Source organism: Orbicella faveolata, unplaced genomic scaffold (assembly GCF_042242905.1).
Source record: "Orbicella faveolata isolate gen_17 unplaced genomic scaffold, um_ofav_v1 contig_4, whole genome shotgun sequence".
Lineage (NCBI taxonomy): Eukaryota > Metazoa > Cnidaria > Anthozoa > Scleractinia > Merulinidae > Orbicella > Orbicella faveolata.
The window spans coordinates 2,992,413-3,064,501 of record NW_028301569.1 but is presented as its reverse complement, the minus strand read 5'-3'; the positions used below and the strand labels follow the sequence as shown (position 1 = coordinate 3,064,501).

The window sequence follows — 72,089 nt, the reverse complement described above, 5'->3', positions numbered from 1 at the left end:
ATTTTTGCAAGGTCTAGTTTACTTTGGCTGCACGTTTTCGGGATGGAAAAATTATTTGTAATAGATGGTTTTTCGACTGCGTGTTGTCCTTTCATGTGCTTTCCAATCGAAGATCTTGAGCTGGCAAGTTTGTTAACAAGTTGGTAAAGGTGTTGATTGTAAAATCAATATTAGATCATCCATTTCACAAAGACCACATTTAACATCATAAACAACGCTTTGTTTGTTAATGACCTTCGATTTTGGTTCACTGGTTTTGGTGATGTTGCCGACTTTCTTGCTCGTGAAAACAGGTTGCAAAGAAATGCAAAAGAATATAACACAGGCGCTGCCATCTTGAATTTGAACACTTTAATACCCTAGAAATGAGTTGAAATTACCCATGATGCAATGCTCTGAGAAACATGCAGTTGATTTCAACGGTCAATCAATTACAAGTGTGAAGATATTCTGACTGTTTAAAGGCAACTAAATCTGGATCTTTTGGCTCTAGGAACAATTCTATGTATCAAGAATCACAAGCCTTCCGGAATAAGACTATATAGTTTTTTGATCATCACTATTGTAATGATATATACTAGAACTTGGGAAATACAGTGAAATGTACTAGTATGCTGCAACCAATTTTCAATCTTTGTCTTTCTTCTAGTCCATTTCAGTTCTTATAGCAAGCCTTATTACAATCATAACTTAAACCAAAAAGAATTTCAAACTTGTCATAGAACTTAATCTGAAATCATGTTTCTGTTGTGAGCAGTTGCTTTTAATTTACAAGTGGCCTTCTGTGGTAAAACTGAACAAAACGTAAACTTATCTGTTGATTTTAGTCACATGTTGCCGTGTATTTTCGTTCTAGTTATTGAAGCAGAAAAGCTTAAAGTATCCATTCACAAACCGAACTACATCATGTACCTGGTTGAAAAACAAAGTGAAAATCATATGAAGACATGATTGACCATCGCAGTTATAAACACAACTTAAGCAGTTGTGAAATTAAAGCCTGAGAAAAATTCAGGCCTGAACAGGATTTGAACCCATGACCTCTGCGATACCGGTGCAGTGCTCTACCAGCTGAGCTATCAAGCCACTGGGAGCTGGTCATGTTGTGAGTTTGTAATATACCCGTAGATGATGACGAATGCAAGTGACTATATGAAAGATCATATATTTGAACTGCAGAGAAAGATTCAGGCCTGAATTTTTTTCAGGCTTTAATTTTACAACTGCTTATTGTAAGTTGTGTTTATTACTGCGATGATCAATCACGTCTTCATATCTTTCTCCACCACTTACATGTAGCAACTGGAAATTAAGAGGCAAATAAAAAGATACTTACTGCCAGTTATTGTGGCAGAAAGGTCCCCCCCCCCCCCCCCCTCCTGATAGCTTTGTCACCAAGGCACCAAATCTCTGTTGTTTGTTGCCTGGGAATTATGACCCCAGTGAGAGGATAAGGACCTCTCAGTAGCCTGGGGACTACAGGGACTCCTGGAAAGTAGAGAGCGGATTATGGTCTCTCAAGACCTGGGGATTAGGACCCCAAAAAGAGGATTAGGACCTCTCTACAGTGCAGTTGCTGTTGCTTAATAATATTCTTACTATCTACATGTAGATCCTCTCGTTGCCAACCACCTGACCCGTGTCATCCCATAAGATTCCTATTGCCAACTTGAGTACTTCATCCCATGCCCCTTTTCTGCCATCAAAAGCTGTTATTGTCTTGTTTGATTTCATGGGCTGGGAACATTAATGGGTCATTACAACCGCTCTTTATGTGTTGATGCAAAAATCATGGTGTAAAAAAACTGCTCAATCATTGGTGAACATGTTGCTGTCAATTTTGTGGGACATAGCAACAATATGACCTGCCAAAAACAACCTTAATTTTAGCTTTTTATTTTAGACTGAGTTTAGAGCAACCTTAAATTTAAGGTGGCTCTGAACCCATACTACAGAATTTTTTTAAACTTTGCAAAAAGTTGCATCTTACCATGCTTATCATATTTCGATAATAAAAAATGGGGGTCAACAAGATTGTTTTTGAGTTACAAGCAGTTAAAGCTAAAATTAGGGGTGTTTTTAGCAGGTCATATTGTTGCTATGGTAACCTCTTATATATAAAGATGCCCAAGGTGAGGTTGTTTTCTGGCAGAAGAAGTTTCATAATACAGGCTATCCGATTTGATCTCCCAGTCATAAACCTGATATTTTGATTTACTCAGATGCTAGTGATTCTGGTTAGGGTGGATTTGCTGTTCAGTTTGGGGGACAAGAAGCAGTAGGAAGTTGGTGAGTTGATGAGAGTAACAAGAGTTTCACCTTTGAATTTTATTGCTGACCAGCTGTTGCGGATCGAAGATTTGAATGACTATATACTCGATCCTTCCAGTTTTGCTTACTTGGACAGGTGTTTGGGTCCTCACACAGTCGACCGGTTTGCGAGTGTAAAGACTAGACAATTGGACAGGTTTTGTGGCAGATTTCTCAACCCTGGTTGAGAAGCTGTTGATGCCTTCACTGTCTCATGGACAGGGGAGTGCAACTGAGTGTTTCCTCCAACATACCTGGTTCCTGGTGTTTTGCTCCACACGTTTTTGCGTGAAAGGTCGCATATTCTGCGCTCTTTGTGTTGTACATTTGCGTACTTCATGTGTGAGAAGTGTGGTTTTCCACCGGCAGACGAACGAAACAAGCGTAAAACATCCACACACACCTGGGAGTCTGAGTACAATTGTGCGGGGGGGGGGGGGGGTTCGGGTCTCCTGGCTTGTGCACGTTTCAGTTTTTGTTTTGCCATCTGCCATTGCCTGACATGCCCCACCCACCCACCTGTGAAGTATTTTTAGAATGTATAAGTTGAAGTGAAATTATTTTCTAGCCACTTTTGTGTCATTGTAAGACAGCTATGTTGTTATGTTAATAAAGGTTGGGCTGCATGGTATGGCTTGGCATGGCTCCCAGCAGTGTGTGAGAACTTTACAAGTACTTTGAAAAATTAAATCCAACCTCTTGTTCACTTCCATTACCACTGTCCCCTATCCTCACATAAACTATCAAGCCCAGATGTTTACAGGAGTCGACTGACCAATTGAGAGATCGAGGGATGGAGTGACCGAGTGATCCCCACCATCCACTGTAACTTGTATTCATGAGTTAAAAGAGAGATCTGGAGGAGTCTTAAATAAGCAGGGCTGACACTACTACCTGTAGAAAGCAAAGTAATGGGGAGAGTCACCATTCAGAGGAATTAAAATGGAATAGACATTTCCCTTAGAGGGGAACAAGCTAGTTTTCAAAAGAACAGGTGCACAGTGCAAAAAATATCCCTCCTCTTCAACATCATGGAACAGGTCAATGAGTGGCAGGCGACATTAAACACACATTTCATTGACTTCAAATGGCCTTCGACTCAATATACCATGAAAAACTGTGGAGAATCATGAAGGCCTATAGCATCCCTGGCAAGCTCATAAGAATGACGAAGATCATGTACAACAACTTGGAGTGTTCAGTAGTACTGTAGATGAGGGAGATCAGAGAAGATGGTTCAAGATCACCACTGGCTTTAAACAAGCTTGTTCCTGTTCTTGCTCATTCTTGACTGGATGATGTAAGGAAAAACAGACGGGCAGAGAAATAGCATCAGATGGACCTTCACAGCTACTGCGTGCATGCCCTCTTGCCATGGTATCGCCAGTGACCCATAAGAAAAAAAATTGTAAAAAAACTGCATTACATTTGATTTGCTCCATATTTGGAGTCCAGAAAGTTAATAAACTTTCTTGTTTACTGATCAATTCTGGGTAGGACACTTGAATTTGGCCTACATAAGGAATTTTGCGACATCAAGTAATTTCACTTTGAAATGGTGGAGCTAAAATCATTTCAAAGGTCCTTACGATGGTTTTTAGGGAAGGAAAGCGATTCAAAAGTTATTTTAAGTAGATATGTGAGAGTAATTTCCTAAATTATATCAAAATGCAAGAATTTTAGGTAAAAAAATGTTGGTGTCTCTTTCCACAAGTTTGCGATACCAAGACATGTTGTTCAAATGCCAGTTTACGCTTAGAATCTCACCTTTTCTATTGCATTAGGTGTATTAGTCAGTTAACGAAGAGTTCAGCCCAATAACTTTGGATAAAAGCTCTGTTTTGTTGCATTTTGTTGCAGACTTGAATTTGCATATGTGGCAGTTGCCACGGTGACTAAAACACACACTTTCTGTTTATGTCTCGCAAAAAAACGTAGTTAATTCTAGATTTCCTTGATTTCTATGCAGTTTTCGGGATGCATTTGCTTATACAGCTGTACGTGTGTATATATAATTATCGGAAAAAAGTCTCATTCTGACCATGATCATGAAATTATAACAGCAGAGTAATTTTACAACGTTTTGAGTTAATCTCAATTTTTTTACCTTTTTGCTAAGTTCTTCTTATTAAATTTTTTGTAAAAGTTCTATTACTTTCCATGAAGTCAGCCTATTTTTTCTCTGGAAAGTACTTCTTGTGCTCTTTCAAATGAGATATAGTAAACTGCTTTGCTGTAAATACTTAGCAAGATATTGAATAAAGAATACAATGTGTTATAGTGCGTTTATTGAAACCGGGGCCACCCAGACAATGAACACCAATCAGAAGGCAGAACTGAAACAATAGATTCCAACATTTTCAAATCCAGCCAATCAAACGTCTGGTACAAAACAATGAAATCTCAACTTGTTCATTGACAGGTGATGTTTATGCAACTACGGTGTCGGTTAAATTTCAAGCTCAAACCAGTAGTAATTTCATGCGCTTGCAGCTTTAGGAAGAATTATATGTTGCAATCAGTTTATTTTAGGCCATTGGTTGATTTACTGAGAAAACAAGACTTGTGTAAGGGTACGGTGCCACTCGTAATTATATTGCCAGAGTGCAGAGTTGAATCAGTTGTTGCGAGGGTCTAAAAAGCCCTTAATTCAAATGGTTTGTGAGAAGTTTCAGTATTTAAATAAAGTCTACGAGTCCTCACCTTCTACATTCACTATGAATGATCAACTGAAAGGTTTGAAGTGTAAATGGAGGAGTGCTTAGCTAATGATCAAGGGCTAGGTTTATTGGCTCAGTTGAGCTGTGGACAAAAATGTGTGAATGCAGGCTGAGCGTGTTGCTAGCAGAAAAAGATCATATGTAAATTTCCTTCTGCTTTGAAAACAAACCTTTTGAAAGTGCTTCTTTGTTCACAATTTTTTATGATTGCGGCATGATTGAAGGAAGTTTTGCGCGGACTAAAATGTCCTTGTCATGAGTGATTTTTCCTTCTTGGAAGATACAATCGGTGGCTGGTTAAAGATATGTGCAAGTCTAGGCTGCCGTTGAATGATATGCCATTGTTTCATGGGAATCTTTTTAAGATTCAGTATTGCCGCATTATAAGTGATAACAAACGGTAAAATTTCTTTCGCCTTCTTTGTTTTGTTACGAAGAGCTTCTGCTCTGTCTGAGAACTGCACTTCAGTCAAGATTTTATGAACGAGTGTCATGGGATAGCCTCTGTTACAGAGTCTTTGCTCAAAATCTCGTTTGCATTTATTAAAATTCTCTTTGACTGAGTTGGTTCTTAAAAGACAATGTTTCTCCTTTGATAAAACCCTTTTTAGTATTGAACAGGTGGCAGGATGAGAAGTGTGTATACTGAAAAGTTTCAGTGGGCTTGAAGTGGGTTTGTGAATCGAGAATTTTGAGAGTTGAAAGGCGAGGTCCTTTGAATACCTCTGTGTCGAGAAAAACAGCGCATTCAGATGACAAATGTAATAGTTTTTCCGAGAACTGTGTGGCGGATTCACAGTCACAGCTGCAATAAATGACACCACAAAGTTGTGTATAAATTAAAGAAACATGTACAAAGAACAGGAGTAGAATTTATTTTCACGTGATACACTACTGTACAATTTTTAAACCACAACGGAACGATGATATTTTATGTGGCTGTTTCAGTTTCAGTTTCAGTTTCTGTGCCATACGTGAATGGAAAACAGTTTTTGTAAGTTTATCACAGTCCAAAGTTAGTAACAAAATATCTTGCGGGCCGGCTACCTAGAAATTCAAAAGTTAGATTTACATGTAACGATAAATATTTTGCATGTCAGCCTGTTTTTACAATTTGACCGGTCCGCTTGTCAAAAACCTCTTGCAGCGATGATACCATGCTGTTCTTGTAACCTTCGATGATCATTGGTAATTTCCAGTCTTCATTTTCATTAACTGGGATCTTGTTTCACAGTGCCTTCCTCAAGGTTAACAGATCACGATCCAGAACAATTCGATCAGTACCAGTATATTTCATAGCATTCTGTTTTTTAAGCCTGGCTCTCATGACCACAAAGAAGCTATTGGCTGCCTTTTCACGAGCTGTTTTGAAGCTTAGGACGTCATTCTTTGACTTCTGTTGCCGTTTCTCCAGATCTCTTACAAGACCTTGTAGTTCTGCCCTCTCACTTTTAAATTCCGGGTGTTTGCTATGAAGGCTACAGCTACTAATTCCTGTGCAGGGTGGGTTTCTGCAGTTTCCTTTTGTGTGCCCTGGGAGATGGCAATTGGAACACGATTTTCCTCATTTGGGTGCCTTTTCCTCATATTCAATTCCTTTATGCTTCAACTTTGTAAGCTCATTCTTGGCACTTATGATTCTTATTTGGAGGAACTCCATGTCTCCAGTGAGGTCTTCTTTTCTGTTTAAGAAGCCGGTCAGCAGAGTGGCTTGCACTAAATATTCCACTGCTGGTTTGTTGGTGGTATGGTTCGCAACAGGTGTGTCAACTGAAATTGTTGAAGAATTCTCTGCCTGCATTGTCGTGTTCTTTGGTAGTCATTCTATCTCTTTCAAGAGTGTTTTCTTCTGTGCGTATGAAATTTTACAAGGAAAGGAGAAAAACACATCCAAATCAGAAACTTCGACATACTTCGTTGAATCAATTGTTGTAAAACCTCAGGCTTCGAAATCGTCAGCAAACTGCTGGAGGTTTAGCCCACTAGAAATAGAGCCAAGCCAGCGAGAAACTTCGTTTTCTTCCATACTGTGCTCGAAGGACAGAAAACTCTCTGTGAACGTTTCTGAGAGCGGGGAAATAACTTGTACAAATAGTACAAATGGCGGGAAAACTGACCAGCGAAACCTCAACTGTCAAACTTGTAACCAATCAAAGAATACTGAGCATTCTGACTGCGAGGGATTTGTTTAGCAATGCAAGAAGATTTTAGACATCAGGATAGCGAAGACCGTCCATATGGCTAAGATCTTAGTGGAAAACGCAGAGGTAAAAGGTCACCATGTTTATTGGTCAGAAGTAAACGTTGGAGACATTTACGATTGTTTTCCAGAGGCTAGCAATGCACATGATCCTCATGCAGTATCAGTGATTACTATGCAGTCTCGAAGCATAGTCGGACATCTCCTTGCTGGATTTGCTGATTACATTTACAGCCTTTTCGAGGATTTGAAAGAAAACTTTACTGTTCTTTGGTATGTTTATAATGCAACAATGCTATTCACTCTTCATGTTGAAGTTACCGCTTCATGCATTCTTGAAACATCAAACGTCACAAAATATGTAAATTGATATCGGTATAACTAGTGTAAAGTTCGTCGTGGAACTGACACGACTGATTCACGTTTAATTTTTTTCGTTTTTTAATAAAGCATTGAAAAAAAACAGATTTTAGAAAATATCATTACACAGAAGTATTCAGTTCTTGTGTTGTTTATTCTATAGCAAGATTACGTGGATTCCTGAGCCAAGGTGAGCACCATGGCCGTTTATGTAGCATAGAGGTGGAGGAATTATCATGCCATGCCGATATATTAATTGTTTTCTTTGAAAAGCAACATATTCCAGGCGAACGCTTTTGGCTACGGCAATCTATAGAATTTATCCCGCGAGGTTCCATTTATCAAGATTATGCAGATGATTGCCGATAAATTTTTCTACAGTATGAGAGCTGGCCAGTTAAACGCTGTAAAGGACAGTATCAACATAGAAAACAAACACTGTCATTTGTTCAAATATGTTGCTTTTAATTAATATTCATTACAGCACTTCGGGTTCTTCATTATGATATAACTTATCGCTACACCGTACAATCAAGATTTTCTCATTTTAGAAAACTAGCCAAGTCTGTCAAAGCTTTAAGTCGTAGAGAATACTCGCAATTACTTTGCAACCGACTCAAAGAAATAAAAAAAAACCTTGATCACAGGTATAGTATGTGACTAGTACATGAAATGAGAGAAAGCCAAAACTATTTGCCAGTTCTTGGTTAAATTAAAGTCAGAACATGAGGTTTTCATAATTACAAATAACCACAGTGTCGAAAGTAAGCTGCAGAGGTTTCATCAGAAATTTCAGAGCAGGCATCGAAAATAGCAATTTCAGTCTCATGTTGAGCCAGACGCTGATTGCGCCACAAGAAACATTTGACTTGATGGAAACAAAGTTCGCATGTATTTAGGTGTGGAGAATACGGGGGTTGAAAAAGGAGATGAATTCCATACTTGTTTAGCATGGTGGTTAACAAGGACTCAACAAAGTGTCTGTGATGAAATCTGCAGTTGTCCATCACCACTGTATCTCCTCTTTCCAGAACTTTGTGTTCCATCTCTTCTTACCAGCTCAACGGCCTCATCAAAAGCAGAAGTAATCCATTACCATTTGAGGGACCTTCCAGGATATTCACATGATCCAAACCTCTCATAGAATGTAGTAAGTTCACTGTAAAATTTGCATTGGATGCATATTTCTGACATTCAAACGCTGGTGTTCCTATGTAGCTGTTTTCAAACATATGATTGCTGGTCATTTTTCTAACAATGCACTCATCAAAAAAGTGAAGCGTTGCCAGATTAAGGTCACTTACTTGTTCAAGGTAAGCATCAACTAGAGCGATATTTCCTGCTGTAGTTGATTCCAGCAGGATTACTTGGACCTTCTTATATGACATACAGAGATCGTTTTTGATGCATTTGGAGATTGCCGCTTTACTTGGAACATCCCCTGGCATAACCACTCTATCTAGAATCATTTGTTCTTGAAGTTCCGACAAATTTACACTAGGTTTTAGCAATTATTCCATCTCAATGAATTCGATAACATCGGGAGTTACCTTTATCCATGGATGGACTGCTCTGGGTGTATGAATCGAAGAGTTTGTGTGGTCATTATCACAAAGAACATTAGAAAGGCGACTGGTTCTCGTCCGTTCTGAAATTTGTCGTTGCGATAAATTGACGTGGTTCAAGTCAAGGACTCTTTCCCGGAACAACGATGGCAACCTTCTGCCGTTAACGTACAATCTACCACATCTGTTAACCGCAAGGTTAATAACTGGCAGCATAACAAGTTCTCTATCTTACACTCAACCAATTTCATACAAGCACTTCTCAAATGCAAAGGTTCTGCTGCAGGCTATTCAAATTCACCGCTTTTTAACGAACCACTTTCAAAAGACATTTGTTCAAGGGTTTTTTTTTTAAGACACGAAAATTTTCAAACCCTGCACCAGGCACTCTGACGATATATATTTACGAGTGGCACTCTTACACAGCTTTTGTTTTCTAAATCAACCAACAAACTAAAACAAACTGACTGCAGCATATAATTCTTCCTAAAGCCGCAAGCACATGGAAGTACTACCGGTTTGAGCTTGACATTGAACCGACACCGTAGTCGCGTAACCATCACCGGTCAACGGACAAGTTGAGATTTCATTGTTTTGTACTGGACATCTAATTGGCTGGATTTGAAAATGTTGGAATCTGTTGTTTCAGTTCTGCCCTCTGATTGGTTTTCATTGTCTGATTGGCCCCAGTTTCAGTAAACACACTGTAAATTTGACATTTTTGGGTCAGTGCAGAGAGGAATTGAAGATCTGATTTTGCTGATGATAGAGTCCTTGTTTCATAAAACTATGAACAGATACAGAACTAGATGAACCAACTAGTGGATAAAGCAGGAAGAGTGGGACAGAATCTGAATGCAGTAAGTGATATGAGAATGAATGCACGAAGAGAGGAAAAAGTGAAGATTGGAAATAAGGAAGGAATAAAGTAGAAGAGATTGTCTATCATATCTATGGATAAGGATGGTGCAGTCACAGAAGGCATAAATAAATTTTTAAACAAAGCAATTTTTCGAGCCTTCAATTGTATTAAATCAGTGCAGCTGTGTTAAATTATTTCAACTTTTCCTGACTTTTCTTATTTTTTCCAGACTCAAAATAAAATTTCCTGACTTTTCCCTGAACTTGAAGAAGTTTTTTCCCGACTATTTCCTAACCTGTCACAACCCTGAAGATTATAGAACAACAACGTTTACCAAAACATTACAGAATGGCTAGTCCTGGTAAAATGTAAATGTTATCTACCGTGGTCATGCACTTAGCTACATGTATACAAGCGCTAAGCTTAGTTTACAGGCATGCCACTGAAACAAAAGAAACAAATATTTTAAATGAACGTAACATGCTTAATCAATCCCAACTGGCAGGAGGCAGACCAGTTGGCTGTTTACAAGGATTACATGGATTACAATTACGATTTCAACTTGGGACTACCGAGAAACAAATCCTGCTAGTAGCAGGCTGGAGGCCTTGAGCCCGGGACCTCCAGATTACAACACCCACTATGAAACCAAAACCCATTAACATCTTGTGAACATTTTAATGTGAAAATCACAAGATTTTCATGCTGTTTTAATAGGTTTTTCATGGTTTAAACCATGGGGTTTCCATGGGAAAAATCCTGTGAAAAAAGCATGAAAAAAGCATTAAAAATCCAATGAAAATCCCCTTTAAAATTCCCAATTAATGGCCCATGAAATGGCCATCCCGAAATTAAATACATTTAAAATCCATGAAAATGCCATTAAATTTTATGGGGTCATGAAATGTAATTTAATGGGATTTTCATGTTTTTGGAAAACACACCATGAAAATTACCACTAGATTTTCATGGTGTCAGTTTCATGGATCTTTAATGGAATGTAAAATTCATGGCCCATGCAAACCCCCCCTAACAGGGAATTTTTGATGGCCCGTGTAAAATTTCTCACTACTTCAATTACCTTTTCATGGTATTTTTATGCTCCATAAAATTTGACTCCCTGTTAATTTCATGGGATAAATAATTACTGCTGCAACCCATGAAAATCCCATAAATAGTCCATTTACCCAAATCAACTAAACAACCTTTGTTCCAGCCATTTTGATACCTTTACAATGCCAGTGATCTCAGATTACTGATTTCAGATTACCGATACTGATCTAGATCACCCTAAATTAAAGATAATAATAAAAAGCATTAAAATAGAGCACATGAGAGCTACATAATTAGCCACTGAACAGTGAGTTTTACAAAATTGCAAATGTGGCACGTACAATCAAGTAGCAATATTACCTGTAATACATAAAAAAGCTGGCCCAAAAGCCCAGAATAAAAAAAAAAAGTATGAAATAAAGAGACTGCACCACAGTACAACCACTTGCCGACATTAACCCTCTATTACGCTTATAAAAATATATATTATATGATTTTTGTCCAGTATTCAGATAAAAAGCCCACGCCAGCCAGATTAAAGACCAGCTGGAACATCTTGTTTTTGTTCAAAATTTTCTTTATAATGCTAAATTTGAAGGTTTCTCTAATCTTATGGCATACATATGTAAGCTTACTGACATTTTTTGAAGATCAAGCTTCAAATTCAAAGTTGGAATTTTTGCCCTGAAGGCTGTGCATTTGTTGTCAGTTCTCATAGATTATGATAGAAATGGTGACAGTATCATCACTCATGTTTGTGAACTGATTTTCACTTGGCTTTTCAACCATGTAGTTTTGTTTGGGAATGCACACTTCCTGGCATATTCAATTGAACCTAATCATACTGTATTTCAATCAAACTCAATCAAACTCAATGCATGGATTTGATTTGGGAAATAATCAACCTTTACAGTGTGCAGTAGTCAAGATGAAGACACAAACCTCAAGTCTGGGAATAAAACTTGTGGCCTTATCATGTCCACAATGCTGGTATTTTTAATTGTACAATCAGGTTTTTAATAGGAATCAGTAATTAGACAATATTTAATGACATCAGCTCTCAATAAGTGATAGTACGGGTTGAACCTACTATTGCAGGTGAATTCACTGCCTCGCAAAAAAAAAATGCTGGGGTGAAAGCAGCCCACAACTTGGAAGAGTTGACTACCAGGGAGTGAAATGGTTTTAACTTCGTCAAAATACTGTGGAGAACTGAAATGGTGATGGGGTAAGGAACCTGTTTTGGGGCAGTGTGTAAGCATTTTTTACCTCATAGTGTTTTATAAAGGAGGGGCATGGAGGTGCAACCCAGCAAACAGCCAAACTTGGTATGTAAGTTTTTCACGGCTGCCAGATATACCTTAACAGTGCCATAAGAAACTGCATTGGAAAGGTGGGCAAGAAAGTGTATTAGAATAGCCTCACTGGCAGGAACAAGGGAGTATTGGGAGAAACTAGCTTAAGATGCAAGCAGAAACGACTACATTGGTGTTTGCCTGATGAATGTGTCCAACGAATGGTGGCTGCAACAGTGGTAGCAGTGCTTTCTGTAAGATTTGAAGTAGTTGTCTCCCTTTTGTTAGCACCCACCGGAGCTGATAGAAGGGGCCAAAGGCCCATTGTCCTCTAGGGAGGTATGGGGGCATACCCCCTCCCCCCCCCCAAGAAAATGTTTGAAATTGGAAAGCTCGGAAAGACGATTTCCAGTGATTTGAGGCAAAATATTAACACCCAAGCATTCATTATTTTTATCAGAAAACAGTATTCTTTTTTGCATAGTTCAAGGCAGTCTCACGTATATTATACACTATTTTCAGTTGTGTATATACTACTGAGATTTAGGTATGCCTTACTAAAAGCTAATAGAATGTTACATGTCACACTGTCTGTTAGAGGACTCAAGAAATACTACATTTAAACCTTATGTGGTTGCCTTCATGTTCATGCAAAAGAACTACGTGTCTTCACCTTTTTCAATATATACTTAGCAGACAGACACGACAGCATGGACTGCTGCCACTTCATCGGGGAACTGACAAGGCTTCTTAAAACACAAGGTACATCATGTAATGTGCGCTGGAGTGTGACCTTTAGTGACGATGTTTACAACAACGTTACATTTAATACGCAAATGAAAAACGACTACATGTGCCTTTTAAAGCGGTAAAGTCACAGGGTAGTGTATTAATTAACCATTTGGTTGGTTTTTTTAACGTTTTTATTAGCTTTCCAATAATAACTAACCATTTAATAGGCTGAGTTGCTAGTTCCTTTTTATTTGACCCCATTACCACATTAATGCAGGAATACAGCAGGCGATTCGTAAGAGAGTACCCGCAGCAGCTCCGGTGGGAGCCAGGTCTTGCTGAAAGCACTGCCTGGTAGATGAAATTGGCCACCTGTAGGGTTGAACGTTGGTTGGGAAAGGAGGGATCACAGAGGGAACAGGTGATGCATCGGGTGCAAGAAGGCAGAAATGGGGCATCTGGAAGCGAGAAAGACTATCAGCGATGCTATTGTCAACCTCGGGTACATGTTTTGCAGTAAAAGTAAAATTAAACTTTAAGGTTTGGAAGGTGATTAAAAGAATGTTATTCATAATCCAGGGAATTTTTGAGCTCTTGGCAGACAGAATAGCAACCTTTCCTTGATTACCAGAGTGAAAGCAAATTCTCCTGTTGGCCCATAGGGGAGCCCAGGCAAATAGGGTAAAGCTCCTGCCAATTGGATGCTTATGCCAGTGGAAGGGTTCAGCTGATCATGATGAGAAGGGGGCCATCTACCCTGGAAGCATAGGTTTTGAAGAAACCCCATGTACCAGGGATCCATATTCACAGTCGTCCCATTGTCCGTGACAACTAAAACATCGTAGGGATGACCAAAACAATGCGGAAACACCTCCTCTGGACGACTTAAGTTTGACTCTACCAGAAAAAAGACATTTCTTATTTTCTTATGAGGTCCTGCATTCTGACCACTTGTTATCCATTTGAAACTTGTAGAAAACAGAGAAAGACTTGCAGCTTTCTTTCGTGATAAAATCATCCTTTTGGTCTGCTATCTTGAATGACGTGATCAATGAAATCATTGCAGGCTCAATTTTCATTTTGTCAACCGCTGAGCAATGCTCTGTGCTGCATCTGCATCCACGAAAACACGTTTCCACACATCAGCATCACCTGTTTTGGTCATTTAGATCAGGATATGGCGTTTAGTAATGTTAACACTTCGGAAAAACAAGCTAAATACGAGAAGGGCAAAAGCATTCCTTTCAGCCTTTGTGGCAATCGGAGAGGTCTTGGCTGTCTTTTGTATCTGGTTTTTCTGTCTGCTGATAGTTCCAACTACGGACATGATGTACTGAGAGACTGGTAAGGTGGAAATAATAAAAAAGTAAACTTTTCATTTACATGCTGTTCTGTTGCAACCCCTATGATTTCACGGTAACCATCATTGTTTCCGGTATGGTGTTGTTACTGTGATTCAGAAATAACGAACAGAAAAACGGTTTGCCATGGACAGCTTTAGCCTTGCTGATCAAAAATTAATCTTTTGACTTTTTTCCTTTTCTAATTCTCAACAAGAAAAGTAATTCCTTTGATTAGCATTGCGATTATATCTGAGACTAAAATGTTGTTCCGCATATTGTATCCATCCCAAAGTGCATCACATAGTATTTGAATGGGCAACTAAAATTTTGCCAGGGCAAGTATGTCATCTGGAATACTTGCCTGGCTGACGACTGGGAGAAAATACCAATATGGATCCCTGCTGTAGCCAGCACTGTCTGCAAAAAAGGTGAGTTTGAGGGGAAGGCTCAGTGAAAGAGGGAAGAAAAAGAAAAAGGCTGACCCCATTCCCATGTTTGAGGAAGGGTTGCCACATACGGATGTCCAACTCTTAGTTGAGGGAAATAAAGTGCGCTAGGTTGCGGACCCCTTGAGTGAGATTGTTGATCCATTGCATGAAGGGGTGACCAGGAGAGATAATTCGACAGGCAAACTGTAGATTTTCAATGAGGGACTGAAGGTCACGCAGACAACAGGTTCTTTTAGAGGACCAGGAAACGAGCATAAGGCAGGCACTGTGAAATTTATCTTCTGGAAGCCTCTCCATATGGACAGAGTCTAGTGTTATACCCATAAAATCGAGGACCTGGGTGGGACGGAAGGTCTTCTTTGGAGCAAGGAGAATGTTTAACTCCTCGAACAGGGTAAGGACCTGGCAAAGGGCTGTGGCACAACGAGAGAGTGGATGGGGCTGGGTAATGAAGAAATCGTCCATTATATGGATGATGGAGGAGATCTTAAGGTGATTTTTTGACTAGCCATTCACGGGCATAAGAAAGTTGGTTAAAGAGGTAGGGGGCACTTCTCAACTCAAAGGGGAAGGCCTTGTCAAAAAAAACTGACCCTTCAAGACCATGCCTAGTAATTCCCAGTCATGAGGGTGGACAGGAATAATGCAGAAACCAGATTGAATATGTTTTTTTTTTTTTTTTTTTTTCTCATGAAACAGCCTGGACCATGTTCTAGGACCAAGGAAATGGCAACATCAACATCAATGCATATATACTGGAGGGTAAAAGCTTCAGTGGGGATGTGTGCATTCAGGCTGTCTGGGGACCCTTTGGGGTAAGAGAGGTGGAAGATAGTAACTATGCCACTTTCGGCTGTTCTTTTTGGAGACAAGCCCAAGGGGATCGATTTGAAAATTGTGAAAAGGGAGGGATTCAAAGGGGCCTGCTAGGCGGCCAAGTTCAACTTCCTCCAGGAGGTTTTCCTCCATAAGTAAGGGTTGTCGATGAGCTGAGGGAAGGATTTTGGCTGTTCTGGAGAATTGGTTGCCCTGGAAACCCACCCAAAAACCCTAGCTTATCCCAACAGAAAGTTTAGTAACAAAATCCTAGATGTACTGGGTCCTGAGTAGCTCAGTTAAAAGGGAAATATTCACTGGTGTTTGGGGCTTCATAGAGAGCAAGACTTTAGCAGTTTGATGACTTTTACTCAACCTGGCCTCTACTTTTTGGAGAGGGGTCATCATGGCAGCAGGCAGGGTGGTCTCCATTGCAGGTTTTGTAGCGGTGTCTCTAAGGGCAGGGGTCTTGGCTGCATTTGGTCCCGGGGTTGCTATTATTGTGCAGTCCACACTGTGTGTTGTTGGGTCATGTAAGATGGCTTGCAATGCGAAAACTAGAACAATTCTTACACGTCTCCATCACTCAAACCTGAATGTTTTTCAAACTTTAAGACCAAGGTAGTATTTCCTTCATTTGGTAGACTTTAATTTCCTTGATTTCTACTTAACTGTAATTTTCGTTCAGCTTTCAAAATTTTCATTCAACTAAGTTTACAAATGACACGCATTTCATGTGATTTCCCACCTTTTGCTGTTTTCATCACATCAACTTCCAGTCATTTTGTAAAATCAAACCAGAATCCAATATAATTAAATTTTCAAGTATATATACAAATAAAATTTAATAATTAAAAACAATTTTTCCATTCATGCTTGCTGAATAATCACATTGGTCATAGACAACTCATATCCAACATACGCACATGGAATAATTGTTAAGTATACATATGGACCTTAAACTTGTTCAGTAAGAGAAACTATGCCTTTAGTCAATGTCTTAAAAATAATGTACATGTAAGGACTTACCTGCTGATGGAACAGAATATGAGACAACCATTAGGAAAGCCAAAAGACAGTAGTTGATGCACCTCAACATTTCCTATCATACAGAACAAATGTCAAACCAGCAATACAACAAAACATCAATACAGCAGAACCAACCAAAATGGCAATTAATGCTCGTAAAAGTGCATGTTGCAATTCTTGTTGTAAGGTTGTATTTAATAAATACCAGGCGTAGTCAGTCGATAAAAGTCGTTATCACAAATCAATCAATTTAATCGATATCAATCACCGACTGCTATCAGCAATCGATAACAATCGCATTCACAGAAAAAAAATTCTTTAACTATCAATTGCCATTGATTGGCAAAAATCGATAACAATCAATAATACTTTTCTTTAGGAAAATCGATCGTTATCAATTAAAAACAAATTGACAATAACCATCCAGACTATTCAAAAATGGCTTTGCTATTGCATGTAAGATAATACCTGGAACAACACGAGACGTTCATCTTCAGTATTCTACTGGATTACATTTTCCTTTTGGCCTACCCTGAGATCTAGTCTTAAGTTTGTTTCCTAATGCAAATAATTGAAATCACTAGAACACTCACTCTGTAGTTTATTTTGCCCTCTCTTAATACCAACGCGACAATGAGACTGGAGGGTTGTACACTGCTACTCTGGGTTGAGCTTCTTCCGGCACCGTAAACTAGCAAAGAAAGATGTAAAGCCCAAAATGTTTCTGGCAGTTTTTTTCCATTCTTGTTATTAATTTTTGTCAATGATCGTAAAAGATATGCTGGCTATGATAAATTGACTGAGTCAATAAAAGCACTATAGACAAATTTTGTCAAACATTTTATCACTGTAACTTGCAAAAGGACAAAAATAATTTCCGAAAGCAATTGACAACAATACTGATACCAAGCGATGAATCAATCATTGATAACTCACAACTTTTTTTCTTCATCTATTTTCGATCAATTATCAGTTTATTGATAGATTACGCCTAGATAAATAGTATTGCAATCTTCTTGTAGTTTCTACTCCTAAATTTGTTACATTAATTGTTATCTATGTACGAATGTACAAATGTACAATTGATGCAGTTCAGACTCAAGTCTAAAAGTAACTATAAAAGTATTCCCGTGAGTAACCAGAAACTAACAATCTTCTCCTTAATTTATAACGTTGTTATTTATGTACGAATGTACAAATGTACAAATCACGCAGTTCAGACTCAAGTATCAAAGTATCTACAATTGTATGCACATGAGTAACCACGAGTGAAAATACACCAGATTATGTTGCTGGCATCAGAATGACATTATTACTGCCTTTTAAACAGTTTTTACAATTAGTTTAACAAATTAAGGTACACTCTTTTGATATCAAAATTAAATTAAACCCTTTGCTTTAGAACTCTTTGCTTCAGAGGCTTCCTAAGGGAAAAGGCAGTGGGTGAGGGATGACAGGGACAGTAAGAACACTGGGAACGTATTGGTCTTTCTGTCAGCCTTTGTCACTATACCCCGTAGTAGAATGTAGTGTTACGGATGCAACACTCGATCAAGATGCAGCAAGAAATTCAGAACAAGGTTGAAGATTCTGCCCTTAAGACATACCAAGCAAGACAGGAGGCTAATAAGAAAAGAGAACGACCATTACACAGACCCAGCAAGTGGAGAAAGAAAGAGCAAGAGAAGAAAAAACAGCAAAGAAAAACAACTGGTGCAAAAGAGCTGGAGACGAGACAGTCATCTTTGTACTGGCCACACCAGGATCTCATCTACAAAGGAAGTACCAACAAGAGGTTAAACAGCAAGGTTTCAAGATTAAAGTTGTCAAGAAAGTTGCTGTCCATTCAAACCCTGCCAGTGTGAAAGGGAGAACTGTCTGGTTTGTAAGGCGGATAGGGGAGGACCGTGTGATAGACATGGTGCGACGTACAAAATTAAATCCACCGTGGCAAGTTCCTATACCAGAGGAACAGAACACCTGTAGTCACTTGAAAATAAGGAAGAGCAATCGGCCCTATGGAAACATTGCAGGGAAAAGCGCGAATAAAAAATTCAGAAATTCAAGATGAACGTAACCGATGTTCTTTTCAAATGGCACCGTGATTAGCCAGATCATTGAATTCCAAAAGCAAATGGAACTTTTTCTGCATTCCTCATGCAGTGGTCTCACATGACAAAACATGAAGGATATTCTGTGACTGTGTATCTACAGCAATTATTTTTCATGGCAGCTTTTTACGGAATCTAATATGGCGTACAACTGATGAGGCTAGTTTTGGCAAAATATATTTTTAGTGCCAATTGACAGGTTTTCTAAACAGCCTAGAGAGTTTTTTACGGTGTGTCAAAAAAAATATCTAGGACGAGATGTCTTTTAATTCATACAATACGTTTTTTATGCACGTGTTACATGTAGATGTAACTGATCTCCTGCCTGGATAAAATTTGCGTATATCAGTAAGGATGCCCAATTCTTCCAAGATGACAATGACAAGCAATAATTTACATACCTTTTTGAGAGAAGAAATTTCAATTTGTCTGATATGTGCTACTACCCATTGAAAAAAGAATAAACAAGCATTGAGATGGGTAGCAGCTTCAGAGAAGGTTGGGTGCATTTGTCATTCTGTAGAGTGATCTCAGAGCACACTATCCAAGGTTCTGCAGGAGAGGGTTTGAGGAGGTCTTCGGAGAGTGGTAGTGTGGAGTGAGTACATCTGCCCATTCACCATTGTGCTGGTGAAAAGGAGTGGCCAAAAGTGGTAGTGTTTCATATATTGAGGAGGACCAAATAGATGTCATCTGACCTTTTAAGAGTGGATTTGGCATCACTGACCACTGCCTCAGCTTTGCCATAGCTGCAAGACCAGTAGATAGTGAGATGAGGTAATGTGTTCAAAGCCATAGGTTTGGGCAAATTCATTTTATTTGTTCAAGATGAACTGAAGGCCATTATCTGTGAGACAATACAGTGGTATGCAATGGCGGGCAAAGTGGGCTTTGGTAAACATGATAATGGGAGTGGATTGAGTGTTTATCAGTGGGTCCACTTTATCAGTGTCTTTAGACATGTTTGGCCAGAAAATGGCATCTTGAGTGAACTGAATGCAGTATTCGCCTCCACTATGGAAGTGATAAATTTTGTTTAGCATGTTTTGTCTCAGTGAGACCAAATATGCGAAAGGGACAATAGCACAAGTAGACTTGAGAAGGATACCATCTGCAACAGCAAGTTCTTCACAAAATGCCACAATGCTTGAAGCTGAAGGGGTAGATGTTCTTGTGAGGGTGACCAACCATGAAGGTAGTGATGCTCTAGAAGTTTCATGTCTGGGCAAGATGCTGTGGCCTTGCATAGTAGCTTGCATGTAGTGTCAATAAGGATCCTTTTGGACAGTGAGGTGGGGTCCATGTGACCAACATGTAGATGGAAAACACAGAAGGTTTTTGATAGAGAGGGGTTGGTGGCCTCGTCTTGATATGGGGCTCTAGACAGGGTGTCTGCTAAGTGAGGAACCCTTTCTGTAAACCACCACAAAGTTGTAATGCTGTAGGGAAAGTGTCATCTTCTGCAAGCGTTTAGGCTTAGAAGTTGGTGATTGGTGTGGACTGTGATGTTCGATTTCCCCAGAAGCCATTGGTCAAATCAGTTGAAGGTTTCAATCATGGCAAGGCACTCTTTTTTGATTTGCGCATACTGCTGCTTGGTTGGGGTAAGGCTTTTGGAGCTATATGGGAAGGGTTGTAAGGAAGATTCATCAGGAGTGCTGTTACTGTGTTGCTTGCTTGGTTGAAACAGAGCTGCTCTTAGACTGTAGTCAGAGTTGTCCACTTGAAGGACCACCAGTGCTTTCACGTAGTGGTATGCCAGGCACGGAGCAGAGGTGATAGGCCTTTTGCTTCATTAAATGCTTGTTGGTGTTGTATTGACCACAAGAATGGTATGTTCTCTTTGGTTAGGTTCTGTAGAGGTTGGGTGATGCTGCTAAGCTGTGGACAGAATTTGCTGAGGTAGTTGATTGCCCCTAGGAACCTGCAAACTGATTGTTTGTCACTTGGGGTGGGCATGCTAACTATGGCTTGGACAGTGACAGAGTTGGGTTGTAGACCTCTGTAGCGATAATGTGACCCTTGAAGGTTGCCTTTGGAACCAGGAATTTCAATTTGTTAGCATTCCGCTTTACATGATGCGGCTCAAATCTCTCAAGCACAGCAACAAGGTTGCAGTCATGGTCAATTCTGGCTTCCGAGTCAATAGTACCACAGCTCGGTATTAAAATGTTATCGGTGAAACTGATGACTTGGATATCTTCAAGTACCATTTGGATTCAGTGCTGCCATTCTTCTGATGCAGAGGATAAGCCAGATAGCAGCCTAGTCTGTCTGTAGCGACCCCATGGTGTAAACATGGTGGTCATCAAGGATGATTGTAATGTCAGGGGGATGCTTTGGAAGGCTTCTTTGACATCTACAACTGACATATTTCATTCCATGCAGCTTATGGAGGTTCTCGTCCAAGCTTGGGATGAGATAATTTGGATGTTGCGTGGTCTTATTAAGGGTCTGAGGGGGTCTGAACAGATCCTTATCTTTCCCTGTTTGGTGGGGGTAGGCCCCCTCCCCCCATACAACCATGTTTGACATCCATCACCTTGGTTGAGGTACTCTAATCAGCTGTTTCCAATTTTGAGATGGGTCACCGGTGAATGAGGGCATGGATAGGTTTGACATTAGGATCCAGGTCAAAATCTACTGGCGGGTAGAGGAAGCCATGCACCTTAAAGAGAGAGGTGCAGTTCTTTGAAATGAATTCCAGAGTTAAAGATCCTGGTTTGGGCCAGACTCGCTCTGAAGTATCTGGAGGTGTTGGAGGTGGCCCTGCTGCTGACTCTTGATTATTAGGGCCAGTTGTCAGGGGCGGGGGATGGTGGCTGGCGAAACACCACTGCTTCAAATGATATGGCTTGGCCCACTACAAAAGCCAAGGTAAATGGTGGGTCTTCAGGTTTCCTTTGACCATCTATGTAAAATATATCTTCTCAAAAACAGCTGAAGGACTCATTGAGATCGAAGAGAAATTTCTCTTTCATGAACTCATCGGCCAAAAGAACAGCATCTGGTGGCAATGCGTACTGTGGTTTCGCATGTTGAAATTGAGGTTTTGTCTGTTTGTCTTGCCTTAAAGTGCTGGCAGCAATGTTGTGCTCTTTGATTTTTTGAAGCCAAATTCAGGGCTTTCCAGTTTCATCCGCCAGTATTTTGGATGCAGTTACATCTGCTCCATTCAGCAGTGGGCATAACACTACAAAGGACCACTAGTTCGAAGGGTCGTTTTGCGGAGATGTAGTGGTCTGCAGTTTTGGTGAATCTGTCCTTAACAGAGTATCTGTAACCTTCAAGTAAACAGTAGTCATGGAACTGGGTTTCCCAGAGACGATAGTGGCTCGTACATCAAGGATGGGTTTGTCGTGCTTTGAAATGGCACAGAGTGTCAGACGGCATAGTGGCACTGAATTGTTGCTGAAGTAGCTGTGTCAAAGCTTGAATGATTACGAGTAGCCGTGTTGAAGCTTGAATGATTGTGAGTAGCTGGGTTATGTTGATGTGACAAAAAGTGGAGACTGGATTTCAGACCGGTTGTGACACCATGTTTAAAAACAAAGTTAAAAAACAGTGGTGCTAACAGTGGTGGTAGTAAAAAGAGCAATTCTAACTTCTCAGTGGAGCTGAGAAGTTAGAATTGGGCACAAGGAAGAAAATTCCACCCAGATAAAGGTAGACAGTACGAACTACAAAGGCTACGAGATCGTAGAAATTTTGCTCTTCACCACATGACTCGGCAGATAAACGAAATGCAGCCTTTTCTCACTGATCTTAACAAATTTGACTTGGTGTCATTTGAAACGGAAGGTCTAAACAATTTACTTGTGAAGCTACAAGTTGCTTAGGATAATATCCTCAAAGTTTTAGAGAGTGAATCGGATATTGCCAGTGCTAATTCTTGGTATGAAGTTCACAATGGAGATGTATTTAACTTTAAGCAGTCTGTCTATGAATATTTGTCTAAGGCAAAAGAACTTCAGTCTGCAGAATTAAATTCTGCTGCTTCCAACCAGTCTCATCCCTGAGGAAAGTCTAGTCACTCTGGATGATCAAATTTGCCATCAATTTCATCTAAATCAAAATTGGTAAAAGCCAAGACTAGGTTTGCAGCCTTAGAAGTTGAAGCAGCTTTTCTGAAGGGAAAGCAGGCGTTGAAAATGGCAGAGGAACAATTGGAGCTCAAGACAAGTCTAGCTAAGGCAAAGGAAGAAGAAAGGAATTATGAACAATGAACAATGAAGAGTTGTTATACACACCTACTTGTTTACAGACACAAAAGCTTCCTATGTTTCCAGTGTCCAGTCTACTCCCAGCTAACATTATGAAGGATGCAAACATTACCTCCCTGTCAACACCAGGGTCGGTTGTACCCATGACAGCAGCAGCAATGGTGACCAGTTCACGCTCATCAAATGCCATTTAAGTTTTGGACCCTGCTTCAAAGTCTCTCCCAGTAATTTCTTTCCGCAATTATGTTTCAGGGCACGAAAAACCCTCTCAAGCAAATCCTCTTAGTGGAATTATACTGTGGGGCAAACAGCCCCTATTTACACAAGCCCAATGACAGCATGCAGATCAGAAATTGCAGCATTTGACTTTGAGAAACATGTAGACATTGTGACTCCTGGATGTGAAGCAAACCCCACTGGAAACACCAAAGTGCACATACCTCACTGACTCGATCCCACTTTGTAGATGGGCCTGCAGCTGTGTATTCTATCAGAGATCAATTTAACGGGGAACCCACAGACACTGCAACATGCCTAATAGCCCTCCAGGTTGCTCAACAAGTTTGTCTGTTAGCTGGTGGGAGTCCAGGACAATACCGTTCAAGATATTGTGGACATTCAAAGAAAGCAGATGGAATTGTCTCAAATTATGATTTTCCAGCAAGCAAGGAGCCTTCTGCCATCAAGCCTCCAATGTTTTAAATTGATGCTATGGAATTTCATGCATTTACGACTGCCTTTGAGTCTTTGATTGAATTTAAGGTTCAAGACCTCTGTGAAAGGCTGTATTTTCTTGGTCAGTACACTTCAGGTAAACCTAAAAAAGTTGTTAATGGAATCAGAAGGATCCTACAAAGAAGCCAAGGGACTGCTAAAGAGACAGTTTGGAGAACCATTCAAGATTGCAAATGCCCACATCACCAAATTGTCTTCATGGCAACCAATCAGAGCAAACGATGGCTCAGCTCTCCAAAATTTCTCTATTGCTCTGGATCAAGCAAAATCTGGTATGAAAGGCATGACTCACATGGACGATTTAAACACAGCTTATGTACTGCGACAGCTTGGAAAAAGTTACCCAGGCATCTACGAAGCAAATGGACTGAAAGGAAACTAAAGTCCAAGAGTGGAAAGGAACAAGCCTTGCCACGGGATTAGAGCAGGAAGGTAGAAGCAAGCAGTCTGTGTCATGTTCTTCATGCAAAAGGCCTCACAACCTAAACAATTGGGAACATTTTTAAAAGAAAACTCTAACTCAGTGACAAGAGTTTGTAGTGGAGAAGAAACTGTGCTTTGGTTGCTTTAGTGATCAGCACATTGCCAAAAACTGTAAGGAGCGGGAGACATAAAACTTACAAGGAACAACACCCCACATCACTAAATGACAATGATTGGGCGAAGAAGACCAGCAACGTCAGTGATAATCAATCTTGAGCTGAACCTCGTGTTAGCAGCAACCACACTGCCATCTGTAACATTACAGAAGCTGGAGATGTACCTATCAACATGAGTATATTACCAGTTTATTTGTTTCACAAGAGTGATCCAGCAAAGAAGATAAAGGTTTATGCACTGCTTGACAACACCAGTGGTGGGACATTTGTGGGTGAGAAGTCGATGAAGGCGCTTGGCATTGAGGGAAGTGACACTGACCTAATCCTTACTACGATTCATGGACTGTGCAGTGTTACCACAAAGGCCATTGAAGGATTGGTGGTGGCCAACATTAAAGAAGAGGATGTGATGTTGTCCACACTTACCTAGAACATTTATGCAACAAGTCATTCCAGCAGACCATAATGAAAGACCTTGACCTGACATAATTTGCAAGATGTCTCATTTGAAGAAAATCAGTCTGGAGATACAATCCTATATGGCAGACATCGAAGTGGCTCTGCTTATTGGATTGAATTGCCCAAGTGCCCTACATCTCAGAGAAATTGTTTACAGTAAAGAGTCAGACCCGTACGCAGTTCGCTCACCCCTCGAATTGTACGTCAATGGTCCCTCTAAACTTCACAGCGGAGTGTTAGGATTACATACAACAGAATTCATGTTTGTGGAGAGGACACTCTAACGACCTCTCAAGGATTTGTAGTCTGGCAGAGAATGGTGAATTAGACAGATGTTCGAGTTAGACTTCTCTGAACAAGAAAAGGCAACAGCATTGTCACATGAAGACATCAAGTTCTGAGAAAGGAGAGTGATATCTTTAATCTTAAAGACCTGCATTATGAAATGCCCCTCCCGTTTAAGCCTCAAAACATTCAGCTCCCTAACAACTATGCACAAGCAGAGAATTGTCTGACTGGCCTAAAAAAATGTTTGAAGGCCAATCAAAGATATTTTTCGGATTACTGCAGTTTCATGTCTGACATCCTCTCCAAAGGACATGCTCACAAGGTGGATGGTGAGTTCAAAGATGAAGTTGGAAGAACCTGGTACCCTCCCTATCATGGGATCTATCACCCGCAAAAGTCAAAAGTGTGAGTGGTGTTCGATTGTTCGGCCACATTTGAATGACACTCCTTGAATGACAAACTTCTTCAAGGACCATATCTTACTAGTAACCTGCTTGGCATCCTTACCAGATTTCTGCAGGAGAAGTATGCCTTTATGATGAACATTGAGAAGATGTTTGTAGCAACTAGAATTTTCTTTGACTATTTTAAATTCCACGTTTTTGTGTGCCATCTACCTATGGGAATTACGTATCCAGCACACTAACACTTAACCGATTATTATGCATAGTTTGGTGTCCTTTTGCCAGTGCTTGTTTGCGGCTGGCCGTTAGTTTTTTCCCGGTTTCTACCCCGTTTCAGGCTAGAATTCCACTGTTGTGAAGTTCTGAATTATTGTTGTCAAGAGATTTATCCTGCTGGACTCGTCACGGTGTGTAAGTTTATTTTTCTCCGCTTTTAGTTTGCATTTATATCTTTGTACTTTGGTATTTTGCCTTGTTTATTTTTCAATTGAATCACATCACATCACATCACATCAGATCACGTTACATCACACTCACCCATAATTACTCTTATTTACTCTCGTGCTTATCCGAACCATGATCAAAAACTGTGCATTCAAACTGTGGCATCAATTTCTGTAGCGTCTATACCTACAATGTTCTTTCAAGTGAGAGTTAGAAGAGAAGATAAAAGTTACCTCAGATTTCTATAGTGGCCAAATGGAGACTTGGAACAGAAAGCCAAAGACCATCCACCTGTTTGGTGGAGTATCATCCCCTTCATGTGCCAACTACGCACCTCAGTGTACAGAAGACAACAATGAAGACAACTATGGAACCACAGAAGCCTTCCCTTAGAAGGAACTTTTATGTGGATGATGTTTTAAAATCTGCAACCACTGAAAACGAAACTATTGATCTAGCGAAGGATGTCAAGGCAGTGTGCGGAAATGGAGGATTTTACTTGACTAAGTTTGTGAGCAACACAGAACACATCATTAACTCAATTCCTGATGAACACAGAGCAGAAAATGTGAGGAACCTCGCAATTGGCCAAGGTAAGTTATCCATTGAGAGAGCACTGGGAGTCATTTGGTGCATCAAATCAGATACGTTCAACTTCACGATTGAACTTGAGGATAGCCTTGCACACATAGAGGCATCCTTCTGACGATTACTTCTATTTACAACCTCTCAGGTTTCATTACTCCGGTAGTACTTGTTGGACAGAAGATGTTACAAGTCACCTGCCATTCTAACAGCTGAGATGAGCCAGTTGACGATGCAACCAGAAGGAGATGCAAAAAATGGTGAAATGAACTTTGCATCCTTACCAGATTCTGGCAGGAGAAGTACGCCTTTATGGTGTTTGTTGAGAAGATGTTTTTTCAAGTGAGAGTTAAAAGAGAGGATCAAAGTTTCCTCAGATTTCTGTGGTGGCCAAATGGAGACTTAGAGCAGAAAGCCAAAGAGTATTGTATGACCGTGCACCTGTTCAGTGCAGAATCATCCCCTGCATGTGCATGTGCAAGTTTAAAAGTGCCAAGAAGTTTCAAAGCCCGCGGAATTTGGAAAGGTTGTGTCGGTGCAACTCCACTGTACATCTGCTCCTTCAATGTGTGGGCATGGATAGTGCTCATATTTGATGAAATATGCTCATATTCGAGGAAAATGAACATTGTGTCATTTGTTATGGGAAAGGCCCACGTAACACCGAGGAAGACAGTATCCCAAGGTTGAAACTGGCTACTGCCACGATTTCTGTCAATATTGGTGACAAGTTGAAGAAGGAATTGGAGTATGAGGACATTAAGGGCCTCTATTGGACGGACAGTAAAGTTGTCTTAGGCTTTAAAAGTAATGAATCTTGTCATTTTCATACCTATGTAGCCAACAGGGTTCAGCTTATCCACGAGCACACCACACCTTCACAATGGCACTATGTGGAAACTGCATTGAATATTGCTGATGAAGGGTCAAGAGGTATGTCCCCAGAGGACTTTATGAAGAAATCAGAATTGATCAAGGGTCCTGACTTCCAAAAAGAACCTTAGAGAGCTGGCTGAAGGAAGAAACATATGAAGAACACATGGATGCAGATTCTCCGGAAGTCAAAAAGGTCAAGGTTAACACTAGCATGGTGAGAGAGAACAGTGATATTCTCAAGAGACTTCAGCAATTCTCCAGTTGGTTTAAAGCGAAGATAGCTGTAGTGCTTTGCCTGAAATACAACAGAAGTCTCGGAGATAGAGTTCTGGCCAAGAGGAAAGTGTCCAGTGATGTGACACCTGAGGAAGGACCTGCTGGACCCAATGTGCTAGTACACAAGTCAATGTAACTGACTTAGAAGAAGCAGAAATGGGGATCATAAAGCAAGTACAAAGAAATGAGTTCCCATCTGAACTTAAAAGTCTCCAAGACATCAAAGAGAAAGTCATCTATAGTAGTCGTAAGTCAGACAAAGAAAAGAAACCCTATTTAAGAAAGCAAGTTCTCTCTGCATGTTGGATCTACAATCACGGACAAAAGCAGTTGAGACACTCCCCCCCCAAAAAGCTTGTTTCGTTGACTGCGTGATTTTTTCAATCTCCAATTTTCACATTCGACCCCCTCTCCCCTTTTCAATGTTGTAACCACGTGACAGTGTCCACAGAGCGTATTTCAACATTGAAAAGGGGGAAAAGGGCAATTTTTTTCGCAAACCAAGTGTTGAATTTCACTCTCCACAGGACAAGCAACAACAGTGACAAAATGAATAAACAAGACTGGAATTGGAATAATTGTTGCATTGCTTTCAATCATGTGCCAATTTTTATTTTGGATTTTCATCTTGAAATAACTTGTTTACGTGGCATTTTGAGACCCAATTAGCTCTTGTCTTCTTCAAGCTTCACGAAAACTTCTTGATCAATGCTTGGATACCTCAAATGTGAAGGGCTTGTTTTGTTTGAAAGGATGAAATATTTTATTAGTGATGGAATGTATGAAAACAAATCGTGTATGTAACGATTCTAGTTTGCGCAAATATCATGGAAGTTGATAACAGCTGGACGAGAGAGGTGAACATTTGCCAGTCTCGTCAATTGTCTTTTCTGGTGTCAGTAAAAACATTTCATCCTACCGCATAGTTTGAAAGCATTATTTCTTATAATATTGTTTTATTCCAAACAGAAGAATATATTTTCACAAGTGAATGATTTAAAGCAAAATGGTAAGTAACTATAATGATTGATTCTATGATCTTGATCCAATACAAAAGAATTAGAAACTTCTCAGTGGTCTGTTGTCTTTTTTACAGTACCCTTTGAAAGCCCCATTATCTTTGTAACCTGACTTCTCAAAATGCAGATCATTTTATTTGTGGTTGAATAAATCAAAATAAAATGGTACATGTAAATTGAATCCTCCTCTCAAAATGTAAGTCATTTTATTTGTGGTTGAATGAATCAAAATAAAATGGTATGTATGTAACCGCTGCAATATTCAGTTGGTATGAGACTGGTCCTTGAAAAGGCGCAGGTCAACCCTTGCGTGTTGTTAACGCGTTATTGAAGGAAATTTTGGTTCCCTTAGTTCTGAGCGGTACTGTACAATCGCATTTACAATCACAAACAGATGACGAACAGCAAGGGCAACCTTTTTAGCTATTTGAAGGGATACACTTTAGTGTATGTTTTTGCATGAGAGGTCACATATGATCAACCAATTCTACTTTACAAAATCGAATCCTCCTCTACAACCCATCGCTAGCTCACGCAATCCATGGGTTAAAAACCATTCACTTTTGGGAGTTTGCAAGTGGTAAAATCGTGCCTTGGATAACAGTGAGATGTACAGTACTGATCAGAAGAAACCTAACAGGGAACGCTTGACAGAACGCATTCTGTTTCGTTCCACACGCGTTCCCGTTCCCATTCTGTACCCGTTCTGTATCCCTTCTGTATCCGTTCCGTATCCATTCCGTATCCATTCCGTCCCCGTTCTCTATCCGTTCTCCATCCGTTCTGTTAGCGTTCCATCAGTAAGCGTTCTTGGAACTCGTTCAGAAGAACGAGGTTTCCGAGAACTCGTTTACAAGATTAGTGACACTCATTTGCATTTCATGAAATGGGTTAAAACTGTTGACTATACGAACAGTAAACTTAAATTTCTGTGGTGAAAATATGAGTCCAGTTACTCGAAAAATATGCGAAGATGTTATTGTAATTTAAAGGCCAGTTTATTGTAAGCCTTTTTGCAAAACGATACAGAGTGACCATTAGTCTGTGTGATTGCCCGAGGAAAGGAAGAAGTAAACCAGCTTGCCAAGCACTCTAAACGCCATCGATGAAAAAATGCAAGCAAAAGACGAACTTTGGGCTCTTGTATTTACACGAATAGTTTTAGTGAGATTTAACATTGAAGTATCGCCGAAAACTGTTCGGCAAATGCGGCAGAAACTTGGCTGGAGGACGCGAGTGGTGCAAAGTACTGACAAAAAGCCGAAGCGAGCATTTTCTGATACTTTGAGTGATGTTAGTTTCACAGGCGAAAGCTCAGTTAAGATTGAACGTTATCCTCACCGATCCTTCCGCAAAGTTGGTGAACAACACCGTATTAAAAGTCAACCAAAACATAGATGTTTTGTTTCGTTTCTCTTCATGAGGAAACCTTTCAATCCCAGTCTAACTCGACTCTTCCATTCATTTCCTTATTTGGACATAAGTTGAGCTGATTGACAATAACAAATTGGCCGCAATGACCACGAAATGGACAAAAAGATGCAGGGAAGATGCTTGCTTAGTGCATGTAAAAAGAAATAAAAGAAGACATAAGATGATCCGTTCTGTCATTTTCTCAAGACTGCCGGGCTGGACAAAAATTGGACGAACGTGTATTTAAAGTTATATCGTTTCCAAATCCTTGGTAAGCACTCTAATAGCATAGCTTACAGTACTAGCATGTGTTCTGAAGAACGCATTGTCCTATAGTTTGCGATCAGGAGAACGCTTTTTCCATTTTTGGGATTCGTAACCGTTCCGTATCTGTTCCATTTCCGTTCGATATCCGTTCTGTACCTGTTCTGTACCCGTTCTGTACCCGTTCTGTACCCGTTCTGTACCCGTTCTGTTCGCGTTCTTGTAACCGTTCTGTATCCATTCCGTTTCCATTCGCAAACGCGTTCCCTGTTAGGTTTCTTCTGATCGTTTCTGTAATTTACATACCTCTTTAGAAGAGGAGATTTCAGCTCCTCCAATATGTGGTATTATGCTCTGAAAAAGACAATATTAAATATAACGTATACAGCTCATCCGTACATTTAATGGTGGCTCAGGTCAACTTTAGTCTTAAAACTATATTGAAACAGGGCTCGAAATTAACTTTTTCATCCGGGAGCCAGCTAGAATAACGGAAAAATTTTGGTCGCCAGATTGGAAAGTTTGGTCGCCAACTTTTTGTATATATAACTTACACAAGAACACGACTTTATACGTTAGTTTGCATGCAAGAAAAGTCATAATTGAAGAGCAAAAACAATTAGAAACAACACGAGTAACACTTAGTTATAAAGCTACCGTTGTTCTCAGGTGATATGTCTCTGGTCCGAAGGTAATGTTTGTCTCCATAGTCATTTTAAATGAAGGGAAGCATAAAACATTTTAAGTCCATGGCTTTCATTGTGAGACAAACATGGGTCATTGCGTATTTTCCCTTTGCTACTTCTTCGAAATGTTCTTCTTTATTTTCGACTTGCTTTCCTCGACACCTTTCAACAACTGATGAAGGATTCAAAGTTTGGATCAGCCTTTTGGCTGAGTCTTCATTCTGTGCACGTAAAAACTCATGTGATTCCTTCAAATGAAAAGCACATGGTGTTGAAGTGCGCCTGTGATCCAAGTTCCGGAAGAAGCCACTGAAACAATATGGCGCGCCGTGAACGCAGTATTGACGTGTCGAAATACATTCAATTTTTTCGATTATCTTGTAAAATTCAGACATTATTTTACTGGGGACGGAATGGTGAGTTGTATACTAGCTACCATATCCGGTTGATTTCCTAATATAAAGATTTAAAAACAAAAGTTGTGTCGTGGTTTTCTTTAGTTATCGGACAAAATGCGGGTCACCAGCTGGCGACCAGTTCTGAAAATTTAGTCGCCAGTGCTCAGTTTTTGGTCGCATTGGTAACCAGTCAGTCTCAATTTCGAGCCCTGTGAAACAAAAATTGACTCCCAATAAAATACTCACTTTAAGACAATAATTACAGCTGTCACTTCAGCAACAAAGCATACATCATTTAATTTTAACTTCAAAGCTTCGATAAAATTAAACATAAAGACAATTTCACACACAAAGGTCTCGTCAATTGTCTTTTCTGGTGTCAGTAAAAAAAATTTCATCCTACCACATCATTTGAAAGCATTATTTCTTATAATACCGTTTTATTCCAAACTGCGGGACATATTTTCCCGAATGAATGAATTACAGTAAAGCAAAATGGTCTGTAATGATAATGATCGATTCTATGATCGTGATCCAGTACAAAAGAATACACCGATTCCAGAAAAAACCGGAAGTTGCACGTAAGCGAGGCTTAATAGCCCTCGAGCTTTCAAAATGGCAGACGAAATGCTGGGGAAGAACGAAAAAATTCGAATGCATGTAAGTTAGAGCTACTTGTCTGGAGCAAATGTGGTAAAGAAAAGGAAAAGAGTTGGATACAAGTGTTGTGCGGCTGCAAACTCTAATAATCGAAGCAAAAACCGACCTGATTTATCATTTCCACGACTGAGTTTCCTTCGGACAAGCTAGCCAGATAAATAAAGAAGAAAAAAGTGGGAAATACTTATGCAAAGGGGAAATGTCTATTTGACCTCGGTAGGAAATAATTTTTGTTGTTCCGAGCACTTCTTGCCCGTACCCTCGGCTTTCCCTTGGGCAAAAGTTGATGAGGAATCTCTGTGTAGAGCGAAATATGTGATGCATCTGAGTCTGGCATATGAATACCCATCAGCTTCAATCAACTTAAGAATTGATCAGTTTTCATGCCTCTGAGGTAAACAAAAAACGTTTCCCAAAAACAATGTTGAATGTGGAAGAACATTAGTGATTTAAATACAGCCATTGGTGAATTTTGAATATTTTTTACTCGCTTAATATTTTAGCAAGATCTGGCTTTTAGGTTTAATGTTTAAGAACTAGCAGTGTCAGATAAATTATTGTATGGGCCAATTTCCTGCACTTGATGTTGCGGAGCCAGCCCATTAATTATTTACCTGAAGTTTTTTCAGGCTGAATTTGAAAACATAAGGTGCAGAATAGACTGCAGAGAGACAAAAGGTCAGACACCCAAGACCTGGACACCCAAAAGTAAACTTTACTCCAAATTAAAGTCTCACAACACATTTTAAGGCCTTGTAAGAATTTTCCTTAATGTCGTAGATTTGATAGACAGCTTGTACTGGCAAGCAGGAAGGTTATAATCTTCATCCCTTCTATGCAACCAAGTAAATCAGAACTGACTATAATCTTAATACCAATTTTCTAAGGAAGACTGTTTTCCAACCATGAACCAGAACTGCAAATGTAAGAATACAAGCTTAAATGGCTATTAGGAGAATAAATGGATGGCATATATTTGAGGGTGTAACTCCACTAAGGTTGTGTACAGTTGTTAATCAACCCTGGATAGTGAGCTATTTGCTTGTAAACTGGCAGAAAAAAAAGTTATCTGATGTTTATTTGTCATTTGGTAGTGACTTTAAACAGAGTACATGATATTGTTCATCAGTGGTAAATAAATATTTGGTGATTTCCACCGTACTGAAATTGTGCATTATGTGGCTTCATGTTCTATTTTCTGGCACAGGGTGTAACATAGACAGACACATGGTAGAGCTGGTATATAATTTTGACCTCATTGAGAATTTCCTACATTGTATGATCTTATAGATTCCCCATTGTTTTGAACTATTTTGAATTATTCATTCAAATATTCATTACCACAGAAAAACTAGAAGAAGCTGAATTCTCTCATATTAGATGCTGGACAAACTTTTTGGACCTTTGATATACATTATTTATTCTGGCTTTAGCAATAATCACATCGTGTAAGGCCATCTCTAAGCATTAGGTAAGCCAATTCATATATAATATATTTATCATAAATTGTTCAATATTCTTTAGCATCTCCTTCCACCATTCTAAGTCCAAGGCAATTTGCTCATTAAAAATTCGCAGTTACTTCCAATTTATAGCCAGGAAATTCCAAAGTCTGTTCACAACAAAGAGTAGTTGTTGTACATGGTACATCATAAACTGAAGTTCATATGACTCTTGTTTACTTTTAAACCAGTGTCAAACATTTTGCATATTGATTTTATAAGGCAATCTTTCATGGTCTCACTATCCATAACAATGACATTCCTAGCTTAAATTATTTCATGGAGATTGCTCTAACTTGGGTCTGTAACCTGAGTCCAGCTGGGGGCCCTTGGGGAGGCCCCCAAAATTTCCCTTTTCTCTTGAACAAAAAGAAAAGCATTTTGTTACTTGCACCTTTGTCTATCCCTGTTGATGCATTATTTCGGTGTACTTGTCCATTACTAGTTGCTAGTTTTCTAGGCCATCTTTCATGACATGTGACCGATAGTCTTTGTTACACTGTAGTACGCTTCACTGATAATTTTATTAGTGATTTGACTGATGAATCAGCTTTGTGATTGCGTCCTACCCTGTAACGCAATGATGCTGTCACTCTACCGAACCCTTGCTTATACCATTCTTGGCGAGTAGATCGTGGTCTTGTTTGATACTCTGATTAGCATCTTTTGAACTGAAGGATTTCCCTTTATTCTCCAACACCGATTGTTAATTCATGAAGAGAGATTGGATGTTCTCTAACTTGAGAAGACTGAAGTCGTCAGTGAAAAATGAATCAGCCATAGGAAATTTGTTCAAGTGTTTTGTTGCAATGTTCCCGATATCCGGCACAATTTTTAAATTTACTTCCCTATGTTCTTTCGAGCTCTTGCTTCTCATTGAATAAGAATAGCAACTATTGTTATATACCTCGTTCTTCAAAGCCCACCGACAGATGTAAATAAAGTGGCCGGGTATTCTGAAGTTGCTCCATCTGTTTTACTACTTTAAGCTACATTAGCTTTAGTAAAGTATTCTTCGGGTCAGGGTCGTAAACTTTTACAATTTTCATTTCATTCAGATTCTTTTTCCTAAACCGACCATGAACAAAGTTCTCTTAGGCAATAAAAATAGTGAGAACAGGTTGTTTTTGCGCATATTGGAGATCGAGACAATCGAACGATGGAAAACATTCCTGTCTAAAAGTTCCTTTATTTTGCCCCTTTGATTTATACGGCGACTTTTAAGCCAGAATTTCGGGAGCAACTTCAGAATACCCAGCCACTTTATTTACATCTGTCGGTGGGCTTTGAAGAACGAGGTATATAACAATAGTTGCTATTCTTATTCAATGAGATGCTAATAGGTGGCCAGGTATTCTGGAGTTTAGCCGAATTTCGATTGGCTGAGTGTCAATGTTTCAATGTTCTTCGCTCACACTGACGCCGGGAATATCATCAGAAGAGAGATTGGCCTTTCTTCTTCGTTCGCCATGTTGCTTTATTTACCGCAAGGGCTATTAAGCCTCGTTTCAGTGCAACTTCCGGTTTTTTTCTGGAATCGGTGTATTAGAAACTTTCCGGTGGTCTGTTGTCTTTTTTACAGCGCCCTTTGAAAGCCTCGTTATCTTTATAAGTTGATTTCTCAAAATGCAAATCACTTTATTTGTGGTTGAATGAGTCAAAATAAAATGGTATGTATGTAGCCGCCGCAATATTCAGCCGGTATGAAAGACATAGAACTTGTCTGCTCCTTGAAAACACATGACATTCATGCCAAATGTTGTCTTTAGGAAAGGTCGTTAACTCTCTTTCACAAAGGAACGAAAGAAGCAAACTAATGTGTTTACTTTAACGCGCTATAACGTGAAGTCAAAACACAGTCTAATGCAGCAAAACAGTGCACGCGTTAACCCCTTTGCATTATTAACATGTTATTAATGCAAATTTTGCTTTGCTTAGTTCTGAGAAGTACTGTACATTCGCATTTACAATCAAAAACAGATGACGAACAGCAGGTAAAAGGTTTTTTGCCGCTCGAACGAATACCCATTAGTGTATGTTTTTGCATGAGAGGTCACATATGATCAACCAATTCTACTTTACAAAATCAAATCCTCCTCTACAACCCATAGCTAGCTCACGCAATCCATGGGTTAAAAACCATTCACATTTTGGGAGTTTGCAAGTGTCAAAATCATGCCTTGGATAACAGAGATGTAATTTACATACCTCTTTAGAAGGGGAAATTTCACCTCCTCCAATATGTGGTATTACCCTCTGAAAAAGACAATATTAAATATAAAATATACAGCTCATCTGTACAATTAATGACCGCTCAGGTCAACTTTAGTCTTAAAACTACATTGAAATAAAAATCGACTCCCAATAAACTACTCACTTTAAGGCAATAATTACAGCTGTCACTTCAGCAACAAAGCATACATCATTTAATTTTAACTTGAAAGCTATGATAAAATTAAACATAAACACAATTTCACACACAAAGGTCTCGTCAATTGTCTTTTCTGGCGTCGGTAAAAAAAATTTCATCCTACCACATCGTTTGAAAGCTTTATTTCTTATAATACTGTTTTATTCCAAACTGCAGGACATATTTTCCCGAATGAATGAACTACAGTAAAGCAAAATGGTCTGTAATGATAATGATCGATTCTATGATCATGATCCAGTACAAAAGAATTAGAAACTTTCTAGTGGTCTGTTGTCTTTTTTACAGTGCCTTTTGAAAGCCCCGTTATCTTTACAAGTTGATTTCTCAAAATGCAAATCACTTTATTTGTGGTTGAATGAATCAAAATAAAATGGTATGTATGTAGCCACTTCAATATTCAGCCGGTATGAAAGACATAGAACTTGTCTGCTCCTTGAAAACACATGACATTCATGCCAAATGTTGTCTTTAGGAAAGGTCGTTAACTTCCTTTCACAAAGGAATGAAAGAAGCGAATAATAACCAAGCTTATACACATTAATGAGTTTACTTTAACGCGCTATAACGTGAAGTCAAAACACAGTCTAATGCAGCAAAACGGTGCACGCGTTAACCCCTTTGCATTATTAACATGTTATTAACACAAATTTTGCTTTGCTTAGTTCTGAGAAGTACTGTACATTCGCATTTACAATCACAAACGGATGACGAACAGCAGGTAAAAGGTTTTTAGCCGCCTGAACGAATACCCATTAGTGTATGTTTTTGCATGAGAGGTCACATATGATCAACCAATTCTACTTTACAAAATCAAATCCTCCTCTACAACCCATAGCTAGCTCACGCAATCCATGGGTTAAGAACCATTCACATTTTGGGAGTTTGCAAGGGTTAAAATCGTTCCTTGGATAACAGAGATGTAATTTACATACCTCTCTAGAAGAGAGAATTTCAGCTCCTCCAATATATGGTATTACCCTCTGAAAAAGACAATATTAAATATAAAATATACAGCTCATCTGTACAATTAATGACGGCTCAGGTCAATTTTAGTCTTAAAACTACATTGAAATAAAAATCGACTCCCAATAAACTACTCACTTTAAGACAATGATTACAGCTGTCACTTCAGCAACAAAGCATACATCATTTAATTTTACCTTTAAAGCTTCAATAAAATTAAACATAAAAACAGTTTCACACGCAAAAATCAATGAAACACCCTTTTTAAGTCAAGAAGTAAGACTGGCAAGCATAACCAAAAAGAAACTAAAATTGATAATAGGCAAAAGGGACTTTTAATTGCAGTATAACAATAATAGTTTTGTTGTTCAATACAGTTAAACACTCATGCAGAATTAAATAATTAAAAGTTAATAATCATTATCCATATAATGAGGAATAAGAGCTTTCGAACTGAAGTACTATCCATGCAATTACCTGTTAATTTGCTCAATACTCTTTCAGCAACCAAGTGGTTCAGTCTCAATATGTATTGGAGTGCCACAAGAAAAATTTACTGCTATCTGAAGACAAAATTAATGTCAATTTAATATTGGCTAGGCACACCTGCATTTTGGTTGCCACATGTTCTTTATATTTTAAAGCCAGTTCACATCTAGATTATAAAGTACGAATGCTTGTGAAAAAAATAATATTATATTGCTTCCCCTGCAATTACCTGCTATTGTTCGACAAGCGGGTCAGTCTCAAAATGTGTTGGGAGTGCTGCAGGAAAAACTTCTTGTTGTCTGAAGATTAATTAACAAAACATTTATAAGAACACCTGCATGCATGTCATTTGTTCTACGTACATTATATTTTAAACAGCCAATAGTCAATGTTTCAATCAAATATAACATGGAAGCTTAACGAAGCTGTTCTTTTTGTAACTTTTCATCTTATGAAGTATGAAAGCTTTACACCTTTATTAACTGTAATTGTTCAATAGTCTTTTGGCCACCAAGTGATTCTACATCTAAATGTATTGGAGTGCCGCAAGAAAAACTTCCTGTTGTCTAAGAATAAATGTCCATAACATAAAGCACACACAGATTGAAATTGATATTTAATACTCTGTATAAAATGTCCTGTTTTAAACAGCCAGTTAATGTTTTTGCCACACTTGCCTGTAAACTGCCGAATGTTCTACTTTAGGCTCACTGGGAATTCCCAGGGGGAGGGGCATCTCAAAGTCCACAATTTTTAAGGGAAAGTATAGCATAAAAGTGGAATTTCCAGAGGGATGGGGGGGCAGGGGGGTGGGGTGGGATCAAACCAAAAAGAAACAGACTTAACTAGCAGCAATGAACAAATGTTCTGAAGAATACCTCAAAAAGCCCTCCGGTCTCCACGCCCACAACCCGGGAGCTTGATGTAAAAGACATGAAGCGACTTTGGAATGTTTATGTAAACATTATTCCAGGGGGCGAGATTGCTCACCACTTGTGCGGCTCAAGACTTATTCTCGGGGTTTTATCTAGGAGGGTTAGTACGTCGAATTATTAGTGCATGTAATATTTGCGCTCACTCGTTAGTTCTTGTAAGTTGATCGATTTCTGTGTATTTAGCTCCATTTGCTTGTAGTCTCCCCCACCATGCTCGGCGATCTGTGACCATCTTTGAATCCATTCTTCAATGAAAAAGACCGACATCGCCTTAGGAAAAAAAGAAAATCCGTTGAAACAAAAACGGGAAATCATTTCATTGAAGCTTAATTACAAGAAGAACACAACACATTACTGTACATTAGCAAAGTTCACATGTGTACCTTGGAAGATCGAGGTGTGTTCCTTGTCATTGCATTGGAATTGCTTCCTCTCAGCTGGTTGACTTTACCATTTTTAAAGTTCAAGTGCATTTCAAAACTACCCATCGCACCGTAGCCGAGAAAAATCGAGGAATAAAGAACTGAAATAGACTTGTCGCAGAAGGCGCTCTTCGCAAAATGAGTTCAACGCGGAGAAGGACTGGCACTACAATAGCCAACAACTGAACGACTGTTGCGGGTTTCCTGTTTTCCGGTTCCCAGGCAAACCGGAAGTATTGTAACTTGTCTATTCAAGGAACGCTTTATCAGAAAATCGAGGCTGAAATTTGCGAAACTTTTAGAATATTTTGAGAATATGCCTGAGGCCGAGATTGTGAACAGAATTTTAATTTTGTGTATTGAAAATTTGCAAATACAGTACAGTTATATGTTTTTAACTAAACCGTAAAAATTCGTCCTTCCGTAGCCAAAAAAGGCAATAAAAACAGCACTAGCAGTATGTCCGATACTAATATCATTTCTGCAAGAAGTTATATGTACCATATGAGGCTTAAGGTCATTCCCCAGTATTGCATTGCGCATCCTTACTGCGCATAATTTATGGCGACATTAGCGAGCGTTCGTGCACGCGCATATTGAAAACATGGCGGATTTGCCTTGATATTGCGTTCTGTCAGTTGAAAAATGGCTATAGCTAACTAACGAGCTCAGGCACCCCAAAATTTTTTCCAGTCATTTTAATCAACTAATCATTAGCTTTGCGTGAGAAAAGACTTCTGATTTCTATGTTTGAAAATTGAATAAATAAGAAAAATAGCAGCTGCATTGTAGTCTTTTTTAGTTTGCAGTTTGATAGCCGTGGCAAGCAATTTGGTTCCAATATTTTAACAAGGATTCAGTTGTCTGTTAAAATCAAACTGTAGTTTGTAGACTGTAGTTTGAGACGTGTTTTTACGAGTCTGGGCTCACAAAGAGTTTACAATAACTTGGAATCGTTCTTGTAATAAGCATTAAATAACGCTAAAATGGAGCATGGGCACCCCCTTTTTTATTTGATAATTTAAGTTCTCATATGAAAAATATTCATTGGACAAAGTTTGGACAGCACGAAAGAAGCGCGAGAGTTGCTCGAGGCGATAGTCGAGAGCAACTCTGGCTTCACTCTAGCTTCTTCGCTTTATATCTGAGTCCGTGATTTATACCGAGTCCGTAATGCTTAGTCCGTGTTTTATACTTAAGTCCCGAAAGTCCGTGTTTTATACCCAGTCCGCAGTCCGCAGTCCGCAGTCCGCAGTCCGCAGTCCGCAGTTGATATTTTATACTGACCGTGTAAATCCTGTTCCGTCGGTATGCGAGATGACGCGCTTTTATTACCAAAACTAGGGCAATTATTCTGTTTACGAACACGACTTTGAATCGTCTTGGCTTTGTGAGAACAGCTACAAGGCATTTTCACTTTCGAAACATTAAAATGGAGGACACGTTGGTGTACCAAAGCAATCCTGTGGGAGTTGAGCTCTTCCTATGTAAACACTTTCGTTGGGTCAGATGTTACATAATTTGTGCACAGAAATGTAGGCCAGCGAAATGAAACTACAAATTTCCTCCTTTGATTTATACAGCAGAAAGCAGCGCTGGTTTTGGTCGAATTAAGAAGAGAGAAGGGTAAACAACACGCAGCCAAACTACAGCTTTCTGTTCGCACGAAAAGTCGTACACATTTCGCGAAGACAAGGTTTTTAAATTCCATTAACCCTGACTTCGAACTTTAAATAACCAATTTATCCGCTACAGTCCTCAATAAGCTGCCTCGACAATCGAAAGTCCGTAACATTGTACAACACTCCAAAGAAGTCATTAAAAACTTTGCAAACAAATTGAGCCTCCTGAAGAAATCCAAGTTTCTACCCAGTCATGTGTGCGAGTCACTTTACGTAAAGGTTATCCAGCCATCCATTACGTACGCGATGCCCGTCTGGGGCGGGGTTAATCAGACAGAGTTATTTAAAACATTGGAAAGACAACATTGCCGTGCTGCTAGAATTATTTTTGGCTTTCCACCGGACATGCCAACAGTTGACGTTTTAGCTACCGTTAAGTGGAACACTTTAACATATATGTATAAACGTTCTTTAATTAAACTTTTTTTCAAGGGTTATCATGGCATGCTCCCTAGCACTTTGGCTGAAGAGTGGATTATCCACGGCGACAGACCTTCTTCACGACTGAAGCATGGACTGATAGTACCGAGTTTTGCCTCCAAATACGTTAAAAACTCCATTTCCTATAAAGGGGCTGTCCTCTGGAACGCTAATAGATCGATACTAGAGAGCACAGACCTGAAATCTTTTTTGAAGAATGTTGTTAATTATAACACTTTTAAGGAATTTAATTTTAATGTTTTAGCCCCACAAATGATTAACAAAAGATCGGAGACTTTTATTTATTTTTAATTATTGATCTCATTCGTTGTTATCAAAATTATATTTTTTATAAGAATTACTTAATTCTTGTATTAATTTTTTATTAACTGTATTAATTATTTATCTATTAATTGTAGTTATTTTATGTATCTTATTAGTACACGACCCCACAAGCTTGTTAGCTTTGACGTCTTTTATCGTGTATAAATAAAGGTTGTATGTAAGAAAGCACATGGACGAACATGGTGATGACGTCATTCGCTCCTGAATAATTTGTTTGGGGGCGCCAAATTGGTGTCCATAAAAAGATACAGACACAAAAACTCGAATTTTGCCGCATTACCCGATTAGAACTGCGTTCTCTCGAACGCAATAAAGCGATCCGCTCTAGCAAGAAATGTAACGGCGACAAGTGAGCATCCTTCCATGAGTAAAATATTTTCCCTTCAGTGTATCAGCATATTTTAAGGCGCTGCAAGAAGTCATTAGACTAAAACAATTGAGAAGCCCAAAGCCAATCGATGGAAAGTTGAAAGGAAACAAGAAGCTTCCACTTCAGTTGCAAACAAACAAACAAAAAAGACACATATTGGCTTAAGACTACGGATCAAAAAGTGTTTAAAAGGTTCTCGGCAAAGGAACTAAAGAAAGTCTCAGGGGTTGAAAGAAACCATAAATACTGGACTATAGTTTCAGTATCGATAAACAATGAAGTGTCACCCAGATTATCGGCCAAGGGAGGCTAAAAATATGCATATAAATTAGTTTGCACTTAGTTCAATGATTTTTTTCGGAAACATCGTCCACGGAGCCATTCTACTCGTGATAGTTTTCTTATTTAGCCCCGTGCTGCACAAACGTTTTGGTGAGAGTTTAAATTTCCTGCAAACTAGGTTTAGGGGTTAAAAAGGGAAAGCCATCAGCGTATTTAAGAGGAGCTTCCCTTACTAGATTATTAAGCTCCTCGATGTAAGTTCACTTGTGAAAAACAATGAAACAGTTTCTTTTCTACCACACATTTATTTGTCATTTCAACTCTTCAATACTAAGTCCCACAGATTTTTACTTAGAAGTCGTTCATACACTCGGTGAGTGGTTACCGTGCTAAACATTAGCCTCTAACTTAAGTTAGGACAGAATACAGATTGTTACTACTAAAATCGGTTATGCGAGCAAGTTGTACAAGCATGCTTGGTTTACATGCCAGTTGCTCATTCTTTAAGGACACGAATCTCCAAGGTAGCTTTACCAGAGTTGGACATAGAGCCACGAAATTTCAGACCAGAACCGAGGGATCTCTCATGCCAACCACTTGCCTTGAAGGGGTTTGCGTCATAATACAAAATCATAGTACTGATCATAGTTGGCCCTTTTGTTTCCAGGGTACAGCTTAGCATTCCACCAATTCTGGTAAAAGTTATAATCAAACGGAACAGAAAACACTACAGCAAGTGTTTTGTCGATGCGTGGAATGTAGTAGGCCACGACTCCGACAACTCCCGTTGCAGCCTCGTCCAGACGTCTTGCGAGGTCCGTAAACTACGGCATACTCTGTGGAAAATAAAGGAAAACAACAAAAGAAACAGACAATCAATTAACAATTATTGAACTTGGTTATCGCAAAATATCTTGATTTGCCAGTAACCAGCAGATGAATTATTTGCCAAAGCCGATGGTTGAGGCAAATAATTGATCCGTGAGACACTGAAAAATCACGATATTTTGCGACAACCGAGGTTAACAATTGCTTTATCATTCAATGACCAAGTTTCTTTTCATATTATTTTAAAGCACTCTCCGACAACTCAAGGAAGCGATCCGTCATTTTTCACAAGGAAGCAGGGTTACAATTACGCATGAGCAGAATATTATTTGCAGCAAAACACGTTTAGACGGTACTAGGCGTAACAGACTATCATTTGTAAACAGTTATTTATGGGTAAGGTGGGGGGCTCTCAGCCTATGAAAAGAAAGAAAAAATGCATCGAATGATAAATATTTTTATTGGATACGAAAACCAGTAGGAATATTTGTCTCTCGGAACAAATAGACTTTAAACTTTGGACTTCAAGAAAGTATAACCCTAGAGAAGATATCTGTGCATGCCTTCTGCAAGCGTACACATAGATTTGAAATTTCGCAGTGTTAGAATAGATGTTACACATTTCAAGTCAAAATCACGACACAACGTTTCAGTTTAGAAAACATGCTTTTCATTGTCAATTCAACGGCGTTTAGAACTTTGTAATTATGAATACTGAAACTCAAACGTCGTGTCTTGCTTTTGAAATGTTTATCACATGTTTAAATATAAAATTAATATTAAGACCTCTCAACGAAAAACACTGTACTGAGTAATTTGTTTTTGGTCTGCGCTTTATTGACAACGGTTTAATTTTCTTCTTACTTATGAATCTCGGCTCTTTTTAAAAGAGGCCAATTCTGAAAAATAGGGATGTCACTTGGACAATCATATCACAAAACAAGCATGGCGTAAAAAGGCGAAGGGTATTTGTGCAAGAATCTTATCAGAAAAACAAATTGTTGTCTAACAAGGTGTAACAATCAAGTTGGTCATATTGTGTTGGTCAAGTTCAAGCATGATTAGTACTGTGCTAGCGAGCCTCATGTAAATACTGAATTCACTTTTACCATTATCAACAGAATAAGGCAAGTTTTCATCAGTGCCAGAAAAGAAGTAGGTAGAACCTTGCTGCCAACCAAGTCCACTTTGGTTCTCAACACCAACGGCGCATTTGCGGTTTACGTTAGCGAGAACATTTAGGAGGTCTTGTAGAGGGCCGACTGTAAGGTCGACACATTTAATAACAGTTCCTGCACAAATAAATAAGCCAGTTAGTGGGATGTTAATAAAACCTTGTAAAGTTTTTATCAACCGAAATCTAGTTAAAACGTTACCAGAAGTCGTACCGATCTAGGGAAGCAGATAAAAGACTTGATAAAAGCAAAATCAAGGCGAAAAAAAAACTTGTTTCTAGCGAGTCCACATTAAGTTATCCGGTGGTTAAGTGTGAAGAAAACAAACTATTCTATCTACTGAATATTGGTGATTTATCAGGAGGATAGCGTTATCTACCTTTCGAGAAACCCGTGCCTGGCCCTTTCTCTGTCGCGCAACGTTACGCTCTCTCGTTACGCTCTCTCCCGAGAGCGTAGCGTTGCGTGAGAGAGAGGGCCATAACTACTCTAGTTACTCGTGTTAATGAGAAACTAGCCGGGGAGGTTATATTGGTATGTGCCGCTGTGTAAGGTAAGGTTTGCAAGCAATTTAGTCAGGGATAGCGTAAAGAAATCAGACAGTTTTGCTCTAGAATAGGATATAATGTCCCAAACAAGTGGCCAGGGTTTGAATAATTTAGTGTAGAGCAGGGTTCTTTACCCGGGGTTTCATAATAGAATATGAAACTCGAAAGTATATTGGCTCATTTAAAGCATGTTGGAGTACGATAGTGACAAAGTTTCTGCATGGAAAATAGCTACTCTGGTATAGAGTAGGGGCTTAAGGTGCCTTGTCTGATCATGGTCTGGTATAGGATAAGGGTTTCAGTGCTCCATGGGCACACCCCTACCCAATGACTTACAGAGTACCTACCCTGGGCAAACTAGCTAGCGTCAGACTACTTCCTAAACTATCAGTTCCTGATTTTCAGGAGTGGTGGCGAACCTTTACGATCTTTAGAGGACAAGTTCTGGAAAATTTTAACCCTTTTTCGTATAGTATTGTTCCGTGTGTATTCGTTTTTTCCGAGACCGATTCTAACTGGGGTTTATAACTATGGAAACAATTCATTTCATGTGTCCGTCTACTAACTACAATTACTAAAGATCATTTACCTTTGCGCTTGGACTTTTCGCTGTCTTGGTCTTCCAAGTCCTTCGGTCCCTGCAGTTTAGCTTCAGCGTTATGAAATCGTTTCAAAAAGACCTCCAGTTCCGATGTAGCAATCCAAAAGAAAAAAAAAAAAAACCCGTCATCTCATTCAGTTGGTTTTAATAACCTACCCAGTATTCCATGTAACCTACCCAGTATTCAATGTAACCTACCCATCATGTGCCACTGATTGTGTTGGCCACTGTATTTTCTATTCATGGTCAGGAGCATATGACATTCCATGTGACATGCTCCTGTCATGGTATAAAATAGTTATGCAACGCTCTCTAGTGGTACACCATGGAATAGTCCACTTATCACTTGTAATGTCTTGGTATACACACTCGCCTTAAGGTTCATGCGTGTACCGAGAAAATACAACGGACTCGTGGGATATTCCATGTTGTTATATAGACACGAGTGCTTTACTGGGAAATATACTCCTCGTAAAATTCATATCTTCTCGCCACCGTGTAATATCCTCTATGTATCTACTCGTAAGCGCTGCATAACTTGTACATGTATGCTGTCTTTAAAGTGGTAATGATTAAACACAACTGAGAAGCTAAATCTCACACGCTTTTAACATTCGATCACTTACTTTATTCATGTGCCCAACATTGTGAAAATTTATTTAAAAAAAAATCAAAAAAATCAAGTAATATTGTTCTTCTCAATGGGACATTAGCAACAGGAAAGAAAGTTATATTCGGTAAATAATTACTTACACTTTTCATACTTTCAAAGAAAGCATTTTTTGACCCAGCGGTAATCAGAAAAATTTATTAATAAAATCAAATAGCATGCTAATCTCCTATCCAACGACGTTAAAGCGCGGGAGATCTGGGTTAGAGTTAAATAGCGTGCAGTAAAGCAAGAATTGAATTGTTCAAGCGAAAAGTAAGATAATTTTGTCTACGGGGAAAAAAAATTATTTGACCTGGCGATTGGGAACCATTTAAGGAAAGTGGTCCAAGCCAGCATCTGCTAACAATGCTTCAGTTTCCCGCTTTGAAAAGAAAAAAAATGCCAAAATGTTAGAATAACAGTTAGCAATATTTTAAAACTATCTCTTGTCGCATTTTTATTTACACTTAATGCAATAATTTAACCTTTCAATGGCTTGAATATTCTGATTCTCATCTTATGGCGACAGCATAGTTGAATCAGTTTACAACGCACAATAAACATCAGCAACAACATGATGTGTTTACTTTATTTGTTGACTTTACATGTAGTTGTTTACTATATTTCTTTTTTTCTAATGAAGCGCGACAAATGTTTTTACCTTGCTTTTGGGCAGTTCTTTTGGTTCCTATGTGGAGAAAAAGATATCCAAGGACTTAGCGGCTATATTGTTTAGTGTCAAACCCATGCAAAGACGTTTTTCACCTTTTACAAAGTGTTAAAAATATAAATAAAATCCTTTCGCACGCAAATAAACTTAATGTATTTCAATGAAATTGTGGCAGTTTCAATTTTACTTTCTTGCTTAAGTCTTTACGTAAGCGCTGGTTTCAGCTAAATATCAGATTCTAACAAGCACCTCGATTTGTTGAAGTCAATGTTCACGCTCTTTCACATTTTTCATGCTCGTGTTAAAATTACAAGTTCATTCATGGCGTAAAACAGACCACAAATGCCATGGAAATTTCAAGAGAGACGCCATTTAGGGTTGCAAGCAGAGAGTTTGATTAAAGGCAATAACATAAGCCACTTCTTTATTTTACCTCTCCAGTTGGATTGTTTGCTCTGATCGCAAATCCAAAGGTAGTAGTAGTAACCGAAAGGATTAACGGCAAGGAGAAGATAAAACTGAGGTGGTCCATGTTCAACCTAGAAAACAATAATAAGAACACAGAACATTCATTACCAATGACAAGCAGTTCAACAGCCGAACGTTGCTTCAACGACGATTTCGGTTAATGTTGGAAATAAACTGATGCTCGTTAAAGATAGAAAATTACAAAAAACTGACTTACCGTTTTCCACGATATCAAGTTTGTCTCTTAAATTGCACTTAAATTCGTTGGTGAATGATCGAAACATCTTCGGGTCTTTCTCGAAAGTCTTCGGCAGTCTTCGTCAATCTTCGGAAATTTCCGGAAATATTCGGAACATTCGTGTGACCTTAGGACAAGTTTTAAAGAATCTTCGGAAACCTTCGGAAAATCGTCAAAAACGCCGCCACAGTATGTCTATATAATAAAAAGAACATTGCACGTTAGTTCGAGGATATGTAATATCCTCTATGTCTGTAATCACGTTTCCCTTTCCAGGTTTTGTTGCTGTTTTCGTATTTGTTGTACTTGTACAGAAATTTACGAAAAACGGCCATTGTACTGTCCAGGCCCGCAAATAATCCCGTCCCGCAAATGATCCCCAAATTGGACCGCAAATGATCCCGGGACCGGAACTGATTCCACCGCAAAAAGTTAAGAATGACGTGGACTCCATGAAGTCTATGGATGGATACAAGGTTTTTAATTAAAGATAAGTACCTCGAGCATAATAGCACCAATAAAAAAGGTTAAACAGACTGCGCAAAATACCTAATTGACATCTGTCGACTGCACAAATTTTTCGTTTGGGAATTACCCCGCTTAGAACTTTTCCCTGCACAGCTGTACAGTACTTATTATACCTGCGTCCTTGATAGGCACGGGCCTCCATGAAAGTGCTCAAGAGTTCTTCATGCGAGGTACCGCAGTGCTCTTTAGATAGATTTATTTGCATGCGTACTTGCGGAGCTGTCGCTAGTCCTGCTATTTTCTTTTTAATACATAAATAGTTTTCACTGTTACGCAATAAAAAATAAATCGAAAACCATCCAGTGAAAAAAGCTAAGAAATTGTGATGTTATAGAAGATGAAACTAAATAAGACACTTCTCTAAGTTTTATGCCTGTGCGTTTCCCTAAACTTCAGATATTCGTCGAAATGTTTCGCAGAAATTTACAGAGCCCGGTATGAAAACGCCAGGTTGGTGTACATCCGTGGTACACCAATATTCAATTATTCAATATTTACCAATGTACCCAGTTTACTTCTTAATTAAATATATAGTACGCGCTTAAAACAAATGGACCTTCATACCGATGTCACGCATTATAATCCATCGAATATTTTCGCTCGCGCGCGATTGGTCTAAACGCGTCACGTGAATGAATATGCGTCGGCTAAAACTTAGGATTCCGAGATATATTTCCCCAGTTTTCAAAACAGCGCGCTTTGCGAAAAATATTTCAAGGATAATAAACACAATAGCCTCCATTTGCCGCGAAAACGTGCTCGGATATTTGCCCCTGGACAATATTTGTTCCTCGAAGCTCACAGTTTTCCTCGAGCTGCGCTCTCTCGGAAAGCTGTTCTCATTAAAGCACTGAGTAGCGTTAAATTTCAGTTCGCAGATTACATAAATCTGGTAAATGACAAAAGAGAAATTGAACATTATATAACTCTTATGTCAAACAAACATCACACTGTTTTTAAAGAAGTGTTCTGGTTTCATTAATTAATGCATGCAGTACGTAATCACACATTTAATTTGGAAAGTGTAAGTTAGTTATTACAGTTTTTCCAAATATTGTGCTTCGTTCTGTAACCTAGTACAAGTGATTCGTGTAAGTAAGAAATATAACGTATTGTTAGTAAGTAATGTAACATAATGTATTGTAAGTGAGTTAATGTAATGTAATGTATTCCATTGAAAGTAATGTTTATAAATAAGTAATACTGCGTACTGTAAGTACATAATGTAAAATAACATTTTGTAAGTGATAATTGTAAACTAGGAAGGTAGCAAATTATGGTCGATTTTAGTACTGTGTTGTAAATTGTAAGCTTTGTAATGTAAGTATTCTGTAATTGTAATATAATATATACAGAGTAAATAGATTAAAAAATACTGTTTTCTTCTCGGAACAGATAATGTCAGCGGACAACTATCCGAGCATATTTTCCCGCCAAATGGAACTTATTGTTTATTTATAATCCATGGAATATTTTCGCTCGCGCACGATTGGTCTAAAAGCGTCCGTGACTGAATATGTCCCAGCTAAAACTGGGGAATATCCGAGTGATATTCCCCAAACTTTCAAAATTTTCAAAATGGCCTTAACCCATATACTAGTTAACTGCTTGTTCCTATACATGTAGTGTTCACGTCTTATTTCAAGGCATATAAGAAGAGAACTCCTTGCTAAGCGAGCTGTTCTGCCTTGGATATCGCCGAAAATAACCTTTGGAGACAATAATGAACGAATGCATCATAACTTTACACTAGCCCCCTACCCTCCCCTCTCCCTGAACAGGTCCTTCTTCTTTTCATACTCTCCTTGGCCCCGATAGCAAGTTATAATTAATTAGTGAATTGAACATGCAGTGCTCCAAAGTCATTAACCTTTTTAAAGTCAATGACCACGGTCTGCCTCTTCTTTAACAGGCGAAGTCTTTGGCACATGGATTGTCTGTTTCCTTCTTTGTGTCAATTTCAACCTCTTCCTCTTCCTCTTTTCCTTTCTCTGTCTTCAATTTTAATCTGTATTTCTTCACTAGCAGGTGAATCCTGCAAAGCCTGAAGAGCGAAAAATTATACATGTATTTCAACTCATCAAATTATACTGTGAGGGGATCGGGGCAGCTAGCTACCGGATTTGGTCGTCTTGAAGGTTCGATGAAAGAAATCAATATTAGAAAGCAGAGAACCTTCTAGCAATTAATATCACACTGAAATACATCGCTAAGCAAATTTTAATTTCTAAATCATGTGCCCTTGGATGCGAACAAATACATCAAATTAAAACGCATGTGGGAGAGAAAGCTAATATCTCTTGTTATACTTCAACCATTACCTTTTCCTCAGGTGAACCGCATTTGCAGATTGACGAGGCAGACACAGCGACAATCAACAGAGCAAGGCACAAAGTCAACAATTTGAAACCCTAGGGAAGAAAATTAGGTAGATGAACTTTTTTAAATAACTTCTCTTATCAATCGAATTAGCGAGTGAATCTTTTACAGCCAGGATCCCGCGGCATGCGGCACAAGTGTGACCTCTTTTAATCAATTCCCATTGTTTCGACGAAATTTATCAAATTAGAAGCCAGGATTACTTGAAGTGAAACAATTCAAAACCGTAAGTGATCATGCGGGAAAGATAAAGTTCAAACTTTACAGTTTAGTTTCTAAATCTTACTCAAAACTGATTTGCAGCTCCAAAATGTGAAATGTTGACTACAAAATCAGATAAACAGGCATCCGCTTGACAGCCTAATTGCCCGGCAACAACTTAAAACTACAAATGATGCAAAATAATTTCTCGCGCCAGTATAAATGCATTCTTGCGTACTTTAACTCGAAAATTCGACAAAATTTCTGGGTATAATTTGTTGTCTTGCTTTTGTATATGGATCTAGCAGCAGACAAATAGCAAATGAAAATATACACTTACCATTTTTTTTTGGTGAAAATGCGTCAAGTCTTCTTTCTTCTTGCAACTGATGCAAAGTATGGTATGGATGCAGGTTCATATGAGCGGACCCTCTTTTTACATCATCTGAAGGTTGCACAATGTCACCTTACTCCGATCCGGCTTAATCGGCTGATATCTGAAAATGTTGCACCTAAATTTGACCTGACCTGGTTTCAGTACATTGCTGGCAGAGTTGCTTCGATATTTCTAGAAATTACGGGAAGTAGTGCTGAAACAGTGTCGTTATTTTCGACCAAAGCTCGTATGCCAGGTGCCCTCGTTTCAGCACTTCCTTGAGACATGAATGCATAAAGCCTACCATGAATGCAAAAAGGGCAAAAATAAAGAAATCTTATATCATAATAAGGATAAAGATAAGTTGCCAGAGCCTTGAGGAGTAAGTCTTGTTGAAAGTTTCACTGAGAGCAAGAGAAAATGAGGGACTCATTTTCTCTTGCTGAGAATTATCGCTGATTCAGTGTGAAAGGTCATGTTTACAGCAAGCAGAAAATTGCAAAAACTAAGATTGATTTAAAACTACTAGAACTGACAGTTCCAAAGAGCTAAAACGAGGACATATTGAAAAGAATGGTACAGCAGTCTAAATATGAAAAATTCTCTGATAGCAACTGTCCCAATGATCGTGCCTTCCTCTTTCCATCATGATTTGAATACACTATTTGATATATGGGGAGTCCCTGCGACCTAAGCCGAGTATTGGTAGAATATCGGCCCGAGGTCTTGACAGTACGGACCAAATGCATCGAGGTCCGTACAAAAAAGACGGAGGGCCGATATTCTCCTAGTACGGTCCCGAGTGTGTGGTTAATAAGAGATTACGTGACTGAAAAGGTTTATAAAAAAATAAAAATAATAAAAATACCACGATTACGGACTGCAAAAAGCGCGCAATTCTGATTGGGACCCGTCTGATGTTAAACAGACCAGAAGGGAAAGAGAGTTGGAGGAAAAAGAAAAAAATTCTTTTTGTTCTTTTAGGAACGCAAGCCATAAAACAAACAGCTTCAAGAGTGATCGCGCGGGCTTCAAAAGTAATCACGCGGGATCATTCGGGACAGCGCACGGTCCATTTACTGAGAGAACATTACACCGGCAATAGAGCAATCTAATTGGTTGATTTTAGTTATTGGCCCTCTGAACTAACTTAGTCATGTTACAAACTTATTAAAAAATGACTCACAAGATTTTGTTTTGTTCTTTCTTTGTTTTTTGTTTGCTGCTGATAGCGTGACATTTCAGATAAACAACAAATCAAGTTAAAATACATCGGAGAAGAAGCCGGAAATTTTAAACTTTTGAAATAGATTTTGTTTCAATTTTTAAGTCGATAGATCTTAGTTTTTGTTATCTTTTGCTTATAATAGATATAACCTCTCACACTGCATCAGAGACAGTTTACATGGTTCATTCTTGAAGGCTCCGGTACTAAATATCTCCTTCTTCTCACTATTACGGTATAAGATATCTTTAGTTTTGTCCTTTTTGCACTTCCTTCAGTTATGATGCTACTGCCCATCACCCAAACCTGAACTGAACACGTGTAGTCCAGTTCCTGAACCTCCACACTACCAGAGAACGATTTTAGCGCCGCCACTGCAGACGAGAATGTCCAACTGCAGGATTTGAACCGGAACCGGAACTGGTTGTGCTATGTGCAATACCACCATAACTGAAGGAAGAGCAAATGCGAGGGCGAAAAAAAAGAGGACAAAAAACAATGGTATAACAGTGAACATAAACAATCAGTCTGCTAGCAGAGTCGCTTTGACCATTTTGTCCTCTTTCCAGTTTATGTATGAAAGATAGAAGCAGCTCCGCTATTGATGGGTAGTTGTAAAAGTATTTTTCGGAGAGCCGAGGTAAAACGTTAAGTTATACAGCAGATATGGAAAGCTACCGGATGACTTCCGGAGTAATAAAAATTGTAAAACAAATGTCTCCTTCCCATAGATCCTCTATTGTCTGTCTCAAGTAAGGTGGGAACTGGGGAGAGCTAGCAGAAACGAGCTCTGATAGGGGATAGTCCTGTAATTCTCTAGGAAATATCGAAGCAACTCTGCCAGCAATGCACTGAAACAAGGTCAGGTCAAATGAAGGAGTAATATTTCCTGATAGCAGGTTAAGAATGTCTCTGCTAGTGTACAGTGAAGGCTTAGGAACTTGACTATCAGCTCAAGTTTGTGCGATGCGCGGTAGTTCTACACCTGAAGGAAGGGCAAAAAGGGCAAAAGTAAAGATATTTTATATCATAATAACAAAACAGAGGATATATTTAGTACCGAAGTCATCAAGTGTCTGGAACGTGTCATTGAAGTGTCCCTGATGCAGTGTGAGAGGTCAGGTTTATTATAAGCAAAAGATACCAAAAACTAAGGTCAACTGACTCAAAAATCACCATATAAAAAAATTCAAAGCTAACAAGCGTGTAGGGTTGTGTACTTCAAAAGTACTAGAACTGCAGAAAGTGCTAATGCGAGGACATATTAAAAAGAATGGTAAAGCAGTGAATATGAACAATACTCTGTTAGCATGGCGAAGTTCCTTCCTCTCTCCGGTTGAATTCACTATTTGATATATTTATTCAGAAATGACTCACAAGACAATTTCTTTTTTCCAACTACTGACAGCGTGTCATTTCAGATAGACAAAACGACAATTGGGCCAAATTAATCAGTGAACCTCTCGACGCTGGATAGAGAAGTTAAAAAGTTAAGATGATTGAAAATCTAAACTTTTAAAGCAGTTTTTTTGTTCCGTGGGAGGTCTCCTGCATGAAAAGGAACGTGGTGCTCGTCGGGAATTTCGAAAAGAACCCCTAAGAGGTACCAAGATCCTGTTTTGCGAGCGTGGCTTGAAAAGTTTTTCACCCCTAAGAGGTATTAGTTCCAAAACAACAAACTATTCGGCTCGTCACTGTTTTGAGCTCAATACCGTAAAAGGTACTGTGAAAGCTTCCGCTGTGAAGCTTTTGAAAATACTGACAGCTTAAGAGGTGCCAAAACCGCTTTTTACGTGTTACAGGGTACGACGGGCACCCCTGTCTTTTATATATGGGGGTACCCCCGGGTTTTTTTATATGGGGGTACCCCCGGGTTTTTTATATGGGGGTACCCCCGGGTTTTTTGTTTCAATTGTGTAGTCAATTGATCTTGGCTTTTGGTATCATTTAGCTTATAAGGAATAATACTGACCTCTCACACTGCATTAGAGACACTTCCTTGACATGTTTTACTCTTGACGGCTCAGGAAATTTATCCTCCTTCTCATTATAGTAATATAAGAGATCTTTGTTTTTGCCCTTTTTGCACTTCCTTCAGTTATGGTATTACTGCGCATCGCACAAACCTGACCTGAAAACGTGTAGTCTAGTTCCTAAAGCGCCGCCATGCGGAAAAGAATGTCTAAGTCCAGGATTTGAGCGGGAATCCGAACTGGTTGTGTTATTCGCAGAACTACTATAATTGAAGAAAGTGCTTATGCAAGGGGTGCAGCAGTGAATATAAACAATACTCTGCTAGCACAGTAACCACGATCGTTCCGTCCTCCTTCCGGTCCTTCTATAGAAGATCGAAGTGGTACTGACTATTGTTCAGAGTAGTTGAAAAAGTGTTCTGGGGAGTACAAGTGAAAAGTTAGGTTTTACAGCGATATGGAAAATGGTATGGAGATATGGATAAGATCTACTGACTTCCGGAGACCAGTAATAAACATTGCCAAATTTTCCCCTTTCTACTTTTGCTGCTGTTTTTGTAGCGTCAAAATCATTCCGGCTGAATTAGTTAGGTCACCTCGTTCTTTCAACCCTTGTCTTGCCCTGGTTTTCGCAATACCCCAGGGTCCGGTAATTACAACGGAGCCCCGGCGACCCCGCCAAGGGGAGCTTCGTAACTATAGGAACAGAACCGCATACATGCATAGAAACAGAAACCCATGCAACGCTTTTTTTCATGGTCAACATGGCTAGCGGCATGGATCGCGACGACGTCGCGCAACATGGCGGTCATACTCCAGTTAATACCAAGTCTTGGTATACAGCGTACGTCTTAGCCATTTGACATCCATGTTACAAACTATAGCGGAGGTTGATCTAACGTTTCTAAGATAGGTTGCACTGGCTGCTGAAGAAAAAAAATTAAGATAACAACAGAAAGCAAGAATTAACAGGCAAAGAATGCGAAAGAGATCGTTTTTGTTTAAGTGATTTCCAAAGTTGTGTTAAATCTAAATGTTGACAATGGCCGTCACGGGCCATCATTTGGGTGAACCGAAAATTCCCTAAAACACGAAAAATTTAAAGGAGAATGTCACTCCAAAAAGCTGACTTTTTGTCTTCGCCTATTGCAAGTGAACATTCAGTTTTTTCACTCACCGAAGTTTCTGCCTCTGAAGTGCCAGCTATCCTGAAGAAATTCGTCTCGAAAGAAGCGACTACGGAGGCCGCCATTTTGAAACTGCCATTCCGTCCGACTCGAAATTGCGGGAAGGAGAAAATCTTGCAACTGACTTGGCATCCTTTACGAGGTCAGCAAGATATTTTTTTTTCCAAGCGATTTTCCACTTCACTATCTTCAATGCTATCTGTCAATAACAATTTATAGAGTCTCCATAAAGCAAGTTGAATTTGCCAAATTTCTTGGTGTGTATATAAATGAAGAAGTAACTTGGAATATACATATCGATAAAATTTCCCCCCAAAAAATTGTCTCTGGCATTGGCGTCTTGAAGAGAGGCCGTCCTTTTGTGCCGTTCAAAACCTTCTATACATTTATAACACGTTAGTGCAACCCTATTTCGATTATTGTAGGGTCGTAGGGGGGAACTGCAACAAAACTCTAAGCACTAAGTTTCCAAAGTTCCAAAGTCGCGCTAGCTGAATCTTGACTTCTTCTTCTTAGGACGCCAGTGGCGACGATCTCATCATAAGACTTGGCTGGAAAAAACTAGATGTTCAACAAAAATCGGAAACAGCGACGATGGTCCCTGAACCACTAAATGGTCCTGCCCCTGATTATCTCCGATCAAAGCTCACCGACCGTAGTAAAATTTCATTTCATTTGCTAAAGGACTGCGAGGGCAAAGTGGCTGTTCCACTGCCCCGCACCAACCTTCTAAGGAACAGGTTTAGCTATAATGGTGGTGCGGTGCTAGCGCTGCTGCGGCAAGCAAAAACTCTCACCAGTTTTAAATCCGGCTAAAGCGGTCTGTTCTAACGCATGTAAATACTATAAACACACGGCATTCATGGAGAGCACTTTAATTGATATTAGTATTATTAGTTTCCTTTTTAATGCATCGTATTTGATATTACGAGGTAATTAGAGTTTTGTAATTTTAAAAGGCCTGATGTTTTTGATGTTTTTGCCGTGACGGGTATAAGTAAAGTGATATATTCTCTATTCTCTTCTACCCCGCCCCCCCCCCCCCCCGCCCCCCTTCCCACTCTCTCCGATGACATTATTTTGTTTAGCTTTCTCAATACAGTTTTTTATGGACCATACCAAGTATTTCCAATAAGCTTTTTAACAGTCTTCCTATAATCTGGTCAATATGAAAATTACACCAGTAATTGAAAATGGATGGAAGTCTGGTGTAATGTGTTTCTAAAGTCAATTGATATTTTCATGGAAGCCAAAAAATTAAAAATCGGTAAAACATGAATTTTGTGCGAACCAGATGCGACACGAAAATTCTAATGCCATTTTCTTCATATGTAGAGTATGGCAAGTAGAATATACAAGAATAAAAAACGAATTATGTATGTTTGATCTCGAGTAAATCGCAATATCATGTCAAGTGATATTTTTTCTATCCCAACAATAAATGAACGGAAAGTTAAGAACTATTTTGGGTTTCTATGCTTGGTACGTTCTTCAAGAAATTTAGAGACATTTACCTTGAGCAACAACATAACCGGCAAATGGTATCTTTCCCTGCCTGTCTTATTTCCTTGATTTTCCAGCAGTAAATAGATGGATTTAGGGATGCGTTTAACGTTGTTTCCCAAGCTAACTCAATAGATGGGGTAGCTGTAATAACTAATACAGCTATGACGACACCTAAAGGAAGATAGGAAGCCACTAAAGTCATTTGCACCCACAATGCACTGGACACTGACTTTCTGTATCGTGCTATATTCAGTGGAACAGATCTCTTGGATTGTCCTGAGCCTTCTTCTTTCGGTTTTGTTTGCTGACTATGTAATTGAGCTTGACGTTTTCGTAATGTGAAATATATTTTTGTGTAAGAGCACGATGAAATTATTATACACAGCAGTAAGATCGTGCATACGACAAAATCACTAATCGAAAAGAGGTAAAATGTTATTATTACAATGGTAATTATAGAGAGCCATAGACTAACAACAACGACCCATGCTCGCTTTAAAGTTACCACGTGCCTGTATCGTAACCCCAACATCAGAGCGAGAAGTCTGTCGATACTTATTACTGTCAGTGTCAACAAAGATACTCCACAGAAAATGAGACCTAAAGTATTCTAAAGGACCCAAGCATGGTAACAGAACTTGGAATGTTCTGGAGACATCAATTAGGTAACACGAAGAGGCTGTGCAATGAGTGTTTGGCCCCTCTTGCTCTTTCTTAATTGTTTGTATAAGCTGTTTAAACAAAGCAGTAAGATCTCTGGTTTGGACAACTCTCCTAATTAATACAAAGCAGTCAGTGTGTAAATCACATAATTCACGGTTGCGGTTTAATGTTCCTTCTCATACCGGTCAGAGTCCCAAATGACCCACTTTGGATGTCGATTTCGAACAAGACCTTGTTCATGAGGATAGCGACGAATTAGTTTTTCTTCGAGTCAATGGAAATTCTTTCGAGGTTAAATCCGGCGAGGACTATTTGCCGTTAAAGGACGGCTACGTGGAGCCCTCGCATTCTGGAACGACATTCACGCGCCTCAATTTATCCTGGATGTTATTGAATATGGCTATAAATTACCGCTTCTTCAAATTCCTCCGCCCTTCACAGCTAAAAATAATAGTTCGGCTTTGGAGCAGCCAGCTTTCGTCGAAAGTGCTATCAACGATCCCATTATCAACGGTTGGGTCACTGAAGCGTTTGAGGCTCCTGTTACCATCAATACTTCGTCCGTATCTATTCAAAAATCAGGCAAAAAGCGTCTAATTTTAGACCTTCGCCACGTTAATCAGTTCCTTTATAAATGCCGATTCAGGTGTGAGGATTTGTCTTTTGCGAAAGAGATTTTGAATGCCGGAGATTTTATGTCTACTTTTGACTTAAAGTCTGGTTACCATCACGTGGAAATATTCCCGGAGCACAGGAAGTATCTATCATTTGCGTGGACATTTCCCTAAGGATGCACCAGATTTTTCCAGTTTTCTTTTCTTCCGTTTGGCCTCAGTTCCGCGCCTTATCTACTTACTAAATTACTCGAGCCTTTAGTCAAAAAATGGAGATCTGAAGCAAAGTCGATCGTGTTTATTTGGACGATGGTTTCGGAGCCGCTGCGGACAGGAATAAGGCAAAAAACGCTAGTTTGCAAGTACACACAGATCTTCTTAAATCTGGCTTTCTTCTCAACGAAGCCAAATGCGTTTGGGGGCCCACTCAGGTTATTATTTGGCTCGGAGCCGTTCTCAACACTTCCCCTTCTGAAATTTCTGCCACTGACGAGCGGATTACCAGTTTACAAGAAGACTTAGCGACTCTTTTGACCATTTCCTCGTCTTTTCATCCAGTTCGTAAGCTTGCCTCTGCGGAAAAATCATATCTCTCGGCTCCTGCGTTGGTAATGTCTGTAGGCTTATGTCTAGAAATTTATTCGCAGTCATCAATACCGCGCCAAGCTGGAACTCGTTCGTCTTTCGTCTGAAGCTCTGCCTGAGCTGAATTTCTGGAAATCTAATGTGACAAGTCTTAACGGCATTCCTATTTGGCCTGTCAGGCACAAGCCTTCGAAGATCGTCTATTCCGATGCTTCTGGCTCAGCTTGTGGCAGTTTCAGCGAGTTCAAGGGGAAAATGTTCTATCAAAACTGGTCAGATTTTGAGAAAGCTGAAAGTTCTACATTCAGAGAGCTGTTAGCCGTTTCTTTATCAGTGAAGGCCTTCGTGGAGTCTTTGAAAGCCCAGACAGTCACGTGGTTTACGGATAATCCACGTTGTCCGGATTGTTAGTTCCGGGTCTAAGACTCCAGCATTAGAGGAGCTTGCAATGGATACCCATCGAAGTTGTTTACTTAATGCTATTAATATCGATATGCAAGGATCCCAAGAGACCTAAATAGTGCGGCGAATGATATAAGCAAATTCATTGATTATGACGACTACATGATTAACGATACGGTCTTCAATGCTCTTGATGACTTATGGGGTCCACATACCTGCGATAGGTTCGCTTGTTCCTACAATGCCAAAATCCAATACTTTAATTCAAGGTTTTACCAGCCTGGTTTGAGTAGAGTTAATGCATTTTCTCAGGATTGGTCTGATCATAATAACTGGCTGTGCCCCCTGTGTATTTAACGTGTAAAGTTATTAAGCATATGGAGCTTTGCAGTACTCAAGGAACTCTGATCGTTCCCCTTTGGAAGTCAGCCCACTTTTGGCCCATCCCGTGTTCGGATGGTTTCCATAGGAGTACATTCATCCATGACTGGGTTATCCTGCCTAACTTTCCTAATTTATTCATTAGAAGAAAAGCTAAGAACTCTATTTTTGGTAGCAAGCCATTTGGCACTCGTTTCGTTAGCTCTACGTCTTGACTTTAACATCATTCCCAACTTAGATTCCGAGTTATCTCGTAAAAGCTTTCTAGTTCCTTGTGTTTGATTCCATTCCGGCTAGAGATGGTGTTGCACACTACTTTAATCACGCGAAAACAGCTACTAAACTACGTTAACAAAACGTTTCTCCTCGACTGTCGTTTCTTACTATCTTGTTTTCCCTCGTGGGATCCTTTTTCTTAATCCCATAATAATCACTTCGGCTAGTCTCAGTTACTCTCGTCTTTTTAGTTATTCCCAGTTACTCTCGTCCTGCTTGCTACAATTGCAGCTGTTTTCACTATGTGCCGATAAGGCGTATTTTCGTGAAGTACTTATTATTTGTTAGTAATTTCAAGTTAAACGTGTTATGCCTTAGAGAGGCCTCCAGGAGAGGCCCTAGAGGGGCGATTTTTCATATGTATTTTCCTTTTTGTACCCTAGAGGGGTATATTATGGTGTGAAGTATATATGAAATAATTCATATTTGAACTGGGGTTGTAGATGAAAGTGAAGAATGATCATCGCAGTAAATTTTCCAATTTAAGCAACTGGAAAGAAGAATCGCACCGGTATCGCGGAGGTCACGGGTTCGAATCCCGTTGAAGCCCTGATTTTTTCAGGCTTCTTCTTTCCAATTGCTTAAATTGGAAAATTTACTGCGATGATCATTCTTCACTTTCAGGGGAATATTGTGCTGACTATGTGCAAACGCCCTAGAGGGGAACGTACACTAGAGTAGCATGGTTTTTATTTTTGTATTGCGATACGCAAGAAGTGTATTGCCTGGAGGGCAAAGGTTTTCCTTACTGAAACAGTGAGTTAAACGGAAATTCAGCATTGTGTGCATTGCTGCCTGTCTCATTGATATTTTTTTAGATTTTCTTGATATTTTTCCTCTTTCTTATCCTTAGATATCTTCACTTCCGTTTTCTGGTCTTCAAAGGCCCAAAGTTCCGCGAGAGTGGATCAGCTAATGGAGAATCTCAAATCTACCGTGCTTGCTTCCAAAGCGTTCGGGACACCCGAAAATTACTTGAGAGCTTTTCACAAGTGGAGAGCCTTTGCTAGTGATGTCTTGGGTACCTCGGAGTTTCCAGTCAGATCCATCAATTGGGCCCTCTACTTGCAACACCTCCTCGAGTCGTCAAAGTCCGTCACTACTGTCAACTGTGCCTTCTACGCTTTCAAGTGGATACATCTTCTTGCAGGCGTCGATTCACCAAATTTACACCCTACTGTTATGGCCGTAAAAGAAGGAGCTGTTCGCCTTGCCAGTCAACCAATAGTCAATAGGAAGGAGCCCCTGGACGTTCACCACCTCAAGCTTCTTGCTGCGGAGACTAATCTAGAAGACCTTCTACAATTAAGAGATTTAGCTATGTTCATTCTCGCATTTTCCGGTTTTCTTAGAAGTTATGCGTTATTCGTAGCAGTGATGTTCAGTTTAACGAGGGTTACCTTACAATCAGCATAGAGAAAAGCAAGACGGACCAACTGAGGGAGGGTAGATCGGTCGTTATCGCTGAATCCTCGTCTACCACGGGTCCGTGTTCTTTACTTAAGCTGTATATGCATAACGCCCAGATTCCAGAAAATTCAGACGAGTATCATTTTTAGGGCCATTTCAGTTTCAGGCAATTATGAGCGCCTTATCTCTATAAACAAGCCGATTAGTTACTCTACCTATAGGCAGTCTTTTAAAAAGTCTTTCGCTAATATTGTACCAGATATCTCTAAGTTTAGCACTCATTCAGCTAGGGCAGGTGGAGCTACTTTAGCTGCCAGCTCTGGTGTCTCTGACAGGAATCTTCAGCGCCATGGTCGCTGGGTTTCAATCACAGCGAAGAACACTTATGTTAAGGATTCTCTTGCCAGTAGGCTAGAAGTTTCTAAGGCTCTGTCTCTGTGAGCTCAAGCCCTAGCTTTAGCTTTCTATCCTGGGCCTGGCTGACCAACGCGCCCATGCCTCAACCTTTGAGTGTGTTCAGTTGTGTAGTGAAGACAAGATATGTAATTTGTGATAATCGGTATTGACATAAATTAATATTTGCCGACATGGAACCGAGAACTGGGGGGGGGGGGGGGGGAGAGTAGTACGCGAAGGCTCGTGGGTAGTACGTTTGTGAAAAGGGACGGTTGAGAATCTTGTGACATTAATAGTGATAACGAGAACACAAAGTATTTACTTAGAGCAGAAAACATGGTTAGATCTAAAATAATAGGTAAATATATCCATGTAATGTTTCAAGAAAAGAAAAAAAAAGAAAGAAAAGACATTCTCAATTCACAAAAATAATTAACACTATGAGTTTCCCAATTTATTGTATACGGATATGGTAAATATTATTTTGTATTGTTATTAGTTAACGTTGAAACCTTTATTGTAACTAAACCAATACCTCCCTTTGGAGAGTACGGCGCAATAAAGATATACTATTAACATTACTATTACTCACTCACTCACTCACTCACTCACTCACTCACGCACGCACGCACGCACGCACGCACGCACTCGCTCGCTCACTCACTCACTTACTTTCTTGCTTACATACTTACTTACTTTCTTATAATAATAATGGCAATTAAAGAAAGCCAAAAACTAACAACAACGACCCATACTCTCTTTAAAGTTACAACGTGTCTGTATTTTAGCCCCAACATTAGGACGAGAAGTCTGTCAACTTTTATGGCAGTCAGTGTCAACAAAAATACTCTACATAAAATGAGACCCAAGGTAATTTAAATGTTTCAAGCACAGTAACAAACTTTGGAATTTTTTGGAGACATGAGGCGTGTAACACGAAGAGGCTGCGTGATAAGACCCACACAGAGATCGGTGATTGCAAGGCAACCAAACAAAAGCTTCGATAATGGATGAGGGGAGGACGAAATTTAAAGAGCAAAAATGACGAGAACATTCCCTAGAAATGCAACGATTGAAAGACGAATATTAAAAGCCGAAAAAAATATCTTTTGATCCACGCTAAAAGTCTTGTATTGCAAGACAAATCTTCCATTACTGTCTCGTTTTCATCCACAGTTAGGTTCACAATCATCGTCCTGTGGTCAGGATCATAATCTCTCCTGTTGTAATATACTGAGGTACTTGCCAAGATAATTTCTTTAGTACATTCAGTTGGTTTGAGTGTTTGCGATGTTTTTTGATTATCTTACACCTTTTTATTTCCTTTCTTGCATTGAGTGTTTTTATCAGGCTGTTTAAACAGAAATAGGTTGCTTGCTGTTTCCTCGACTTTCCCCTAAATTGGCCTCCGGCGATAATCAGCTAGTGTAACTTTCCTAATGAATACATAGCAGTCTTAGTTCGGCAATCGCAAAATTCAGAGCTAAGAAAAAGACATTCAGAGTTCAACTGGACCACCGGTGAGCTTCTCTTGCCTATACATGTAGGAAGCAACAAATTGAGATTTTCTCTTTTGAGTATCTACCATCAGTTGATTTGTACGTGGCTTATTTAGTCTCGTTTCTTATAATATGTTAGATGCAACGACTTTTACTTATTGCAGTAAGTTTGAGACAAAAAGGCATGCACTAATCTCGTCAAACAGAGTCGCTTATGCTGGTTACAAACGTTGATTTTGACATACATATCTATGTAAAACTGGCTTGGTTTGGGGATCCGTGTTTTCACGAGTTTACATCGGATTCTTGTAAAACTTGGCAGATATCCTATAATCGGAATGGTGAATGGTCCATGGATTTTTCGTTTGTTCAGATGAAAAAAAAAAAAAAAAAAAAAATGACATCGTCAAACTTTACGTGAACGGTATCAAGCGTTCCATGATTATCTTTGGCGCACAAAGTCCAGCACAGTTGCTATCGTTTCAAGGAATTAGGATTGTTTTTTTTTTTCCAGAACAGCGGCTGGTAATCACGCTATAACGTTTTAAGCGGAATCTTTTAGGGATAAAATAAAGCTTGAACCACACCCAGATTGGTCTCTTTTAGGGGTTTAATTCCAATTTTTCGACGAAGATCACGACATTCTTATATAGGAGTGCTTCCCCCCAGCCCCGGGTCTCGAGTCGGTCTCTCGGTTCTGAATAGGGTTCCGAGTTATTGTGTTCTTACACACAAAACCACAAACGATCTCTCAATTGATTTGATTCCTCGAATTTCACGTTCAACGAGGCAGCTACGTCGAGAAACAAGAAAACCGTCTGAACGTGTCCATCACTGCTTGTCTTATTTCCTTTATCTTCCAGCAGTAGAGGAGTGGGTTTAAGGTCGAGTTTAGCATAAACAGAGATAGTGTTAGTTCCCATGCAAAATCAAGAAATTGCGTTCGTGATTTATTGATGACAAAAATAGCCGCGATGCCATAGGGAAGATAACAGACAACTAATGTTATCTGTATCCACAATGCGCTAGACACTGTCTTTCTGTATTGAGTTATATTCAGTGGCATTCCACCTCCGTTTGGTTGTCCTTGGTGAGCCTGCCCTTGCACTTGAGCTTGATGCTTGCGAAGCGTCAGATAGATTTTTGTGTAAGAGAACATCGAGGTAACTATGCATAGTATTGTCGCTGAAAATGTGATCGATAGCGTTACTCGCGCTTCGTAACTGGATGTCAATGTAGTGACGATGCTGAAAAACCAGCTAATAACAACATAACTCTGCACACGTCTTAATGTCACAACGTGTCTGTATCTTAGCCCCAACAACAAGGCGAGAAGTCTGTCCACACTTATCGCAGTTAGCGTTGACACAGATACTCCGCCAAGAATTATGCTCAATCTATTAAAGAGGATTGAAAGATAATAACAAAGCATGGTTTGTTCTGGAGACATTATATAAGCCACGAAAAGAGGATGTGTAATGAGACCCACGTAGAGATCGGCGCTTGAGAGACAACCTAACAAGAGCTTTGATGGTGAACGAAGAGATGACACCCTTTTAAGTGCAATAATGATCAAAATATTTCCAAGAAATACAGTGATAGATAGAGTGATGTTCACTGCTGAAATAAGTAGTTTTTGATATGCTGCGTAAGAACCAGTCGTGCAAAATAGGTCTTGGGTTACTGTGCGGTTTCTGTCTTCTGATAAGTTCGCCATGTTTTTGTCCCCTCCAGCTGGTTAGTAGAGGTGTAAATGTTTCTTTATTTATTATTTTTTTTATCCCTGGATTGTTTTTGGGTTTATGGCTAACCAAGAAGACTTTTGTTTTTCAACGCTCGCCTGTACCCTTATCCAGGGGATGGTAACATAGGTTCAGTCCTTTTTCTGATGGGAAGGAAGTAGTAAAAGGTATAGCAGTAATAATGAAAAAAAAGTTAAAAAGAAACTGAAGAACAAAAATAGAACGTATTACCGTATAAAATTGTTTAGTTTATCATATAAATCCGAGTGCAATAAAGTATTTACACTGCATCTATGACTGAGAATTGAATATTATCTCAAGGCTAACGAACGTGCCCCCAGTAATTTGCACGGCAGCGCGAATTGAAAATTAACCAAAAATTGAGGCCAAAGAAGAAATTTTATGCAGAAATCAAAAAAGTTCGGTATGTCTCTAACAGAGAAAACATTTTTTTTTTTTGTAAGTGAAATCTACAAATTTAATTTCACAGCGGTAGACATTTACGCGATCTTCTTTTCGGGGAGATTAAAATGCAAATTTAGACTTATTTAATAATTTACGCAGGCGTACAACATTAACAGATATTTACCCAGGAGTTCAAAGATATATACTTTGAATATAATTGTGCGATTTAACTTCTGGTTCACTGATGTGATTAAACGCACATATTTTTTTCGCCTGACAGTACTAAAATCTCATTTCGAGTGTTTTTCACCAGAAAAAGCGTTTTAACGTGTCAAAGAAAATTCGCCACGCAGTAACCGTTTTTTAATGTGGAAAGTGTTCATTGATGCATAAGGTAATTTTCGGGGCAACATCTGTTATGAAATATGCCCGATAATTTGTTTTGGATTATAACGATATAAAATATATATAGGTAAAGGTTTATTATAAATTTTCATCGTTTTGAAATATTACTAACGCAAGAAAGTTAAATTTAAGTGAAAAATTTTAAATCAAATCGAATTTTCCAGTGATTTGCCTTTAGTCGAAGATGTTGACTTTAATTGGCTACACTATACCGTTGTTAAGGTACAATGGCTAATCAAAGGACACTATATGATAATAATTTAGGCTCAAGCTTTTTTCTACGAGTAACTTCTTAACCCTACATGTTTTCACCCAGCTGAATATAAGTTAAGAACGCACAAGAAGGTACGAGTTTACATCAAGTTAAGTCTTTACCTGGATTTGGTAACCCAGGAATCAAAGGAAACATTGTTCAAAGTTTGGGAATCATGGGATAACAAATATATTCTTTTGGGTATTATCAATGTGTAGTATGGCTGCACATTTTTTTAGCTCTTAATTCGATTTTGAAGCACCCTACTGGCTTGACAAAATACTGTTACGCACTAAAAGGTCGAAAACAGTTTATTTATTTGCGAAGTACAAAGCACTAACATTGCTTGCAAACCTATGTCGACACATAGCAAATGAACACCGTGTTCTGGAAAATGATGTTCACTTCTGCCCATGATGATTTTCGTGTCGTTTCAGTCACAGCTCTTCAGTAACCGAAGTAACCGTCGCAATTTATCCCCTACCCCAAGTGTACACTTTACAATGTATTCTATCAAGTTAATATTGTGAGCAATTACTGAGTTGTGTACTCGCCTTTTGAGTTAGTAGTCGGAGTTCTTCAGTTTCCGTGATTTTTCCTTTAAGGAAAACAAACAACGACTTTCCTTACGAAGAACCACAGCTGTTCTAAAGGAACCAAGGCTTGAATCGTTTCTGAATGCAAATTATTATCAGTGAGTTGTTCCGATCGTGGGAAATCAGTCAAAAAGACAGCTGGGATCGCTAGAAATTAGAGCGTAATGTCCTTAGTTTTACAATCAATTTTACAATAAACGCAGCTTATTCAACAATGATTGGGCATTTGTGTGTTACCGATACCTTAAGGCTGCCGCACACTAACCCACACTAATGAGTGGTTCTCGAGAAATCGGCGTATGTACGGGAAAGCTGATCATCCAAACCCCGATCTTGTCGCAGACTTGTGTGAATTCAACGCACACTAGCCGACGAGTGAAGATTTTTTTTTTTTGGCAACACGCAAGTTAACAACACAAACTTCGGATTTTTGTTAGCTAAATTGACGGATGTGCCGTTGCCATGGCAACATGAATAAATGTGAACAGGCCTTTAAAATTGATTTTGTTTGTTTGCAGAAAATCTAGTAGTTAGATTTTCTTTTTCATATGCGTGCAACAAGATTGTAACTATGCTCACAAGTTAGCACCATTTAATAATAGTTTAACAGAGAGATCTTTAATTATCACTTGTAGAAGGTTAACTGGAATATCTAGAATTGCCTAAGTCAAATTTCAATTTTTGGTCAATATTCCAGTTACTTGTTTTCTAAAGTATTTTCGTGCTAAATTTCGTGAAATTCTAACGAGTGGTTCTCGAGAAATGGGCGTTTTTCCAAGGAAGCTATTCCACATTCAATCGCAATTTTTTGCCTTACTACGCATGCGCTGCATTTAACTGGGTTCTTTCGGTAGAAAAGAAAAATCTGAGAATTGCTGGGTTCTTTCCGTAGTTACCTTTTCTACCATACATTTTTAATAAAAGAGTAAAGCCATAAATACACTTTTTCAGTTATGAAGAAAAAAAGCACACACAGCGAGGGCATTGACCAGATAAAATGATCGCTGTATCGACGCCATTGTTGCTTTGTGTAATCCTTGTGCGCGCGCGCGCGCGGAAATTGCGTTGTTCGGCCACCTTAATTGAATTGAATTCGACACGGCAGAAATGCGACGAATGAACCAGACCTGAAATACAACCAGTGTCAATAAATGTAGATCCAAACCTAATTAAATAATAACCTATAAAGAGAACAAACGTTTTTATCCCTGATCTTTTACAGACCTAGAAGTAAAGATTTTTCTAAATTCAGCCCCTCTTCCCATAATAACAAAACCAAAAAAAAAAAAACATCGTAAAAAATCGGATGATGATTTTATTTTAATGAACCGCATATAATAAATATTAATGGCTTTAAAAGGTGTTCCACGAATAGAGGATTTTAGTTGAGTAAAATGTTACACATTAAGTGATAACTAATGTAAATCAAGAAAACAGAACGTTTGAGTTAATAATATAATAACTGCAAACTTGCAAAAGAAAGAAGTCAGCAGAGGAAAAACAAAAGTGAATGTGAATGAATGCTTCTTGTAAATACATTTTTATTATCGACAGTTTTTAATTTATGCAGCATACTCCCCAAACCTGCGGTGAATTAATTAAGTCCCTCATTTTTTCACAGTTTTTCACAGAACAAATAGGTGTCATGCTTGTCCACGTTGTTCTCCTTTTTTAACAGTCTTTTTGTGTTTAATTCAGAGCTCTTCTTTGCATCACAAATTCTAACGTCTACATACAGGTGGCAGTCTTAATTAGTTTTCAAACTCGAAGGTAGTTATATATTGGTACCTTATCGGGCCAGGGGCCCGTTTCTCGAAAGCCGCGGAAACTTTTCGGGCCCGTAAAGCCATAGCAAAATCTCAAACCTTACGATTACAGAGCTGTTTTATTCACATATTCTTAATATGAAGACAGGTTCCCTTCATACAAGAAGTTTCAGGCGTATACACTTCTCCGTTTTTAGATAACGTTTCCGGGGCTTTCGAGAAACGGGCCCCTGGAGGGTATTTCCTTTAATTTGTCTGTAATGGGCTGTTTATCATTATATATAAGATCCCTATTCAGTTTTTATTAAAGATTAAAACAATTTAAAGCCTTTGAACTTTGCCTAGTATAAATGCAAAGTAGTAGAAGGGTAAAATTACTATTTGGATTATTTATGATCGACAGTCGTTTTAAATAGACTATTTTCGCATTATCGATATTGGACTTGAACTAGCTTGCAACTTAGGTCCATGAGGGGAGTTTTTTCAAATGCAAATGACTTTTAGCGCTTTTTCATGGTATTTCCCCACGTAGAAGGTTCCGTTTCAAGTTAGTCCCAGTCCGATAGCAAAGATATCAGTGGCGTCACCTATTGTTATTAATATGCCAACTGGAGAACTATTGGCTGGTGAAACAAAGGATTTTTTTGTCTAACGTTTTGAACATTTAAATAACAAAAACAAATGTCTAACAAATATTGTAAACAAATATCTTCCCTATACAGAAAATACGATTATGGCCTACTTTTTGACAATAATTAAAGATGATTTCCAGTCCGTCGGCTGCGTAGTCTCAGCACCTTGATATTTGTAAACATTTTTCAAAATCTCACGCGATGGAATGCGAATCAATGTTATTCGTTACAAGCCTCATGCCTTATCTTTGAGGCCTTTCAAATTCTTTTTTTCAACAGCGTCATAGATTTTTACAGCTGCGAAGTTGTGTCATCAAGTGGTATGAGAGAGAGCGAATCATGAAGCTTGGATCGCCTCGCATCCATAATGGCCTTTGTTTTGAAACTTTAAATTTACTTCACGTAAGTAGTTACACAAAATGGTTACATTTTGTGATGTCTCACATGAGATACAAGGAACGCAAACAAACTCTCGAGAATCGATTCTTTATTGCTGTATTTTAGCGTAAACTGAACTGAAAAAAAAAGTGAACCCTATTTATTTCATCATTGTGTAGGATGAGAGAACATCAAGACTTTCTTCCATCTCCAAAACCGCTACAGACACAGATTGCTTGCAAAAGAAAAGATACAGATGGGAATATCATACATCATGAGATATCTGTGACCAACAATCGTCAACAATCTGTCGACAAAAGCTTTTAAAATTGCATAAAATGGTCATGTACCATGGGCGCGGCTTTTTCGTCTGTTATTAATCAACATTTTTCAAGGAGCCTTTTCACCGTGCTGTATGCCGTATGCATCATTGCTCGCTTAAATGTCAGTAAAGAACGGAAAGGCAAAACCTCTTGGTCTTGATTCTAGATAGGGAGAAACTGAAAATCCAAATGTTTCTTTTTAGGATTAATACCATTGAATCGTTTCTGGAAGCACTATTGGATGGGCAACATGTCTCACTTATTAGATCAAAACAATGCGCTTGTGCGCTCTTTCGCTTGTGGTGGTATGCTTATCTTAAACTGTGAGCCTAAACAAGTGTCTCTTGAAATAGCCTAATCATGCTTTGTTTTGTTTTAACCCAGTAGCTACCATTTCTAAAGTGAATAAAACTTTGCTCAACATTCGCGTGTACTTCAAAGGTCAATGTTAGAATGTCTAAGGCCTTAGTTTTCTTGCTGTTTATATGGCATTTATGCCATGTTTACATATATCTTATAACTTCGCACATGATACTGGCTAGCCTTATATAAAATAATGAATGAGTTAAATAATGAGTTAAAGATATATGGTTGTACTAATGAATGGATGAATGAATGAATGAATGAATGAATGAATGAATGAATGAATGAATGAATGAATGAGTGAGTGAGTGAGTGAGTGAGTGAGTGAGTGCGGTGAGTGAGTGAGTTAGTGAATGAATGAATGAATGAATGAACTGTGAATGAATGAAACTTTATTCAGAGCATGTTAGCTCAATGAAAGACCTATCATGACGTTATACCTCAGTTGCCAAAATGAAGAAAGTGTCAGAAAAACTGTAGAACTGATTTAAAACTACAAAGCTTTTATTTCTCAATTGAGTTCTTGCCCATTCCCGACACCATTATGCGCTAAATAATTATAGCGTTTTTAGCTCATAAGTGATCTTTTTTCCCCACCCTTATCAACGTACGTATTCGAGACATTTACCTTGAGCAACAACAAAAACGACTGAAGGTGTCCTTCACTGCAAGTCTTATATCCTTAATTTTCCAGCAGTAAATAAAAGGGTTTAAGGATGAATTAAGCAAAACGATAACAACTGTTATTTCCCAAGCTAAGTCAATAGATGGCGTATTTAGTCCAGTAACAGCAAATATAGCTATGACGACACCAAAAGGAAGATAACAGGCCACTAACGTCACTTGTACCCACAATGCACTGCATACTGACTTTCTGTATCGTGCTATATTCAGTGGAGTAGATCTCTTGGATTGTCCTGAGCTTCCTCCGTTCGGTCGTCCTTGGTGAGCATGACTCCGTAATTGAGCTTGATGTTGTCGTAATTTGAAATATATTTTTGTATAAGAGCAAGTTGAAATTATTATACATAACAGTAAGATCGTGCATACGACAAAATCACTGATTGAAAAGACATAAAAGATTATAATTACAATGGCAATTATAGAGAGCCATAGACTAACAACAACTACCCATACTCGCCTTAAAGTTACCACGTGCCTGTATCGTAGCCCCAACATCAGAGCGAGAAGCCTGTCGATACCTATTACAGTCAGTGTCAACAAAGATACTCCACAGAAAATGAGGCCTAAGGTATTGTAAAGGACCCAAACATAGTAACAAAGTTTGGACTGTTCTATGGACATCAGATAAATAACACGAAGAGGCTGTGCAACGAGGCTAACGCCGAGATCGGTGACTGCGAGGCAACCGAACAAAAGCTTTGATGATGGACGAAGAGACGACGGCTTCTGAAGAGCAATGATGATCAGAACATTCCCCAGAAATGCGGTGATGGAAAGAGGAATATTGAATGCAGAAATGATTATCCTTTGATTTACGTCGAGAAGTCTTGTACTGCAAGATAAACCTTGAATCGCTGTCTCGTTGTCATTCACAGTTAGGTTCACCATCTTCATCTAGTGGTATACGCATGTACGTGCCAAGATTTCTTCCTTGTTACATCCAGTTGCTTTTAACCTTTGCGAGGTTTCTGGAGTGTTTTACTACTCTTGTTCTTTCTTGATTGTCTGTACCAAGCTGTTTAAACAAAAATGAGCCACTTCCTATCTTCTTCACCTTTCTTTAGATTGGCCTGTGGCAGTGGTCAGTGTTGGCAACAATATCCGGCTTTCTTTCCTAATGAATATAAAGCACTTAGTATGGAAGTCACAAAATTTAGAGTTAAGGAATAGCTACATGTATTGAGAGCTCCTGTAAACACCCACTGAGATCTCCTTGCCTAAAGTTTTAAGGCATTGAACTGAGATTTGTCTTTTTGAGCAATTTTATGAACATGTCTTATTTAGTCTCGTTTGTTGTAAGCTGTTAGCTGTTTGAGGCGAAAAGGCATGCACTACATGCATAGGAAAGAAAATCCCATAAAACAGGGTCTTTTTGCTGGTTCCTTAATGAACAATTTCGTCTTTTACGAGAGTTTTCGCTTTACTTATCGTTGTTTAACGCCCCATTCGCAAACTTGCACGTATATTTACTGAATTTACTGGTAGGACACTTCAAAGTGATATAAACACCTAGAAATCTGTAGTTATGCACGTTGTATAAACATCAATCAATACTCTTCCAAGAAAGTTGGCCATACAGAACTGACGATGGTGTAATGGACCTTCCTGAAGATAGCACGCTTTCCCGATTTTTCATTCTATCAAAGAATAAGTGTCGCTGCGCGATTTGACATGCAAACAAAGTCTCGCTTTACAATTTTCAAACGTTTGGCTACCGTAAATGAGCAATATCAACAATGATCGTGT

General features: G+C 39.0%; 2 protein-coding genes and 2 pseudogenes across 2 annotated transcripts; all 4 read right to left on the bottom strand.

Moving 5' to 3' along the window:
* Positions 1–42,310: 42,310 nt before the first annotated feature.
* LOC149100944 (DELTA-actitoxin-Afr1c-like) lies at positions 42,311–47,928 on the bottom strand (annotated as a pseudogene).
* Positions 47,929–49,628: 1,700 nt separating this feature from the next.
* On the bottom strand, positions 49,629–62,616 carry LOC149100943 (uncharacterized; annotated as a pseudogene).
* An 856-nt stretch (positions 62,617–63,472) lies between these two features.
* Positions 63,473–65,315, bottom strand: LOC149100942 (melanocortin receptor 4-like). Its single transcript, XM_089276148.1, has one exon. The coding sequence runs from the start codon at positions 64,511–64,513 to the stop codon at positions 63,590–63,592; it is 924 nt and encodes a 307-aa protein (XP_089132274.1). The 5' UTR covers positions 64,514–65,315; the 3' UTR covers positions 63,473–63,589.
* Positions 65,316–70,162: 4,847 nt separating this feature from the next.
* On the bottom strand, positions 70,163–71,588 carry LOC149100941 (melanocortin receptor 5-like). Its single transcript, XM_089276133.1, has one exon. It carries the CDS (start codon positions 71,235–71,237, stop codon positions 70,284–70,286), a length of 954 nt encoding a protein of 317 aa, XP_089132259.1. The 5' UTR covers positions 71,238–71,588; the 3' UTR covers positions 70,163–70,283.
* Between the last annotated feature and the right edge of the window lie 501 nt (positions 71,589–72,089).

What these genes read in the sequence shown, in the direction of transcription:
- LOC149100942 (XM_089276148.1), bottom strand. Translation starts at nt 64,513, where the DNA reads ATGGCGAACTTATCAGAAGACAGAAACCGCACAGTAACCCAAGACCTA.
- LOC149100941 (XM_089276133.1), bottom strand. Translation starts at nt 71,237, where the DNA reads ATGAAGATGGTGAACCTAACTGTGAATGACAACGAGACAGCGATTCAA.